Source organism: Octopus sinensis, linkage group LG13, assembly GCF_006345805.1.
Source record: "Octopus sinensis linkage group LG13, ASM634580v1, whole genome shotgun sequence".
Lineage (NCBI taxonomy): Eukaryota > Metazoa > Mollusca > Cephalopoda > Octopoda > Octopodidae > Octopus > Octopus sinensis.
The window spans coordinates 27,128,902-27,200,990 of NC_043009.1; the positions used below are offsets into that span (position 1 = coordinate 27,128,902).

Here is a 72,089-nt window from a genome sequence, read left to right on the forward strand (position 1 = left end):
GATCCAGAAGGGATGAAAGGCACAGTTAACCTCAGCGGAATTTGAACTCAGTACGTAAACACGGACAAAATACTCCCTTAACTAGTGTTCATAATATTGTTAAAGCAACATACCTTAGTGATCATAACATTGACAACATGAACCATAATTTCATATAAGCTGTAAACCTACCTGTATTTACGGCAATCTTTTCTCAAACCACAAATTATTTTTTTGTGTGCTTATATACGTGAACGCGTTTGTGTGCGTTTGTATGTGCATGTAAGTGAGAGAAGAAGAAGGAGAAAGAGAGAGGGAAAGGGCGAAAGAGAGAGAGAGAATGTATGAAGAAAGAAATGTATTTGTGAAAATGCGTTTGTAGGGACAGTTCTCAAAGAAAACCGTAAATATTTGTTTTCATATCAAAATAAAACAAAGAAGCACAAGACTATCCAAGACAAAGTAATGATATTTGTTAATCCTGCCCCGCTCGGCTTTGCTCCACTACTTAACAAATTCGCGCATATATTAAAGTTTAGTGGGCCAGTAAATGTTTACCACTCTTCTTTTTACCATTTGACCTCATTGTTTCGTATTAAATGTCAAATTTGACAGTGTAGAAATGTAAAGGAGTAAAGTATTCCATATCTAGTTGTAGCAAGAAAGCGTATAACTTGTCATTTGATATATTCATTTAACAAACTTATCAATGTTATAGTCTTCTTAAGGTTAAATAGAAATTCAGTGAAGCTGAAATTAAGCAAACAGTTATATATATATATATCTGACAGACATATTCTCGACCCAATATTCCTGATTAATTGATTGATCAGGTAACTCCTCCATAGATTCCTCTCAGAATTAAACGTCAATACACTTTCTGGTTGGGTTCCTAAGTTTGATCAAATGTGGATGTGGATATTATGTACAACCTTCTCATTCTTGGTCGACCAATAAGTCTCCTGCTTGTTTTGTCGTCTTGAGGAATCAGTTTCGCAATTCTTTTCTGAGGCGTGCTAATCACATGTCCAGAGTATCGTAGTTCTCAATAAGAGAACATAGCGACTTAAAACGCAGAGAATTCCTGATTTCTGAGTTACATGTCTTGTCAAGTAACGTTACATCAATGATTCTTCGGCGAACCCCCATTTTGATGTGGGTCCCGCATATCTATCTCTTTTGTGCTTCAGGTACTGGGTTGATATTTCCTGTTCCTGTATTGCAAACGCGTACCCTTCAAAGTGGGAGTTAGTAATTTGGCTATTGGTCCATGATAAACTGCTTTGATGATCGATGTTACTATCAGCACGGAGCTTTCAACTAACATATCCATGCATAGTCTTCTGTTCATATAGGCTCATCCTTTCATGGGATGATACGTTGCGGTAGAGTTGTGCAACTTCTTTGGGCATGTGGTCTAGTTTATCAGATAAAGAATGTTGCTGAAGGGGCTGCCTTTTAAGTCTTATGATGTTATCAGCCTCATGTATGCAAACTTGGTCAAGAGATGCACTTGGTGGTTAAAATATGTTGCCGGAGGGATATGATGCGACATTCAAAGGCATTTTGGATCGATGTTAAGCCTCTGCCGCCTTGTTTACGTTTTTGGTAAACGCGGTCTACATCACTGTTTATGTAGAAATTATGTGTGCTTGTTAGTATTTTTCAGGTTTTCACATCAATGGCTCGTATCTCATCAAGCGTCCAATCAAGCAGCCCAAATGTTGGTATGAGTACGAGCACTACATTGTGGGTCACTGTTTTATTGAATCCTGAGAGCTTTGAGGTCCAAAGTTTCTTTATTCGGTTGTAATATTCTTTAGAGACACGTGCTTTGCTACAGGTGTCATTGTATGATATATTTTCATCCACCCCTAGATAGCTGTAACATTCCTCGTCAGATACAGAGGAAACAGTCAAATCATTGATGGAGATGTTACTTGTCTGGTTTATAATCTTCCCCCTTTCAACAACCACATAACAACATTTATCCTGACCAAACTCCAACATCATTTAAGATTGTTGTAACTAGGTCAAGGCTCTTTTTAATCTCCTGCATATTCTTTGCATAAAGTTTTACGTCATCCACAAAAAATAGTGTGTAATTTGGTATCCAAGTGAACCAGTGAGATATCCTTCAAGTTCCTTAATATGAATGACAAGGGGTTTACAGAAAGTATAAACAACATCACAAAGAGGCTGTCCCCTTGGACTATGCCTTTGTGATATTGTATCCTGTTGGTGATAACACAATCGTTACTCTTTGTGTTTAATTTCAAGATGATGGCCCACGATGAAGTCAGGTCAGCTATGGCTTTGACTATTCTCACTGGAACTTTAGTAAGTTGAAGGGCTTCTAGCACCCATGAGTGGGGAACATAGCCAAAGGCTTTCTTGTAATCTAACCACATTGAAACTTGGTTCTTCTTATGCTCCCGCACCTCTAACATCACAGTTTTGTTGATTAGCAATTGCTCGGCACATCCCCAGACTCCCTTTTCTCCAGCTGCATGTTCTGCTGTGATAATATTATTGGTTTCACAATGGTCTTGGAGGAAGGGGTTTAAACATGATATGTATATCTTATACATTAAGTTCTGGTATGCAATTGTCTAGTAGTTTGTTTGTCATGTGCGTGATTCTGTATTTGAGGATCAATTTTGTCTCTACCAGAGCTAACCAGTGTGGTATGCTACGGTTCCCAATGAAAGCTTAGTGATACAGATTGATAAGATATGATCGGTAGAATGTTAGCTTCTTGTACCAATATCCAACAATCAAGTCTCTCCAGGTGCTTTTCCATCCTGGAGTTTCTGGATCACAGTTGCAAGAGCTTCACCATCAATGTTGTATGTCTTGGATGTAACGCACAGCAATAACTCTTCCGAATTCTTTGAAGTCACAGAGCATCTTGGTTAAATTCCTTCACTTCCCTCTAGATTTTCCCCAGAAGGAGTCTATGTCTTCTCGTGAAGGAGCTTCCATGATATTTATTGCTCCTCCTCTCATGTCTCTGTATACTTATGCCTGGTTGCGGTTAATTTTTTTGTTTATTTTTCTTCCCTCGGTTATTCTCTTCAGATATCGGAGTTTTTCACTGACAGCTTTTAGCTCCTGCTTTAGGGTAATCAGTTTGCAAGTGAGTGTCCCCTTTTTGCTGTCACCAAACATCATTTCTATCTCCTTCTTTACTTTCTGTTGGTGGGACGTATAATAATAATGATAATAATAATAATAATAATAATAATAATAATAATGATAATGATGATGATGATGATGATGATGATGATGATGATGATGATGATGATAATAATCATAATAATAATAATAATAATAATAATAATAATAATAATAATAATAACAATAATATTCCTTTCTTTATTAGCCACACAAGCCGTCAAAAATCAGATTGGACGCTACAAAGCATGACGGACAAAATAGGGTTACATAAAGTGTCATGTAAAATGTGAAGAACAATAAAAAGTATAACAAAGAAATGGCTAAAAGCGGCAAGCAACGTTCACCACATTCTCTCACCTTTTAACAAAATTGCTGGAAGTCAGCACTTCTCTCTCAACCCCCACTTTCCTAAAAGTTGATGAGGGATAGGCCAAAGAGAAAAAGTATTTCTCTTCAGTTCTTTCAGTCTAGACCACCACACAACCTCTTTCGCTACAGCCACGAGACAGATGGAAACTGTTTTCCCTTTCTGGCTTAAGGAAGGCGGAGGAGAAATCTACATAATAGAATCAGCCGACAGGCGGCCATGTTTTACACCTGACAGCAGGTATTGTATGTTTTACTGGTTGATTAAATAGCAAAAGATTCATCCTTACACGGAAAAAAGAATATAAAGAATATAAAGAATATAAAAATAAAGAATAAAAATATTATATATATATATGTTAAGAATGCAAAACCACGTGTGAAGAAGAAGAAGAAGAAGAAGAAGAAGAAGAAGAAGAAGAGCAGAAAAAGAAGAAGAAAAGAAGAAGTAGAAGAAGGAGGAGGAGGAGAACAAGAAGAAGAAGAAAAAGAAGTAGAAGAAGAAGAAGAAGAAGAAGAAGAAGAAGAAGAAGAAAGAAGAAGAAGAAGAAGAAGCAGCAGCAGCAGCAGCAACAACAACAGCAAAACAAGAAAGAGGGCGAAGAAATGGAAGGAGTAGAACAGAAAAAAGAAAAAGTAAATGAAATCAAGAGAAAATATAAATATCTGAAATGTAAAATAAAAAAAGTAAAAAATAAGATTAATAGTAATTGGGAACAGTGGGGAGAAGATTTGAGTTTATCAAAAATACCCAAATGGAAGATTCAGGAATGGTCACTATTCTTGTGTTCTTCTCAAAAGTTGACCTGGGTTACGAGGTCACCTCTTCAGTTCTCATAGGTAGGATGGTATATATACACATACGCACACACACACACACACACACACACACACACACGCACACACACACACATATATATATATATATACATATGCACATATACAAATACACATATACATATATCACTATGCATATATAGTGATATATAAAAAAATATAGCGGCGTACGTACACTTTGGTCTCTTATATGTAAATATATATATATATATATATATATATATATATATATATGTAATAAATGGTAAAATTAATTAATTAATTAGTAATTAATAATTCCACCAAGTAGTGTTCAGCATGTTAAAAGGACCATTTTCCGTAAACTTAAACATTACTTTTTATAATTATGAGTATAATTATAATTAGGGTTCAGCAAAAAGAATTTGCTTTGCCACATACCGAACTTTTAGAAATAGCAGCCAAAGAACTTAGCTGAACCCTAATTGTAATTATAATTATACTCATAATTATAAAAATTAATGTTTATATATATATATATATATATATATGCATGTATTTGTGTATGTATGTGTATATATGGATATGTATCTGTGTATGTGCATATATGCATATTTGTATATATGTATGTATGAGAGTGTGTATATGTATGTATATGTGTGTGTGAATACGTGTATGTATGCATATGTGTGTGTATATGCACATATAGGTATATATATATATATGTGTGTATGTGTATATGCGTATGTATATATACACCATCCTACCTGTGAGAACTGAAGAGGTGACCTCGTAACCCAGGTCAACTTTTGACAAGAACACAAGAATAGTGACCATTCCTGAATTTTCCATTTGGTTATTCTTGATAAACTCAAATCTTCTCCCCACTGTTCCCAATTACTATTAATCTTATTTTTTATTTTTATTTCTTATTTAATATATTTATATTTTCGCTTGATTTAATTACTTTCTTCATTACTTTTTTTCTTTTTTCTCTTCTTCTCCTTCCCCTTCTTCGCCTTCTTTCTTCCTTCATTTTGCTGCTGCTGTTGTTGTTGTTGTTGTTGTTGTTCTTCTTCTTCTTCTTCTTCTTCTTCGTCTTCTTCTTCTTCTTCTTCTTCTTCTTCTTCTTCTTCTTTTTCTTCTTCTTCACACATGCTACTTCTGCACATGGCTGGGTTACGCTACATCAAGTCTTCAATTTGTTCAAATCTTCAAAGGTTTGAGGTAAGCCTTTATCTTTTGTTTCAGGCAGTAAGAGCAAAGACATGCCGGATATAACAGAAAGGGCGCCATAGATACTTAGAGGAAGCCATTTGACATAGGATGAGAGCAGAAGTATAAAGGGTGCGCATATTCCACCGATCCGGGCACACACTGACGCCACACCTAAACCGTTTGTTCTGAAAGCAAAAATAATGTAGGTTAGTATGTACATATTTCCAGTGGGTTTCAATAATCTTTTATTTGCTTTAATAATTAGATTATACAAATAGAAATGCAGTTAAACATGAAGTTTTGATGAGTTTAAGCCTGTAGCATTGAGATATTATTGAAAATATATATTGTCTATCGTCTCTTTTGCAAAGAATTAAAGTTTTATTATTCAGTCACACTTAAGTACATAGGTATATACGTGATATAGTGAAATTAGGAATAATGGTGAGAAGAGCAAATCATAGTCATATAGTTTGTGTAACAAAACAAACAGCGACATGATATGTTGTCCAAATTACGCGATGATATGATTTAGTCTATTAATTTAATTCAAAATGTCGTGAAGTGATGTGTTTTGGTAAATTCATGGTGAGATAAGCAAAAAATATAAAGTAACTTTTTAAAATGGCGAATTCATGGTGAGAGAAGCAAAAAATATAAAGTAACTTTTTAAAATGGCGAATTCATGGTGAGAGGATGAACCAATAACAGTTAATGCATCTGGTAGAGACACTGAACACAGTTGGATCATATGTAGCTAAGAGATCGCTATGAAACTTACCTAACAATTGTTGGAAATATTTCTGCCGATAAAAGATAAATTGCGGCAAACGCTGCAGAGATGCACAACTTTCCCAGAACAACCAGAATCAGAGGAAACCAGAATGAACCTATAATACAATAACAAACCTTAGATAATACAACATATCCCTCATAACATTAAATTCCATTCAACACCTATCATTCCTTTTTTGATACAGAGTCCCACTGTTTAGTTATATTTATTATTATAAATATACATCTTAAGGCACATAATTATAGTGTGTAAGGCAAATATGATTTTCTTTATAAACAAAAAATTTAAAAACATTGATGTCTTACGTATCATGAACTGCAATATTAACTTTTGGATTCTCTCTATTAAATCTAGAATTCTCTAGATTAAACGAAGTGCTGGATCATAAGTTATTAAAGTGAAAGTTATTTTGAGCCATTCATTATCCAGGATTTAACGCACAAATTATACAGAACTCAAAGTTTGGATAGTTTCAATAAATATTTACTAAATATTTCATGTCAATAAATATTTACTAAAAGTAGTTTATTAAAACTAACAGAGATATAATTGTTGAGCAAATGAATTCACCAAAGATAAAACAGACAAAATGTCGAATCTAAATAATGTAACGTGAGAAAGTAATTCTATCATGGATTTATTGATTGTACAATAAACTGAGCGTACAATCTCATGGTATATTAAAATCCAGAAAGAATATGGTGAGTACGTTCTGTTATTGGGTACGCAACGTTCGTATCTGTGATATACTTTACCTTCGGTTACAAAATTTGATACAATGTAATTTAATCCACTTAATATCATAAGGAGACAAATAGGCTTGCGATGATAAAAACGTTTAAACAAATAATAAGAAAGTAAGAAGCTGGGGAATTCCACAATTTGCATCAAAAGGACATTTATGTAGCGGTTTCCAGCCATATCAACGGAATTAAGGAGTACACCGTAGTATAACATACTGCAGACCATCCTGTGAATGAATAAGTTAACATCATATGACTAAATGTGTTGTTTTTATTAGTATTACAAATGAAAGGTTTATATTAAAAATATGATATAATGTATCAAACATTTCTGTCAAACACAAATATGTCATACAATACGCGTACTCTCTCTCTTTCTCTCTCCACACACACACACACACACACACACACACACACACATACACACATACAGAGACACACACACACACACACACAGTAAATTATAACTTTAACAGATGTTCACCGAATCTTAATCTCAACAAAATACTACAATGGTTTATCGATATCAAAATGAAAACCGAATAATAAGAATGATTTGTAGGGAACATGTTTGTACATTACTTAAATACATTACGCTCCTGTCGATAATCCACGAACCGTCAATTATTGCTGATTGTATGTCTTACAGGATTTTTAACACGTCAAATGTAGGTTGCATCTACCCGACTGGTGGTGAGGTGAGTAAGTATTCCTTCATTCATATTGCATTATGCCCGTCTAAATAACACTTATCCCTTAGTGATAGATCCCGTTTACCAGTACATAATTACTTTGAAACGCCTTAATCACTGAATGTCCAATACCTTTAATATCTGCATTCTTAGAATAAGGTACAGTGTATATAATAACATTTATTTCTACAATGCTATTCTTCTAACAAAAGACTTTCGATCCGAGATAATCCTCAGTTCATCAATTATATTTATTGAAAAGAAGAAAGTGATAAAAAAGATTTTTAAAGAAATATTTACCAGCAGAAGCAAATATCAAGTGTGATTAATGCAATCCGCCATGTTTTAAATAGATCAATAAAAGTATAATTCTTTACTTCGGGTAAATCTTTTCCCTCGGATATAATTTCTTGGAAACTATTCTTGAATAAAGTCTCCTCTTCGTTATTTGTAAAAATATCTAACATCTCCAGGTGTTCTTTTTTATTTTTCTTCATTATTTTTCGAAAAAGTGCTTTTACTTCTGTAAACCTTTTTCTGCCAATCAGCCATCGTGGAGATTCATGGAGAAACCTGAAGGTGTTCGATAAAAAGAGGCATGAAAAATAATATTGGCAGTCAGGTATCGATGTAGGTGATTTTGTAAACAGGAATAATTTGAACACACACACGTACACACACACACACACACACACACACACACACACATATATATATATATATATATATAGGTACGTGCAGGAAAAACATGATCTCATGGTTTTATTAACTGAGACTATGTGAATTACACACTGAGGGCGATAATTCACAACGAAACATATTTTTCCTTAAAAGAAGAAACCTATTAAATTTGCTTGCAAATGTCACGCTTATTAATAAAAACTAGTTCAGTTTTCTATGTCATGTTTGTCTTTTACGAGCTTCTTTGTAAGGACAGGACATCAATTCGGGTGTGTACTATGACCAACGGGACAAATTTAACGCAGCGATCGATCAGAAATGCCCAGCATCTGCTAATAATCTTTCTTTACGATAATGCCAGATCGTCGATTTCTCTGCAAATGCGGCAGAAGTTACTGTGACTTAACTGGATAGTTTCACCGCACCCCTGTATCTACCCGACCTTGCACTTTCAGATTTCTACCTTTTTTTGATCTCTTCAAAATTCATTGAATGAACAGAACTATTGTTGATAAAATAGCATCCACTATCCATTGATAAAATACATTTATTGTAAACATAGACATGCATATCGAACAAATGAAAGGAGGAACATGAAATAAGAAAATATATTAAAATATAGGAAATAGTTTATGTAGAAATGAAACGAAAACGGATCCCAGTTTTATTCTTAATATTTGGTTTTTATTCTAGCAGGCAGATGTGAGTTGATGGAAAATAACGAAAACATCTTTGCATAAAATTAGAACTATGGACAATAAAAATTTTCTAAACAAAAATATACTTTACTCACATCCAAATGAAAAAATTGGTTATAGGCAGGAGGCAAATTATCAATTCTAAATAATGCCAGTCGGATATAACATAGGCAAACACTGTTACAAATATTATTCCTGACGAATATAGAGACGCGTACCAAAAACTAATAAGGGTACGTAGTTTTGAAGGCGCAGATTCCACAGCTGAAAAGTTAAGGAAATACATAAATATAGTTTGAATAATGTTTTAACAGTAAATTTAAAATATGTATTAATATATATGATAAAACAATAACTGCATGGAGACGTTCAAATGTTCACGTACTGTAACAGTACATTAACATGAAAACTGAATGTAGTGTAATGAGAGTAAGTTATTCTGATAAAACCTGTAGCTTTCTAAATGAGCAAATATGGGAATAAGGCAAGTCAGTTCAGTACTATATTAATTAAACTGTGGTTTCCTTTAGGACAAAATATAGCTGGGGATTTCCAGAATACCGACGTCCTGAAGAGGGAGGATTAGGTATGTGCACAATACGGCAGTGAAAGAAGAAAAATTGGTGAGTTGGTACTGTTTGACTGTAAGGGGTACGACACAGACCATTTGTGATAAGAAGAATCCATTGAAGGGGCAGTAAATAATGCAGGAAATGAAAACAGTTATCTTTGTCTAGAGTTATTGACATAGACTTCAGGTCAGACATTTGGATGGCCGTTTTTGGATGCAGTTTAGGATGTTTGTATGTCTTGTAGTAGCATCATCCCAGACATACACCATTATGAGTTCGTGGAAGGATCGTTGTTGTTGGAACTTAAAATATTCCAAGCGCTGAAGAGTAAGGTCAGTCTTTGGGCTGCTTCTCAGTTGAGAGTGTTCGTTCTTCCACAGTAATCCTCAGTGATGTGTAATACATATAGAATTCTACGTGTGCCTATATGTGTGATACATATAGAATTTAAGGAGATTCAGAAATATTATTTTAAGTGGATGAATTGACTGATGCAAACAGATGGAGCTTACTGCACCATTGGACTGCGATATCCACTGTATTACAGAAGACTATAGGATTTGTAAAGTGTGCGCAATATGGGTACCTTGGCAGCTGAAACTCAATTTGGAAGTAAAGAAAGGTGGAAGTCAGCTCTGGTCTGCTTTAAGCGCTTGAAACCAACGAAGACAATTCGTATGTGGGGACAAGGGAAGAATCGTGAGCGTATCTTTATAATCTGGAAACGAATGTGCTATAACGTAAGGCGAACAATGATATTGTGCTCAGCTAATAACTTTATAAACGAACGAAGAAAACATTCTAAAGTGAATTGCAAAATGGCAAACTGTAATTTGGGTTTTCCACGATGCAAAATGAACCGTGTGTACCATAGTAAGCGTGCAAAGGTGAAAAAGAATAAATCCACAACAATGAGTTGATGTATATCTAATGCCACTTGATAAAGTCCTTAAAGTGTCCCCTCAGACGAATTGACGTAAGCTTAAATAATAAACGATGTGGGAGTGAAAAACATCACATGAGAGAATCGTGTGCGCTGATTGGATGATATTTGATAAACAATGTTATGTGTCGAGACAACTGGAGTTGCTCAGAAAGCTCAGTCCACGAAATGGTGTCACATCTGTTCTCCAAGCCACAAGAGGTTTAAGAGCCAACAGCCTGCACAGAAGGTTAAAGTGTCTATATTTTAGGATGATATTGACGTGGTTGAACCCAATTTTCGAATCCCACTTAAAAAGATGCAGATGTATACAACTGTAGTCACTTCTTCACAGCCACTTTCACCAAGTCTTTGTCATTGTAAGAACTCAGTCCGCTCCACCTTTAGTTTTCGCCAAGATTGACAATAAATAGGGATATACTTGTACATGCATAGTCATATACATACATACATACATACATACATACATACATACATACATACATACATACACACACACACACACACACATGTATATATATATGTATGTATGTATGTATGTATGTATGTATGTATGTATGTATGTATGTTTGTATGTATGTATGTATGTATGTATCTATCTATCTATCAATCAATCAATCTATCTATCTATCTATCTATCTATCTATCTATCTATCTATCTATCTATCTATCTATCTATCTATCTATCTATCTATCTATCTATCTATCTAAATAAATAAACACGCTCTCAACTTGGATGGTACTGCTTCTTTTAGCAGAAACAGTTGTAAGCAAAAGAAGTTGATTACATTATTCCTGTCTCATTAATATATTAATACATGGATATACAGATACAAACACATGCGCACACACACACACACACACACACACACACACACACCCACATACGCAAACACACATGTGTAGATATAAAGTTCAAACTATACAAGTTGTAAAAAAAAAACTAATACAATTTGAGGATTAGTACTCTATCTGGATTTTCAATATTTTAGGTTTAGGACCACTTCTTCAGGAAATTTTCGGTGTAAAGTTATTGATAGCTGATATCTACTATATGGTTTGTGTGTATAATACTAACCATTGACCCATTTTGTTAATATTTTATAACTTGTATTGTTTGGTTACATAAAAATTACTTAGCTCACACATATCAGACAATGCTTCATGTAAAGTATAGAACTCATATATATATATAAACCTTACTCAATGCAAAAGCGACAAGTATAAAGGCGACGTGTCCAGCAGCTTGAATCCAAAGGAGAATGAGAAAAATAATCAAAGATGGTACGAAGATTTTGATAACTCCACTGACGACTAGGCATATGTTTGCCAATATTAAAATGGATCTCCGACCAAATCTGTATATATAAAAATCCAGAAATATAATAATTGTTATTTGTTTAGGAAATTCGTGTCACATTCCATTTAGCGAGACAATAGTCATATTACATGAAAGAGGAAGCAGAAAGTTTCATTAAACATTAAAATTTCGTTGCCTGAAATGTTAAAAACAGAAAAATTCAACTACATATGTCATGTACAAAAATGGTAAAATCTCTTCCTCCGATGATGAATTTTACTATAATGTGGAAATTATTGAAACCTGCAAAAGGTAAGGATTCTGGTGGAAAGTACAAAACTTTAAACACAACGCGCTGGATTTATGTTAAGATAAAGAAAAGGTAAATTTCTCACCTGTCTGATAAGGCCCCAAATACAATTGAACCAACAAGATAACCAGCAAAATAAACTGACTGCAAAGTGGATTTTAACCATTTTCTCTCACATACCAAATCAAACTGTAAGTAGATTAGTAAAAATAGAACCGATTAAAAACTCCAGAATTTTACGTATCTTTAAAAGAATATTGAAGCGTACAGTTTTAGCTTTCTCTTCTTAATTAAAAACTGAGAACGGAAATTACTCTTTATTTTGATGTGTATTTCCAGTTCTTTCAAGGATCCTGCTCCAGAAACCAATTTGTCATTCTAAATGGCAATATCATTTGTCATATCAATTAACCATAATGAATCTTTAAAACTTAATTGGAAAGAATTTCATGATGTTTTATAGATATTAAAATTTATTAAATTTTTCATAGAACACACGTCGAAGAATATAAAGGTATATGTGTGGAATACAGATATACACGATTAAAACTGTTGACATCCTCTCGTAACGAAACAGATTTTAAGCAGTTGTCCCTCTCAAAAAGTCAACGCTTAGAAAATCATCTGGCGAGTTCTTGATACAGAAAACATTCCAGAAAAATTCTTCCATGTCATCATACTACAAAAACCATTTCTAAATTCTCTCGTACTTCAAAACAGATAATTATTCACACTTACATCAAATCTATGCTTGCTATCATTATCGCATGAATATTTCAAAATTCCCTCTATCCATCTTTATCTGTGTTTCTGCCGCTCTGTCTATCTCTCTGTCTGTTTCTGTCTGTCTGTCTCTGTCTGTCTGTCTGTCTGTCTGTCTGTCTGTCTGTCTGTCTCTGTCTGTCTCTCTCTCTCTCTCTCACTCAGTCTTTTTCTTTTTCTGCAGATACGTACGCTCACATGTACTCTATTTGACAGTAATTAGTTGACTTGTTCACTAACCTCGCTTACAACCGAAGAAAACTTTTCCGTCAGAAATTTCCGTCCATAAGAACACTCTAGTTTTGATGAATTACTTGGTGGTGTTGTATATGTCTCAATAAAACTATTGTTATATACAGAGCAATGATCGTCGCCGTTTGGTTGAAGCATTTGTAAATATTCATTCTCTGTAAGGTTTACGGGAATTAACGAAGCATTAAAGTTCGGAGGGTAACATAAAAAAGGAACGTTTGTGCTGAGAAATGTCAAGTTCAGGCTCTGCATTGCTGCCAACATACATATTATAAAAATGTTGGCGTAGAACCAGCGCTGATAAGGTCCAAAAGAACCACATTTTTCTAAGATTTCTGAAACATTTTCATCTGATATATCTGAAATGAGGAAATAAATTGTATTAGGCATGAATTTGAATAATGTAATAGTAAATATGTTTTAAACTGAATACTAATAATAAAGATGAAAATGGAAATGATCCATATTAGATATTTCTTGATCAATAAAATTACGTTATTGATAAAAATATTGGAATAAACCCGGTTATTTTGGGAGAAAGGAGTAAGTCGATTACATCGACCCCGAAAAGGATAGAGGTTAAAGTCGGCCTCGGCGGAATTTGAACTCAGGACATAAAGACGGGCGAAATGTCGCTAAGCACCTTGCCAAGTGCGGTAACGATTCTGCCACTTCGCTGCATTTTGCCGCCTTTTTATTTGTTAAGTTAGATGAGACTTACGAAGAAGGGAGCTGAAAAACTACTCTATCAACTTTAGTCCATTATTCTAATTATGGTATTACACCGTGTATGTGGAACATTCCTTGCAAACAATGTTGTACTATATTCTCCAAACCTATATAAATCTCATGTAGGAATACAATTTACGATGGGAAGTAGCAAGAGATAATATATATTTAAATCCCAACTAGAGGAATTGTTATATTATGAAGAAAATTCTACATAGTAAGTCTGTGCTCCAGCATGGCCGCAGTCAAATGACTGAAACAAATAAAAGGGTAAAAGAATAAAAGGAAATTTCTCTAACTTGGTAATTCATTACAACGTATCTATGTTACCATTGATTTATTCATAGAATGAATAACCATTTTGACACATGGATCTTTGCTGATTGGTTTTGTACTAAGAATGAAGATTCAGTGAATAAAATCTACACGTTCAATCATCTGTTTGCAGATTATCTTTATTTCTATAGCCGTAATTGTTGGCGTTATCTTTATTGCCAAATGTGCAAGCATCAGGTATAACACACCATGGTAAATATAGCAAAGATTTACTGATTGATTGCGTTCAACTCCAGCCTGGTATTTCTTATTTATCAATATCAATGTAGAGAAGGATGTTAAGAATTATACGTAATAATTATTGCGTATATCTAGAAAGAGATAAAACCCATACTTGTCTTTTGAAATTTAATTTTTGAATAAGGTGTCAACATATGATAGGATATTAAATTTTTATTATAATTTATTCTCTCTCTAAATAAGGGAAACAATCCTAAAAATTGCACATATAGATTGATGAGAACTAAACAAATAAAACGTGCTTCAGATAAATATCAAGAATTTCCGAAGAAATAAATAAATCATGGAAATAATTTATAGGTAAAAATATTTTATGAAGTCCACGTTTGAATAATTACTAACCGGTAGTCATTTGTTTTTCTGATTTCAGTTGAAATTCTTCATTTTCAGCCATGGTAAAAACACAATTGTTTTAGAAATTCTCTTTAAATTTGCAATGTTTTATCTAGAACAAAATTTGAACAAGCAAAACATCAATTAAATGAGTAAAATTACTTACATTTCCTCAGTCTATAAATGTTAGTGTAGAAATGCTATACTTATCGAATTACCAACAATCATTTTTCGTCAAATCTTCTATTCTTCTAACAAGAATTGTTTTCCAAAGGGAATTTCTTTCCGTAATCTTTTAGGAATCGATATTGATTTATAGATTCTCAATTCAGTGAAATGTTCATCTAACGAGAAACAAATTATTGTTCTGTAAAAGTATATCACTGCTTTTGTTGATTATGAATATTTCTCTTTATTTGTGGACACGGAATTAATATGCCGAAAAGAAACAGCCCCAAGACTTCTATGATGACGAAGAAGCATACCTGTAAGCAAGAGGTTTGCACAGTTAGCTAGCGATTGAGTTCATGTTAACCAGTATGGTGGCAGTTTTGGATGTGGTCCCAAATGTCCGTTAATGTAACAACAGCATCGAACTTATGTGGGAGAAGTAATCCATCGTGGACCTCCCTTGTGGGTTGTGAATAGATAACAAGTGAGATTTAGCATGTCATAGTGATACAGTCCTTGTAATATTTTGTTAAGTAAGTCGAATATGTATGATAGCCATAAACGATTCTCAAGAATGGGGAATTTTAATAGCTGTGCAAACACTGTCCATTGAGTTTGCACGCTGCTTACGTTTGATAAGTGTTGGTACAGAAATATATTCTTGTTATGTATAATTATTTTATCAACGTGCTGTTGATACAGCCAAAATTAACATGTGTTCCCCATTACTTGGGAATTTTTGAAAGTTATTTTTCATAAATATCTTTGCAGCTTCGAGTGATTTGAACAGGTCTCACGTGGATGACGCTCAAGTATGAATGTTCAGATAGAAGTGAAGTTTGGAATTATCTACGAAAAAGTCGATACTATTTGAGCTGATGGCAACGAGTGTAGACTACGTAAGGAGTGCGATGAAATAGATGATCTCAACACTCTGGTTGTTGAGTCCTTGTAGAGTTTGATTATATTTATGGTACTGATGGAGTTAGTAGCCATGTTAAGGGAGCAATGTGCCCTAATGTGAAGGCAAAAAACGGCCAAGTTGTAGTAATAATGCGTGTGAAAGTGTGACACGTTCTAGTATGGCCATTTTGGAGTCGCTACATTTTCTACCACTCCTCCTGTTCCTCTCTTTCTCTCATCCTCTGTGTTTATGTGTGTGAGCATATTTACCTTTATGCTTATAAGGAGTGAGAAAGACTTTATATCAATAATTTTCAGTTATTAAATTGAAAATATCTTTCCCCCACCTGCACACTTTCTGTCTGAATGTGTATATTTCTGCAGCACCATGTTATTTAGTGCAGATCTAACATCAAACAATAGCTTTTTTACTTGTGTCAGTCATTGGATTGCAGCCATGCGGGGGCACCACCTTGAAAGACTCAGTTGAAGAACAAATCCGCTCCAGTACATATTTTTTTAAACTCTGGTATTTATTCTATCCGCCACTTTTGCCAAGACAAGGTTAACGATACGTAAACAAACCAATATCGGATGTCAAGCGGTGGTTGGGGACAAACACAAACGCAAGAACACACATACACACACGCACACACACACACATACACACACACACGCACACACGCACACACGCACACACACACACACACACATACACACACACACACACACACACAAATATGCGACCGGCTACCACACAGTTTCCGTCAACCAAATTCGCTCACAAGACACTGGTTAGATCGGGGCTACAGTAAAAACGAAAACACTAACGCAAGATGCCACACTGCGTGATTCAATCCCATTTGCGTGCATAGCGAGCGTCTTGGCAACACACCCATGTCGACAAAAATTTCCCACATTTAGTAAATCAGTAGAGTTTCAATAAATTACTGATGTGCTTAATATTCGTTTTAAAATTTGGCACTAGGCTAGTAATTTTAGGGGAGGGTTAAGTCGATTGCATCGACCCCAGTGTTCAACTGGTACTTATTTTATCGACCTCTAAGGCAAAGTTAACTCTAGCGGAATTTGAACAGAGAACCTAAAGATGTTCGAAATGCCGCTAAGTATTTCGCCCCAGGTGCTAACCATTCAGCCAACTCATCGTCTTAACTAGTGTTCATAGTATTCTTTTCTATTCTTGGCACAATTCTTGGGTAGGAGGTGCCCGTCGATTAGATCTACCCCCATACGCAACTAGTACTTTATCGATCGCGAAGGGATGAAAGGCACAGTTAACCTCAGCGGAATTTGAACTAAGAACGTAAATACGAACGAAAAGCTCCCTTAACTAGTGTTCATAATATTGTTAAAGCAACATACCTTAGTGACCTTAGTGACCTTAACATTGACAACATGAATAATAATTTCATATAAGCTGTAAACTTACCTGTACTTACGGCAATCCTTTCTAAATCCACAAATTATTTTTTTGTGTGCTCATATAAGTGAACGCGTTTGTGTGCGTTTGCATGTGCATGTGAGAGAAGAAGGAGAGAGAGAGAGAGGGAGAGGGAGAAAGGGAGAGAATGTATGTGTATATGTATGAAGAAAGAAATGTATTTGTGAAAATGCGTTTGTAGGGACAGTTCTCAAAGAAAACCGTAAATATTTGTTCTCATATCAAAAAACAAAGAAGCGCAAGACAATCCAAGACAAAGTAATCCTGCTTCGCTCTGCTTTGCTCCACTACTTAACAAATCGCGCATATATTAAAGTATAGTGGGCCAGTAAATGTTTACCTCTCTTCTTTTTACCATTTGACCTCATTGTTTTGTAATAAATGTCATAATTTGAAGTTATTTGTATAAATTATATTTATTACATTTGACAGTGTAGACATGTAAAGGAGTAAAGTATTCCATATCTAGTTGTAGCAAGAAAGCGTATAACTTGTCATTTCATATATTCATTTAAGAAACTTATGAATGTTAACAGTTTTCTAAAGGTGAAAGTGAAATTAAGCAAACAACTACACACACACACACACACACACACACACACACACACACACACACACACATATATATAGGTGAGCACCTATATTGATATTTCCTGTTCCTGGATTGCAAACGCATATGTTTCATAGTGGGAGGTAGTAATCGCCATTGGTCCATGATAAACTGCGTTGATGATCGATGTTAATATCATCACGGGACTTTCAACTAACATATCCATGCATAGTCTTCTGTTCATATAGGCTCATCCTTTCATCTGATGATACATTGCGGTAGAGTTGTGCAACTTCTTTGGGCATGTGGTCTAGTTTATCAGATAAAGAATGTTGCTCAAGGGGCTGCCTTTCAAGTCTTATGATGTTATCAGTCTCATGTATGCAAACTTGGTCAAGGGATGCACTTCGACGCTTGGTAGTTAAAATATGTTGCCGAAAGGATATGATGCGATATTCAAAGGCATTTTGGATTGATGTTCAGCCTCTTCTGCCTTGTTTTCATTTTAAGTAGAGGCAGTCTACATCACTGTTTATGTAGAAATTATGTGTGCTTGTTAGTATTTTTCAGGTTTTCACATCAATGTCTCGTATCTCATCAAGCGTCCAATCAAGCAGCCCAAATATTGGTATGAGTACTAGCACTACATTGTAGGTCACTGTTTTATTGAATGCAGAGAGTTCTGAGACCCAAAGTTTTTTTATTCGGCTGTAATATTTTTTAGGGATACGGTTTTTGTTACAGGCCTCATTGTAAGATATATTTTCATCCACCCCTAGATAGCTGTAACATTCCTCGTCAGATACAGAGGAAACAGTCAAATCATTGATGGGGATGTTACTTGTCTGGTTTATAGTCTTACCCCTTTTTATAACCACATAACAACATTTATCTTGACCAAACTCCAACCCTACACCCTTTGAGAATGTAACTTGATGAAGATTCTTTTTCATCTTCTGTATATTCTTTGCATAAAGTTTTACGTCACCCACAAAGAAACAGTGAGTAATTTTGGTTTCCATGTAAACCAGTGAGATATCCTTCAGAGTTCCTAAATATGAATGACAAGGAGTTTACAGAAAGTATAAACAACATCACAAAAAGGCTGTCCCCTTGGACTATGCCTTTGCGATATTGTATCCTGTCGGTGATAACACGGTCGTCACACTTTGTGTTTAATTTCAAGATGGTGGCCCATCTCACTGGAACTTTAGTAAGTTGAAGGGCTTCTAGCACCCATGAGAGAGGAACAGAGTCTAGTCACATGGAAACTAGGTTCTTCTTATGCTTCCGCACCTCTAACATCACAGTTTTGTTGATTAGCAATTGCTCAGCACATCCCCAGACTCCCTTTTCTCCAGCTGCTTGTTCTGCTGTGATAATGTTGTTGGTTTCACAATAGTCTTGGAGGAAAAGGTTTAAACATGATATATATATATATATATATCTTATACATTAAGTTCTGATATGCAATTGGCTATCTTCTGATATCGGAGTTTTTCACTGACAGCTTTTTGCTCCTGCTTTAAAGTAATCAGTTTGCAAGTGAGTGTCCCCTTTTTACTGTCTCCAAACATCATTTCTATCTCCTTCTTTACTTTCTGTTGGTGGGACGTATAATGATTTGCTTGTTTGCATGCAATAAACATCATCACATGACTGATGGTCAACCGCAAACCAGATATCTTTTTCTCTTTCTTCAAAAGCCTTGATGCTTCTTTCTTTGCTATTTCAGTTTTGTTTACTTTATCATTCATGTACTGTTTTACAGTCGTAGCCATCGCATATAGACAGGCGTTAATCTGCCAGTATGTATGTGGGTTCATCACACTGTTGTAAATAATCCTCGAGAGAGTACCCCAAAAGCCAAAGTTATTATTTCACGGAAAATTTGAGTAAGGGTATATTTCACCGGCATATAATCCTGACTGCTGGTACTACTACTACTACTACTACTACTACTACTACTACTACTACTACTACTGTTGCGGTTGTGCCTTCAATTTTCGATGGTCGTAGTAGGAGTATAGTGGTCTGTTTCTTTAGCCAATAATGTAGTTTGGCTGGCAGGCTCTACGAAATCTGTTGGAATATCGCTAGCTGCGACACCAAGTTGCGGTCTTATATCATTGACGATTTCGTTTTTCTTTATAGAGTTGGGAAAAATATTAATTTTCGATTTTTTAATAAAGTTACAGTTACTAACTTTCTTTTTATGTTCTACAAATGTTGCCTATTGGTGGTAGTTGCTTCACAGTAAAATGATTTAATTCTGAATGCAGATCGCTCCAATAGAATTTCACTCGATTCATATAGCCAACAGCGAGGTTTTGTTTCATTTTTTCGTAGCATTTGAATAGATCATTATTCAATTGATAACTCCAAGAGAAATGAGTTTTGTAGTTATGGTTTCTTCTATAACTACAGCTAGAAAGAACTTCTTTACCTATTGAACTGTTGTTTTCGTTCTGTTCTTCGATTGTGTTGTTGAAGTTGTGTCCAGCCATGTTGTTTGTAGTAACTCTCTGCCTGATGAATTCAAGTCGAAAATCACTACGATCATGAATAAAAGGCTCCTTCAGTTAAAATCCTCTGAAGATTAACCAGTTATTTAACAAGGCTGATAGTTGTGGTACCAAAGTTGGAGTTAGTATTCATCGTCTTTTCGGTAAATAGTCTCCCACGCCAAATACGTGACTTGTTGAATCGAATGAATAAATATGTATGTATGTATGTATGTATGTATGTATGTATGTATGTATGTATGTATGTACCTACTGTCACTGTCTATCTATCTATCTATCTATCTATTTATATAATAATAACAACAGCAACAACAACAACAACAACAACAACAATAATAATAATAATAATAATAATAATAATAATAATAATAATAATAATAATAATAATAATAATAATAATATCCCCATTAGAAGAGGAATATTCCAGGGAGACACGCTCTCTCCATTCCTTTTCTGCTTGGCACTGTCACCTCTATCTGATATGCTAAATAGAACTGGATGCGATATAAATGTTACGGCAAAACAATCAGCTACCTTTTATATATGGATGACCTAAAACTATACGCTGCAAATGACAAACAGCTGGAAACACTATTAAAGACAGTTCATGGATTTACCAAAGAAATAGATATGAAATTTGGATTAGAAAAATGCGCCAAAGTAACCCTGAAAAGAGGAAAACTAGTTAAGAGTAGCAACATAACACTAGATAAAACCAATGAAATAAAAGAATTAGACCAAAGCCAAACTTACAAATACTTAGGAATCCATGAACTAGATACGACACAACACACACAAATGAAAGAGAAAATAAAAAAAGAATATTATAGACGAGTTAGATCAATACTAAAAATAGAGCTCAATGCTAAAAACAAGATAATAGGTATTAACACTTTAGCCGTCCCAGTTATAAGTTACAGCTACAATATCCTTAACTGGACACTAAATGAACTGACCAAAATAGATAGGAAAACAAGAAAAATAATGACAGGATCTAGGATGCATCACCAAAAATCTGACATAGAAAGACTATATATACAACGTATAGAAGGTGGTAGAGGCCTTATACAGCTGGAAAACTACTATAAAATAACCACCATAGAACTGCAAAAATATCTAATTCCGAAGGAAGGAAAATTGATACAAATAGCGGCAAAACACGAGCAAAACAAAAAACTGTTCTCAGTATTTAAGGAAGCTGACAAATACAAACAAGAAGTCATGCCACCTAACAAATATGAAGAAGAAGAAGAAGAAGAAGAAGAAGAAGAAGAAGAAGAAGAAGAAGAAGAAGCAACAAAAGCTATAAAACAAATGAAATCCAAACTAAAACTAGAACAGCAAAGAACCATGATAAAACGATGGCAAGAAAAGCCCCTTCATAGTAAATACTGGACTAAACTAAATGCAAAAGAAATAGACAAAGAAAAATCCCAGCAATTGTTGAGAAGCTCAGGACTCAAAGCAGAGACAGAGGGATTTTTAATTGCAGCACAAGACCAAAGCCTCCCCACCAGAAATTACCAAAAACATGTAATGAAAAGAAATTTAACAAGTAACTGCAGAATATGTGGAGATGGACAAGAAACAATAAATCATATTATCTCTGGCTGCCCAGTCCTGGCTGAGAAGAAATATATTCACAGACACGACAGAGTTGGGACCTACATACACTGGAAGCTATGCCAACATTATGGAATAACAACAGAAAAAAGATGGTATAGGCACACACCAGAAAAGGTCACAGAAAACGAGAAAGCAACCATACTGTGGGATATGCCGATGCACACAGATAGAGAAATTAAGGCCAACAGACCAGATATAGTTGTCAGAGATCATGAAGGAAAAAAATGCTTTCTAATTGATGTATCAATACCGGCTGATGACAACGTTTCTCTAAAAGAAATGGAGAAACTCTCAAAATACAAAGACCTGGAAATAGAGGTAACTAGAATGTGGAATCTGAAAACAGAAACAATTCCTATCATAGTAGGTGCATTAGGCATGATAAAAACATATTCAGACAAATACGTAACAAAAACACCAGGACTTACAAACACATATAACATACAGAAAATTGCACTACTAGGCACTGAACACATCCTACGCAGGACACTTTCCATACAATAACCATCAGAGCATCACAACAAATCACAGCACATACCCAAGGCACACAGAGCTGCGCTCGGTAGTGTAGTGAGAGCACGCTATAAAAATAAAACTACTGAATAATAATAATAATAATAATAATAATGATAATAATAATAATAATAATAATAATAATAAAAATAATAATAATAATAATAATATCAATAACAATAACAATAATAATAATAATAACAATAATAATAATAATGATGATGATAATAATAATAATAATAATAATAATAATAATAATAATAATAATAATAATAATAATAATATAAATAATATATAAATATATATGCATACATACACATATATATGTACATACATATATTTGTTTATATATGCATATATGGGCAGAGGACACCACGGAGCATAAACAACATGAAATAAGAAAACAACATGAAATATGAAAACATGGAATACGAACTTTTTGTCGAACAACGAAAAAAACAAATGGAAAACATGACAAGTAACATGAAAAAAACGACCGTGCATCACTTGTTGGCTGTTTTTCTACTTCGTATTTCGAGACTCTAACTCTCAGTCTGTCTGTCTGCCTCTCTGTCTGTCTATTTATCTGTCTGTCTGTCTTTCTGTCTGTCTGTCCGTCTATCTATCTATCTATCTATCTATCTATCTATCTATCTATCTATCATCTATCTATTTTTCTATCTATCTATCTATCTATCTATCTATCTATCTATCTATCTATCTATCTATCTATCTGCATGTATGTCAGTCTGTCTCTCAGTCTGTCTATCTGCCCCTCCTCTCTCTCCCTCTCTCTCTTTATCTATCTGTATATCTGACTGTCTGTCTGCCTCTCTCTCACAACCTCTCCAGGGTTGGTTTCAGCTTCTCATTTAAGCTAATTACTTTTTTCTTCGTTCAACTTCATCTGTGTCACAAATCATAAAAACGAGAAATATGACATTTCTATGAGTATTTTATCCGTTAGCATTCAGATTGCTCTGTCAAATGTAATGATTGTCTATTCACATTGCTTTGAATTAATCACGCATTATCTTGTAGCTCCGTAAAATGACATTGTAAGGTAGGTGTGAGAGCCTAGAAATGGTGGGTTTGAACGTAAAACTGGTAGAACATTTGGAATGGATATGGCCATTTATAATACGGAACGATTAAACGATTTGTTTTACTGGAAAATTCGGACTATCGTTGATGATGTAAAAACTAGGGAAGAACGACTCGCAGAACACTTACTTCCACAAAACGGTATAATTACATATATATAGATCAACTTGGAGTAATCGAACAAATAGAAAACAAGATCTAGATATAGCGCCGTCAGAGTTGATTCCCATCTTACGATTGCAATGAACTCGAATTAATTTCCAAGTATTTGAATGGAACAAACTAGTGAAGGCATGTAATTTTGTGGTTAGGGTGTTGCTTTCACGATTCCCTTACCGGGTGTTTGGTTGTGCTCTCGGGCAAACCACTTCATTTCACGTCGCTCCAGTTCATTCAGCATTCTATGTCACGCTGAATCTCCCTGAGAACTACGCTAAGAGTACATGTGTCTGTGGAGTGCTCAGCCGCTTGCGCGAGCAAGCTGTTCCGTTGATCAAATGAACTGGAATCCTCGTAGTCGTAACTGACGGAGTGAAGTATCATAGACAATATACTGTTTTCAATTTCTTTCTGATGTATATTATGTTTTTGACACAGAACTTCTAGAAGAGATTTGATCTCCGGCTAAAACCGCAGTATCTTTCCTTTTAACGGTGTATATACGTCAAATATGAAACAGCGATCCACTCAAAGGTTCAGTTCTTGTTGTGGTGTGCTGGGTTGTGTAAAGTTTTCCATGGTGGACAGGTCAAAGGATAAGGGCCAAACTAATATGGACCACCTCTTCCTAGACGTAAAAATAAGAGTTAATACATCTTCCTGGAAAAGAAAAAATGTTATAGAAGCATTGATGACAATTCAGAAACCCAAGAAGGAAGAGTAAATACATTTCAGGGAGATATTTGACGCGGTGCAGCAAAATCAAATTGTAGGGATCCAGCTGAAGAGAAACGGAAAAGCCAAACCAGAGTAGAAAACGATGAAGAAAAGTTGTCGATAGCCTATACAGGAAGCAAATGGCTTAAATAAGTATGGCACATAGATGACTTTTGTACGTAGATTTGTAGCCTGTATTAGCAACTTCTCAAAATTGTAGGCCCCATTATCGTTGGCATTAACTTGTATGTGCGTAGTTAGTCTGTAGCGAGTAATTGAGCCTTTTCATCCTGATGCATGTAAAGAGCGCTGGTGTCTGAGGTGGCTGTTCAGGTCAAGGGCGGTGTAGAAAAACCGGAGGCATTTATTGTGGGTGATGGTTGGCTCTAATCTGTGCTGCCCAAGAGCAAGCACTAAGAACAAACTGCATAAAATACTGAATAGATCACACAGCAGAAAGTGATAAGCGCAGAATCTGTGGCATATTACCAGCCAATGTACGCTACTAGACCAGAAGGAATATAAGCAACGCCACGACAATATAGCCAAGCTTGTCCATGGGACATTCTGCAACAGGTATGGACTTGACAGAGCAAAAAATTGGTACGACCACAAACCTGAAGGCATCGACGAAAATAGAAATGCAACGATCTTATGTGATTTTAGGATTCAGTGCGACCATGAGATAGAGAATAGGAAGCTGGACATAGTCTTAATTGAGAAAGAAAACAAACTGTGCGGATCATAGATATAGCATGCCCACAAGGTATGCGATAAGGAAGAAAGAAAAGTTGAGAAATATGACAGGTTATTTTGGGAAGTTAAGCAGTTGTGGTCGATGGAAACGGTAGCAGTAGTACCAGTAATTGTCGGAGCCCTGGGAACAGTGAACCGAAATCTCGACAAGTATGTGGAACAAATAGGGGCTGCAATAAGGGTTGAGTACTTGCAGAAAACAGCACTGCTTGGAACCGCTTGAATACTCCGGAAGGTGCTCGAAAAATAACAGGTGTTACCTTAGTTCACTGGTGGTGGACAGCTGAGACTGTAAGACATTTCCAGCGTTAGAAGATGTGCAAAGGCAATAATAATAATAATAATAATAATAATAATAATAGGCAGTACCAGGCAGTGGCTCTCATGGCTTCTGATCTTAACTGACTGGAAGTGTTATCATGTACATTGTTTTGTCTTGGTATAAAAGATGGGCTACAGCAAATATTCTGCTCAATACCACAGGTTTGCTTGTCAGTTGTTTGACCTTAACCAGTTGAGCATGTCCCTTAGTGGCTGACGATATGTGCATCTCTGATCACGAGCAGAAGTAGTGGGGGAGCATCATGGCCATGTGTTGAGAGGGATTCTTTGGAGTTTGAATGGTTCACCTCTGGAAACATAGGTGTTTCGTTCAACATCCTAAAGCAACCCTTATTCAGGGACCGTTTGAGCAGGATGGGTTACTCAACCTGAAGAAAATTCTAACTGGGCCCCACCTGCAAGGTCATGTGTTGTTTATCTTGATATGAGATCACCATGTCGCGCACATATGGTTGTGATGCATGTGCCTGGTGTACCTTTATCAGACGGGTAGTCATGATGGGTATATTGGGCTTCGTATATTTTACCCCAGTGTCACTTTGATGGCATGAACTGCTCTCTCACTCAATAATAATAATAATAATAATAATAATAATAATAATAATAATAAATGCCCTGATGCAGTACCAGGCAGTGACTCTCATGGCTTCTGATCTTAACTGATTGGAAGTGTTATCATGTACATTGTTTTGTCTTGGTATAAAAGATGGGCTACAGCAAATATTCTGCTTAATACCACAGATTTGCTTGTCAGTTGTTTGACCTTAACCAGTTGAGCATGTCCCTTAGTGGCTGACGATATGTGCATCTCTGATCATGAGCAGAAGTAGCGGGGGAGCATCATAGCCATGTGCTGAGAGGGATTCTTTGGGGTTTGAATAATTCCCCTCTGGAAACATGGGTGGTTCTTTCAACATCCTTAAACAACCCTTATTCAGGGACCTTTTGAGCGGGATGGGCTACTTAACCTGAAGAAAATTCATTCTAACTGGGCCCCACCTGCAAGGTCATGTGCTGTTTAACTTGATATGAGATCACCATGTCGCGCACATATGGTTGTGATGCATGTGCCTGGTGTACCCTTATCAGACGGGTAGTCATGATGGGTATACTGGGCTTCGTATATTTTACCCCAGTGTCACTTTGATGGCATGCACTGCTCTCTCACTCAATAATAATAATAAAAATGATAATAATTTCTAAATGCAGTAGCGAATGACTGTTTATTGATTCAATACTACAGTACTTCAGTTTATTACTTCCTTGTCGTCCCGAAGTCAAAATTTTTCTCTTGTCAAATTTCCGGTGTTACTGAGGTGTATGTTTAGTTTTTAGCTTGACCATCATTTTTCTTTTTATTAACAAAAAAAGAGAGAAGGAAAGAAAATAGTGACGGTACGATTGATTGAGCCAACGTTTCCTTCATTTTAATGGTGGTGGTGCCGTTTTGAAAATAATTTCAGGACAATTATTTTCAGATATTTGTGGTTCACTTAAGGGATGTCATTTTGTCTAATTATGTCGTTTTGATACTTTAATTACTGATTCATATTATCACAAGAAGAAAAACACAGAGCTGATAATTAAAATCATCGGGTGAAAAGTAAAGCGAGCGAGAGTAGTTATTTCCTCTGCATTCCTTTAATATATAGGTGGTAAGACATATACTATAAAGTAGAGAAGTACGAAGACCGCGATATCTTATCACCGGTATACTTCACTTATGGGACACCGTAGGGAAGTGTGAAGGCCGCTACATCTCATCACCGGTATTGTGCGGTCCAAGGTGAAAGAGAGTTTATACTTCAATTATGGGACGCCGTAGAACAAAATGTAAGAAACAGGATTAAGAGTGGCTGTGTGGTAAGAAGCTTGCTTCCTAACCACGTGGTTCCAGGTTCATCCCCACGGCGTGGCCCCTTGAGCAAGTGTCTTCTACTATAGGTTCGGGTCGACCAAAGCCTTGTGAGTGGATTTGGTAGACAGGAACTGAAAGAAGCCCGTTGTATACACACACATACACGCACGCACAGGCTCGCACACACACACACACACACACACACACATTTATGTATGTGTGTTTGTGTTTGTCCCCCTGCCATCGTTTAATAACCGATGCTAGTGTGTTTATGATAACTCCGCCCCCGCCGTAACTTAGTGGTTCGGTAAAAGACATTGATAAAATAAGGACTAAGCTTACAAAGAATAGCTGGGTCTGACACACGGTTTCGTTTCTTTTACGAATCCGGCCTGCTGCTTTTGTAATGTTAATAGTAAATAATTAATTAAGTTTGCATATTATAATTCTGATCTATCAAAGGTTGTGAGTTTTTGACTAACTTTGTCGTGCATCACTGAATACTGATTTCACCTGAGCTGTCTGATGCATTCACAGTTACAGCTGTTAACACTAACCTACATAACATGCATAACCTGTTATATACAAGGCCATGCAGCTATTCAATTGATTTCACCTTCAACAAACTTATCGACGGACTGAATAAATCCTCAGCCAGCAGTTTGCACTTTTATTTCAGTTGAATGATTACGATAAACAAAACATTTTGTGCGATGCTGATAGAGGTTGTTGCGAGTAGGCAAGTGGGAGAAACAGCAGGGAAAAAAGAAAAGAAAAGAAAAATACCCTATAAATATCATTATTCTGTGACCCGGATGAAAACATTCATATGGTTTATTACAAAGTAGAATAGAACAAATCGGTAAATATAATGACTTTGTTTCTGTAGAAATTCCTTTTTAAAAAACAAATATTAATGGCTTTAATGACAACGTGTCTTTGTAAACACGTTAACGTCTAACGTTACGTTTGTCTTTTCACATATATTTGCATACACACCTATACATGAGCGTACACTAACACGAACATACAGTTACTTAAAAGTGTGAGTGGAAGCGTGTACAGGAGAAGAAATACTCAACAACGAAATTTAGGTGTTTGGAATAATTATCTTAAATGAAAGCAAGTGTAAACAAAAATGTTTACAGTTTACATATATGAAATTATTGTTCGTATTGTCAATGCCACGATCACTATACTGTATTCATTTGACGGTGTTATGTACACTAGTTATTTATTTATACTTTGCTGGTTTACAAAACGTGGAAATTATTTAATATCGTTTGATGTTATGGGATCATTAACAGTGTATTGTTATTATTTATGTTTTCAGTAATATTCTGCGAGCTGGCAGAAACGTTAGCACGCCGGGCGAAATGCTTAGCGATATTCCGTCTGTCTTTTCGTTCGGAGTTCAACTTCCGCCAAGGTCGACTTTGCCTTTCATCCTTTCAAGGTCGATAAATTAAGTACCAGTTGCATACTGAGGTCCATGTAATTGTAATCTCCTGGGCTCCTCCCTCAAAAATTTCGGACCTTGTGCCTAAAGTAGAAAAAAATATTCTGCTAGCTACTACTACACCGCAAGCTGAGCTGTATCTCCGTGAAGGTGAGATGTGTTCGCATATATATATATATATATATATATATATAAAGATATATATATATATATATATATATATATATATATATATATATATATATATATGTATATATAAAGATATATATATATATATATATATATATATATATATAAAGATATATAAAGATATATATATATATATATATATATATATAAAGATATATACATTTATATAAATTTGTTCTAGTGTCTGTTTAGTATTTCTTATGTGCTGAAAAGTATGTGTAATGTGAGTTAGTAATTCCTTTGTTGGGTGTGTCTGTGTGTTTTGTTTTCGCTGTGTGTTTTATATTTGCTACGTAGATTGTGCTGTGTGGAGCGACAACTGTTTAACATGTAATCTGATTTGCTGCTACTAGATCGCCGAATATTGATTTTGTAAGAGAGCGGACTGGTTGAGTTGCACTATAATAAATAGCGCGTGTGAGATTTCTCTCGTTCTAAATAGAGCTGTGTGTAACAGAGCAGGATATGTTATTGCTCAATAGATATTTTTTTATTATAGTGAATCTACTATTAATTATTAGGACTAATTAATAATAGCATTAATATCAATTTCAGTTTTATGTCGCACATCTTGCTAGCTTCAATTTCACTATACTTTGACAACGGCTTCATTCATGGTTATGTTTTCGTTAGGTGTCATCATCCTCCATGTAACATTCCCATTCACCACGGTTCGATGGTTGTTATGTATGATACTTGTTATACGTTTACGTGTAACAAATGTGATGCAGGCTTGTCGCTTCTTATCCGTTTCCGCGTAGAAATATCGACATTTTACTCAACTAACACAGCAACAGGCTCGACCGCAGCATACGCTGACGTGGTAAGGCTGGACGTCCGGAAATCATGTGACCAATTGATTACATTTCACTGGTTGCACGGTCCGCAGTTGATGTTTCCCAGTATTCCATTCTTAATATTATTGGTCGCTACACATTGTCCTTTTGCATCCCAAGTCAAACCTATTTCTACTTTACAGCTCAGCACATACCGGCTACTGGTGAATTTATCTCTTACTTTCTTTCCCGCCTCTTTCCAAATATCAGTCTTGGAGAAGATTTTACTCTATTTTAAAAAATTATTTCTGATTCCTTATCATTTTCTTTTTGTTGGGGCACCGTTTTGAAAGGGTTAGTCGAACAAATGGACCCCAGTACTTATTTTTATACCTGGTTTATATTTAATCAGGTATTTTGACAATCCCCTCAGTTACGAAGAAGTAAACAGACCAATACCAGTATTTGAGATGGCAAACACAAATTCATACACTCGAATATATACAAATAGATATGAGTGTGTATGTGTGTATGTTTGTATATATACATACAAACATACATACATACATACATACATACATACATACATACATACATACATACATACATAAATACATACATATATATATATTTATATATATATATATATATATATATATATATATATATATATATATATATATATATATATATGTATGTGTGTGTGTGTGTGTGTTTTGGAATTTTTGGCGAACCAGCGTTTCTGATTAAGAGAAAGTCTTCTTTGTCCCCATTCATGTTGCAGACCACTATCAAGGTCACACGGTCCTTTGCCGTCTTAAAGCCCCTCACAGTTTTCTTGCAACTCTCGTTGAATGTATTCCCTAGTAATGCACGAAAGTAGATCCCAGTTTCATCGGTGTTGTAGATGTCATGTGTCTGATAAGATTTCTACAGAAGCTGCATGGTTATCTCACGCAACTGATGGGCTCCATCGATGTCAATTTCAGCTGCATTACCTGCAAAATATGAAATGTTTAGTTTGTGTTCTCTGCAGAGAAACATGTGAACTAGTGAACTACAAAACTTACAGAGAAAAATGTGAACTAGGGAACTACAAAACTTGCCTATTAGAACCGTACAAGAGGTTTCATGTCTTTTATGTCAATAGTAAAACCAACCTTCGGATGCTTAAAAATCATGTCCAGCAGCTTGAGCAATGGTGTTGGCTTTGTGCATTAGGATTTCACCGTTGACGGGGATGTTTCTCGAGCGAAGAAATTGAAACCAATCGTAGAGAACACGGTCTGTCTGTTGGTCCTTTTTCCTCTCGTTAGCGCTTTCTCTTTGATGAACAGCCATCGTGTTCTTTGGCACGAAGATCATCCTCATTCATTAGCAAAATCTGGAGCAGACTTCTTGAAATTCCCAAACTCTGTGCTGCTTCACGCTGAATTATTTTCCCTAGAGCTTTGTAACATTATAACAATTGAATCTTTTCTGCCATAAATTTGTCCTGGCTCTCTCTTTTCATTTTGAACATTTTGAAGAACTTGTGTGCGTGTGTGACCGCCTCTCTGCACGAATAACGAATGACGTGGTTTTTCGCCAGCAGTCAGGTGGTACATATAATGAATGAGAAGGGTGTGTAATTTTGACAAGAGGTGTCCCAGAGCCTACTTTTTTTGCATGAATAACAGCTGCTACATATTTATTTCTATATTTTTGGATGATGGAGTGTACCACGTGATAGCTGGTTGACTGTGGCTGCTGGAGTCTACCAGTCATTATTTAATAGCGAAAAAAACCCAAAAAACAATTCATTCGTTCGCTGCCACTTGTTGGCAGTTTAGGAAGAAGCACTGACAATTAGTTTTATTAAGCGATGGTTTGGATTTATTAGATATATATATTTATATATGTATATATACGACGGGATTCTACACAGTTTCCGTTTACCAAGTTTATTCGTATTGCCTTGCTTTGAATTAAACACTGTAAATTTGATTGAATGTGACGAATGAAATACCAGTATCAAATTTGGGTTCATGACCAGCAATTGTATCGACATATATATATATATATATATATATATATATATATATATATATATATATATATATATATATATATATATACATCGTCTCAGCTCTGATTCCTGCAACGTTGTGTGTTGCAGGAGTGGCTGTGTGGTAAGTAGCTTGTTTACCAGCCACATAGTTTCGGGTTCAGTCCCACTGCGTGGCACCTTGGGCAATTGTCTTCTACTATAGCCTCGGGCCGACCAAAGCCTTGTGAGTGGATTTGGTAGACGGAAACTGAAAGAAGCCCGTCGTATATATGTATATATATATATATATATATATATATATATATATATATATGCATGTGTGTATTTGTGTGTCTGTGTTTGTCCCCCTAACATTGCTTGACAACCGATGCTGGTGTGTTTATGTCCCCGTTACCTAGCGGTTCGGCAAAAGAGACCGATAGAATAAGTACTGGGCTTAAAATAAGTCCTGGGGTCGAGTTGCTCGATTAAAGGCGGTGCTCCAGCATGGTCGCAGTCAAATGACTGAAACAAGTAAAAGAGTAAGAGTAAAGAGTATATATATATATATATGTTTTCTGATATACATACATAATAACAGTTCTCTTATATACAAAGTCACTTCAAGGTCATGGATTAGAGATAGACGAAATTTCGTGGAAAGGACAGCTGGATTGTATATATATATATATATATATATATGCCGAAATAATTTGTTGGCCTTTTATATTCATTGTTTGTTATATAATATTATGTTATGCTATATTATATTCATCATATATCATGTAATATTATAATATAAATAAATTTTTGGATTATCAATAGTATCACTCTATTTAATCTATTTCTTTGTCTGTTTGTCTATCTATCTATCTATCTATCTATCTATCTATCTATCTATCTATCTATCTATCTATCTATCTATCTATCTATCAATCTTTCCATCTATCTTTCTAGCTCTCTATCTATCTATCTATCTATCTATCTATCTATCTATCTATCTATCTATCTATCTATCTATCTATCTATATATATATATATATATATATATATATATATATATATATATATATATATATATATATATATATATATATATATATATATATATATATACACACATGTATAGAACATATTTAAATTCTTTCAGTAAGCTAAAATACAAAAATTCAGCGACACTAGCTAGGTCTCTATATATGATCTAAAATTAGAAAATATTAATTACACACTATCTTAGTCTATTATAAATGAGGTCCCTCGTTACAATACGATTATGGGTAAATGTAGAATGTACATATAAAAATCCTACACTATCCTTCGCCCATATAATTGTAGTGTATTAAATAAGTTTTCGTCTAATTATAGATATTACTCTGCTTTCATGAAATTCTATAATACAGGATGTACTCAATAATTAGCCTCAGTAATTTCTACTTAATATCTTATTATCTGTAAAATATAAATTTCAATAAGTTTTTAATAACATCAGCCCTCATAAAGACCTCCATTATTTGCATATATATATGAGTGTGTGTGTGTGTGTGTGTGTGTGTGAGTGTATATGTATGTATATACCTATTCTTCAATATAATTTTGCGATTGCCTCCCACCTGGGCAATGCTCTGAATGCATATCTTCCGTGGATATCACTTTTTCTACCCTGACGAAGGATACATTCTCCGAATATGGATTTCAAGATTCATTAATTACCCGGAAGAATGAACCCCAGAAAAGGCCGCCGGAATATCATAATCTAAAATTGTAACATGAAACCTTATTAGAAACCTGTTATTAACTTTTCCCTATCTTTTCAAATCTTTAAAAAAAACGTTCTTATCTGTATTCGATCGGAGGCAGCCGTATATCGCACTCATTGCGACGCGACGAATGCACGGTGCCAAATGGGTCACTTTTGCTATTATCACTGTCTTTCTACACTCATATTCATATACTTATATATCTATATACATTTTTGATATTCCTATATTTTTCTATGTTCGATATATGAATATATGTCTTAATTTTGGACGAATTTTATCTTGATCAAATCTGCACACATATGTGTTGATAGTGGTTTGCCTAATCTTAATTTTTACCTTTTATGTTTTATACATAACGCTATATTAGAAGAAACTCGCGTAAGGTGCAGTGCAATGAGGCTAAACCTGGAACTGTGTGGTTGAGAAGCAGATTTTCTTTTTACCGTACCGCCCACGTCTGCGTCAAAAATTGGTGAACGTCCTAACAACAAAGGAACGTAAATTTTGACAACATAGTTTTATAATTTTGTTTTCACATTTGCTCTTTATCCAATTATTTATTTTATATGATGCAGCAGATAATAGGTACTGGGATGGTTTAATTACGTTATCTGGCGATTGGTGTTTCAGTGTTTCGACTACAAATGATGACGATATTTTATTATGGTTGAATATTTTATGTTCTACTTTCAGAACGTGCTGGAATTGTGTCGATTAGTCAAACTAACTCCGTCTCATTGGATATTGGAAAATGTTGGCTTAAAATTTTGGCACGAGGCCAGTAAGTTCAGGGGAAGGGATAATTCGATTACATTGATTCCAGTGTTCAACTGGTACTTATTTAATCAACCCCGAAAGTATGAGAGTCATAGTCAACCTCGATGGCATTTGAACTCAACGTAAAAACCGATGAAATGGCACTAAGCATTTTTGCCGGCTGAGCTAAAGATCTGCCAACTCGCCGCCTTCCTTAAATAAATAAATATTAATTTGATAAAAAACCCCATAATGTATAAACTATTACTGCATACTGTGAGTAGACTTTGATATATTTTTCTGATTTATCTGATGCTTTTCTGTTGTTTTTTTCTGCCTGAAGTATTCCAGGTAAAAAGAATTGCAATTTCTACAGAGACTTTATTTTAAAATGGCTGAAGAAGAAGAAAATCAACTGAAATTAGAAAACCAAATGGCTACACGTAAATAAATATTTATTCAAATTGGTATTTGATAAAACGTTTCTATGAACTAATTACTGTAATACTCATCCGTGAAATAATGTAATAATTCTTTAAATGTCTTTATCTTTAATTTACTTGCTTCAAGGCGTCGAGCTGGCAGAACCGTTAGCACGCCGGGCAAAATGCTTAGCGGTATTTTGTCTGCCGCCACGTTCTGGTCCACCGAGGTCGACTTTGCCTTTCATCCTTACGGGGACGATTAAATAAGTACCAGTTATGCGTTTGGGTCGATTATATCGACTTAATACGTTCCTCAAAATTTGAGGCCTTATGCTTCCAGTGGAAAGGATTATTTCCTTGCTTCAGTCATTAGGCTGCGGTCATACTGGAACAACTCTTTGATGAATTCCAGTCAGACGAACCGACCTCAGTACTTACTTTTTAAAGCTTGGTGCTTATTCTATCGTTCAATTTTACCGAACTGCTAAATTATATTGACCAGCATAGTTTTCAAGCATTGCTAAAGACAAACACAGACAAAACCCTCTAATATACATTCCGCACTCCCCACAACTTCTCACAAATATATAAAGTGTTCGTGCTAAATTTGACCCTTTTCATAATAGCAAAAGAAAAGAATATCCCATACAAAAATAAAAGTATTTTTAAAATTCAAAGAACTATTGACAAAATCATGATTGGGAGACAAGTTAACTCAAATTACCCGCCGTCGGCTATCACAACTGGTTCAAAACGGCTCCAGAACCTGGCGCATGCGTTCCTCGCTGGTTAGATTTGCGAACATCTCTTTGATCTTGACCATTAGCTCGGCCTTGGTGTTGCAGGCAGAACGGTTGGTCCCTTTTTTTATATTGACCCATACATAGTAAATTATGGAATTATAATCGGGAGCGTTAGGAGGCCAGAAACTGGGGTTTGTGAAGTCCTTTCTCCGACAACAACTTCTGAAGCTTTTCAAGGGTATGACAAGGTGCTGAATTTTTCGAACTGAAACGTGGTCTTCCATCAGCAACCCTCTCCGGCCAGAGTTTGAGCACGGTCTCCACCAGTTCCACATATCGGTCTGAATTGAGCCTAAAACCTTACTCAAAGATGTGGGTCGGTATGACGTTACCTTCACTGGAGACACAATATATCAATATATCAAATTGTTATATCAAACTGTTTCTGAAAAAACAGTGAACATGAATAATCGCCGTATTTAGCCCGAACACCTTGTATACATATACACATGCATACATACGTATGTACATACATATATACATACATACATACATACAATATATGTATACGACGGTCTTATCGACTACCAAATCCACTCACAATGCTTTGGTCGGTCCGAGGCTATAGTAGACACGCAGTGGCACTGAATCTAGAACCATACTGTTGGGAAACAAACTTCTTATCCCATGCCTGTCCCTCAGTATATTAAGCTACGAAATGTAGTGTCTAGCTTTGTTCTGGTGGATTTATACGTTTATTCTTTGTGATTTTCTTCATTTAGTAACAAAATAAAAATGAATTTAAAATTCAATAGCTGGATGATATTTTGATTCCCAATTTGAATGTTATATCTTAACATTATCTTTTGCGAGGAATTCACAAGATTTATTACGTATAATTATTAATATTCTCCTCTGCATTGATATTGGTAAATAAGAAGCCACAAACTGGAGTAAAACACATATATGACTTCAGTAAATCTCTTCTACATTTACCATGGTGTGTCGTACCCTGTGCTCACACATTTAATTATAAAAGTGACACTAGTGATTAAGGCTGTAGAACTAAATATAATATCCAAGCATTGTTTGGTCCCTTATTTACTCCCGGGCAATGATTTTCAATCGCGATTCATATGACCATTGCGGGCCCCATATAAAATTTTATTGTTAAAAGTTATGTACAATAAAATCGGTTATACTCGTGCAATACGCAAAATATTTCAACAATTGATTTTTATACAGTTCCTAATAACATTCAGTTATAAAAATATACAATTTTTTAAACATCAAAATAGCTATGGGGATCCACTGAAGTAAAACAGGAATCAAAAGAGGTCCTTAGGTATAAAATGGTTGAGAACAACTGCTCTCCACAGAGAGGAACTACACACCTACTTATGAAGTCCTGATGCTCACGATCGACTATACATAACCAACTATTTCTTTGTATTGGATATTGAAAATAATGTTATAGATTTTTCTTTCTTTGAACTTTCATTGTTAGTAAAATACCAGTCAGCAGTGTTGATTTACTTCTGTAACTAACTAGATTTATAGTTACGCTTAGTATATTAAGAAACCTTTTACACATTTCCACTTAATATAAGTTGTATATAATAAATCATCCATGTAATAACTAAGTATATGTATTAATTAGACTACCCGTGACCCGTTAGCTCACTGGGTAAGTCTGAGTTTCCCAGCAACGGTGTTTTGTTTCGTGTTTTTTATCCCTTTTCCACGTTATTTCGCATGCTTTCAACGAATCTGACATAGAATTCACGCATAAATGGCTCCTTTCATCAGAAAACGAAACATTTGGCTGCTACTTTTTGCACGCCCTGCAACAACGTAACAGGTGTTTTGGGTCCTTTATTGGAAATAACTGTTACGTGGTAGCAAACATGCTAGAAATAGCAGCCAAATTTTGGGAGGTGAGATACTTTGAATGCCCTCGAAAGAAACCTATGGAAAAAATATTTCACACAGAGATTACATTTTCACTTTAAGATATTTTGTCCACCATAATGTGTCTAATGGAAAGGTTAGAATATCTGCCCTATCAGGGTTAATTTATTTTCGGAGTATTTTCCCATTATGCACGCACCGTTTTGGGTATTTATACCACTAAACCACGAATATTTCAAAAACCACTGGTCCGATTTACGCGAGACTTGCTTTATACTGTTTGTATTCACACTTCAGCGGCCCTATACTTTGAATGTATTTTCCTATTATGTGCCAGTTTGGCTGTGAAACATTGCAAGCAAGCAAGCAAGCTAGCAAGCCAGATTGAAGTTCATTTTTAATATATTACAGATTACTTTTGTAAATTACCGTGGTTACTAAGACATTTACTTGACACATTTACATTCTACCTGACACAAGGTAGTTCCATAAATAGCATACAGAATGAGAGCTAATCACCTGAAGAGTTTTACATATCAGACCAGTCTTTCAACTGAACATTTTCATTTTGATATTTGAAATAGTTATTAATCCGAAACATACCATTTACTTTTGTAGAGATTACAACACATATTGTATAATTTTTATCATACAAATTGTTTTCCAATTTCAGCTTTATCTGATAACGATATTACAAAGCTTATCGAACAATGTGGCACATTTGGACCCTACCAGCGCTGGTTGTACACTTATATTATTATTGTGGGAACTTTGACAATAATGCCAGCAATGAATTTAGCTTTTATCAGTGCAAATGTTCCCTTCTTATGCTACCCACCAAACTTTAATGCTTCGTTAATTCCTGCAAATCTTACAGAGAATGAATATTTACAAATGCTTCAACCAGACGGCGACAGTCAATGTTCTGTATATAACAATAGTTTCACTGGGACATATTATACAACACCATCAAGTAATTCATCTAAACTACAGTGTTCTTATGGACGGAAATTCCTGACAGAAGATTTTTCTACAATTGTAAGTGAGGTGAGTAACCCAATCAACTAATTGCTGTAAATCAATTAATTACTGTAAAACACTTGAGGTTTAATTTCAGTATCTTATATTTTAACATAAACCATTTAATTGCATCTATTTTAATTTGTTTCTTCTCACAGTTTGATTTGGTGTGTGAAAGAAAATGGTTAAGATCCACCTTGCAGTCCGTTTATTTCGCTGGTAGTCTTCTAGGAGCAATTATATTTGGTGTTTTATCTGACAGGTAACGTGTCTTTCATCATCTTATTATCATATACTTTTTTTTATGGTTTATTTTAATTAAAAAATTTCTTCTTCCTTGTTTCATTCATTTGATTGCGGCCATGCTGGGGCAATGCCTTGAAGAATTTTAGTCAAATGAATCAACTTCAGCACTTTCTAATTATTTTAAAGCCTAATGCTTATAATATCGGTCTCTTTTACCGAACCGCCAAGTTACGGGGACGTAAACGCACCAAATCCGGTTGTCAAACGGTGGTGGTTGACACACACACACACACACACTTGCACACACTTACACACACAGGCACACACTTACACACACATGCACACACTTACACACACATGCACACACTTACACACACATGCACACACTTACACACACATGCACACACCTACAATAACACACTTAAACACACACACACTTACACACACAATCTTACACACACACTTACGCATACACACTTACACACACACACACACACACACACACACACACACACATCACTGATCTGTTCATATAATCTTTTTCCTTTATGGTTTTATTTTACCAATTTCTACTTATTATTTCTATTATTTGCACTATTTCTTGTTTGTATTAATTTTTGTATCACATATTCCTATACGAAGCACCACATACCACCACCCATCTTCCTCTCACGCACGCACACACACATACGCACACACGCACACACACATAGCACACACGCACATACACATACACACGAACGCACACATACCTCCACACAAACTGTTCAAACACACAGACCTCCACACACAAAACACACACAAACGCACACACATACACAGATATACAGACATATACACGCACCTACATACACTTCCACACACACACGCGCAACAGAGTAACATAGAGATAAATACACACACACACACATTTATTGAGAGAGAGCGCGACAGAGTGACACGCAAAGATAGATACACACACATCCATACATGTGCACACACATGCACACTTTCTCACTCCGTCCATGCACACAGGCACACACACACGCACACACCCATACACGTGCACGTACACACATACATGGGTACACACACACACATACACACATTACCACCCGTCCACGCAGACATGCCAACACACACACACAAGCACCCTCACCCATTCACACACCCTTCAGACAACGCACCAACACGCCACCTCACCCCTCTCTCCCTCTCACACACGTACATACGCGCAGCCACTCTCACCCATTTACACAGCCACGCCCACCCATTCACATACTCGTCAGACAACGTACCCACAGCCCACCTCACCCCTCTCTCCCTCACACGCACGCACATACACACACCCACGCCGGCACACACATGAACGTACATATACCTCTACACACACATAGTTACATACACGCACACATATACATACATACATGAACGCACACACACAGGAACGCACATATACACCCACACATACATACACTTGCACACTCACTCACTCGCACGTACGCACACATCCCAACAGGCACACAGGAACATACATACATATACAGTGAGAGATATAGACAAAGTGATACCGAGTGCGAGACACACATACGCACCCATGCATATTTTCACACATACGCACATTCCCATTCCATCTACGTACACGTGTCCATGCCCACCCATTCACACACCCTTCAGATTCTTCTAACTGCCTCTCAGATACCCTTCAAACTGTCCCTGATTCGCTACTGACAATTCCATCTACGCACACGGGCAAAAGCACACATACACACACTGCCACAACCACTCAAACACACACCTGTCACTATAGCTGCTGATCTCTCACTATTACATTAACACACACACACACTGATCACTCACACACCACAAACATATGTAAACAATTAATACCGCACACCGCACAATTACAGACACACACACACATTTACCACCACACTCACACACGCTACCACGCACACACACATATTCAGTTACTGCCATACTCACACAAACACACTACCATACACAAATACATTATCACATACACACACAAACATGCAACCCCCACACACGCGCGCGTGTATACACAGATACCAACCATTCTTCACACTCTCGTGTCTCAGAAAGCACATACTTCCGGTCATTTCAAAAATGTAACTACACGTGGACTGGTGGCGATATTTTCTCCTTCTTCCTTTTCTTTTGTTCTTTCCTACGTCACCTGTAAAACAACCACTCTTTCCATCTCTGAGCGTCTTATTAACACTTTGCATGTGCTACGCCCTTGTATTTCCTTGTATTTTTCCCGTTCTTCTTTTTAATCAGCTGTGTGGTAAGAAGATTGCTTCCAAACCACATGATTCCAGGTTCCGTTTCACTGCGTGGTACCTTATATATAATCTTATTTGAAGAAATAGATGCACGATTGCTACCGTGATGTTTAGAGATTCGCGTATTCTATTAGCATTCAGTCTGCTTCCAGTACAATTATTAAGTAACTTCTATACTAAGTAGTACAACTAGTTGTGAAAGCAGAGCAAAAGTAATATAGAAACATATTTATATCATTAGTTCCTACGTACGTTTCTGCGTTATGGTTGCTCGGAATGGTTGTTATGGAATGTTTCAAGAGCATCAAGAGCATCAGGGGGCTTAAGCAGTACGGGCCATCAGAGAACACTTTATTGCATTAAGTTACAGTGAACCGGGGTCAACAATTGGTTTGATGGAGAGGCATTTTATGTCGTATGAAAGGGAAATAGAACTAGTGCAGCTAGTTGGGAAAGAAACAAAGGATTTGGAAAGAAGAGGGGGGAAAGAGTGAAAGACAGACAGAGAAGAGAAAATAAAGAAGAGAAGGAGAGGTCAAGAAGAAAGAGAGGGGAAAGGAGAGAGAGAGAGAAAGAAGAGAGGGGAAACAGTAAGAATCAACTGTTATAGTTGTCAAAATTACTTCTCTCTTTCTTTTTTTGAAGAGAGGAAGAAAGAAGGAAAATACGAAAGACAGCTGTTTCTAAAAATCGGTAAAACCGACCAGCTATGTCCACTCAACCAGAACGATAGCCCTATCCAAACAGAAGCAAGAAAAATATTCCGAGCAATATATATTGCGGTATTTACAAGAATTTTGAGTTGCTGCAAACATTTTAGTCATTGAAAAGGACACGGTTTCGAGCGACGGAAACTTTGACACCACATTAAAAATAAATGATCAAGCGAGGTTGAATGTCTTCGAGTCATTCTGAATGCCAATTTATGTCTTCCACGCGGCAATCGCTGTATGCATTGCATAAAATAAGTAAATAAATGAATAAATGCGTATGTGTGTGTGTGTGTGAGAGAGCGAGAGACAGAGAGAGAGAGAAAGAGAAAGAGAGAGAGAAAGAGAGAGAGAAAGAGAGAGAGAAAGAGAGAGAGAAAGAGAGAGAGAGAGCGAGAAATGTATTCCGTGTTCATATAAATAGTTGAAGATTTAAAATTTTATTTCTGTCTTTCACAGATTTGGCCGAATACGCGTATTTTTATTGGCAAACACCTGTATAGTCATCTGTGGAACTGGAAAAATCTTCATACCATCATTGATAATTCTTATGATGCTGCACTGTATTCAAGCCAGTGGTTACACGGGAAATACAATTGCTTTATATTCACTGAGTAAGTTATTCTCATAACACAAATGTGTGTGTGTGTGTGTGTGTGTGTAATCATTAATTTAATCAAGATATCCTGAAAAGTAGCCGGCAGTATAAACCTCGCTTGGAGTTTTACCACTTCTGAGGTTCCGCCAGCTAAGAAACATGTAGCCCGGATCTTACCTACTCCATTTCGTAACTCTCTCTGTCTACATATGTATACATACCTACGTACATATATATATACATACATACAAACATAAATAAATACATACGTACAAATATATATATATATATATATATATATATATATATGTACATATCTTTTTATCTTTTACTTGTTTCAGTCCTTAGACCGTGGGCCATGCTGTGATAAGATATGAAAATTACACTTCAGTATAAAAGCTTAGTGTGTATTCTTTTTGTTTAAGACTAAATGAATTCAAATTTATAAATTAGATAATGGCTATAGACCAAAATACAATCACAACCCTCCACAAAAAGGCGAAAGTAATTCTGCTATAACAAAAATGCTTAAAATTAACGGAACAACCGTCTGGAAAATTTTGAGGAAATTTCAAGAGACTTGTTTCACCGCTGATCGACCTGGACGTGGCCGAAAAGAAATTCGCGGATCCCTCCGCTCATCAAAAGTACCAGAGAAAAGATACGGCGAAATCCTCGTCAGAAAACTGACTGCTATAGCAAAAATAAGGCGAACATCGATGTATCGAGAACTGAAGAAGGATCTCAATGCCTCTCCCCACCCTATCTTCATGAAGATCCACCACCATGAGCTCCCGAAAGTTTATAACTCCATGAGACTGGAGAGAATTCGTCTTATCATGCGTCAGGTTACTAAAAGCACGCTGTCCAAACTTGGTATTCACCAATGAAAAAGAAATTTGACATCGAACAGACAGTAAACCACCAGAACATTCCGACTTTGGAATGTCTCCAGTCCCTTCGAGGGTAGACACATGAATCGACGTCAAAGTCCACTGTCAGTTATAGTTTGGTCAGCTGTGACAGCTACTGGATGGTATCCTCTTGTTTTTGTGCCCTCGGGTGTTCAAATTAACACCCAGTGATACATTAGCGACATTCTCGAAGCCGAACTGCTCCATGAGCACTTTCAAGGCGCACCTTGGAGCCTCCACACGACTCGGTACCATTACACCGCTTCAAACAGACACAACACTGAATTCAGAAAAAACATTCCCTCGCTCATATGCAAGGATGTATGGGTTACAAGAAACCCCGATCTTAACTCGCTGGATTTTTCTGTTTGGTCCATTTTGAAGACGAGGGTCTTGAGCAGTCCTCATACTTCACTTGACGCTCTGAAGGCAAAACTGCGCCAGGAATGGGTTTCGATTCCGCAAAAACAGCTGCCTTCCGCGTGTGAAGCATTCACACCTAGAGTTAAGGCTGTGATTACAGGCAGAGGTGGATATACCGAGTAAATATGGTAGTGTCACAATTGTGCTTCCTTCACCATTGCATTGCAATTCCCGGACCCGAAATGTAACAATATTTTACTTTGGTAAAATTGAAAAGAATCGATTGCCTTAATTTTGGGACATTCTGTATATATATATATATATATATATATATATATATATATATATATATATATATATAATATATGTACATATATATATATATATATATATATATACATATATATATTATATATATATATATATATATATATATATATATATATATATATATATATATATAGTGTGTGTGTGTGTGTGTTGATGTGTGTGTAGATGTATGTATATATATATATATATATATATATATATATATATATATATACACCACACATACATATATGTGGGGTGGGGGTAAAATGTGTAAATAGGAGATATGGAATTGCGCAGACACGGTTTATTGCATAATGATACAATTGTTTTATTTGTAATTTACCAGCAGATAATTGCTGAACTATTCTTATATAACATGTTAAGCACATTCCTCTGCAACAGCATTATTTTAGCAACGTTGTCAAATGAAGACTTCTCAGATATGAAAGCAAGATGTTTGCTAGATTAAGCCATATTCCACAGAATATATACCCAAGCTCAATGAAAATACATAAACAAACACCACTATATCGTTAGTCACAAGTGCAATTTAGCCAGTCAATAAAATGAGTAAATGAAGAAAACAAATATTATATACAAATAACAAAAAATATAGATATAAATAACTAAACAGGGAAAGCATTTCATTCTTTGTACTTAACAATAATAGCCAGTCATCGCCAGGAGTCTGCAGGCCATCTAAACAGATCGGTCTGCTTTTTTTCTTAATTGATAGTAAAAAATAGATGTAAAGCTCACCTACAGTTTTCGTACACGACATTCATTAGAAAAGCGAAGTGTTATGCATTGCAGAAAGAAGTATATTCTCGCACACACCGACATATACATGCAACAAATAGAGGGACAGGAACTATAAAAAGGACGTGTCATTTGTGGCCTTCTTTTATCTGTCAAGTTTCCAGATTGTCCTTACAGTTTCGGGCAGTTACACTTAAGACTGTTCAAATCTGGTTGCCCCCTCCCCACCAAAGTCTAAGCCAAGAGCATTAGACTTTTTTGTAAGAAAGCAAGAGAATGCGTACGATAACAAAGATAAAAAACAGAGGACATGTTGCACAATTACAAATAGAAGCAACAAGAATATAACAACAGGTGTCTTTCGACTAATGAGGACGAATGAAATTGAGCAGGCGTGTATAGAGTGAAAGCCTTGAGGCAGATGGAGTAGAGAGATATTGGCGGTCGGCAATCAAGCTAAGAAAGATCATGATTGGCCGAACACCAGTCACGTGGAAGGAGCAGAGAGATTGAAGGAATAGGTAAAGAACGGGAAAAAGAGGGGAAAACCAAAGGGACAAAGAGAAAGGTACAAGGGAGATAAAAGAGGAGGAAAAGTAGGGATTGAAGAGAGAGCCAAGAAATGTGCGAGAGGGGGAGCGAGAAAAAGAAAAGAGGAAGAAAGTATGAGGGGGCTAAAAGACAGAGTAAAAGAATCGCACAAAACTTAGATAATACATATTTCCACGTATACATATATCTATGCCACATTCGCACAAACACGCCTATATATGCTCTCATCCTAAAAACAAAAAACATACGTGCTGGTGTCTATTCTTTAACGGATTGCCCCAGCATGGAGGTAGTGTAATGACTGAAACTAGTATAAGATACAAGATTAATTATTTAAACATACTAATTATATTCAATTTGTGATCCTTTTTCAGCTTTGGAATTTACTTCCTCAAAACTACGTACCCGTATTAGTTTTGGGTATATGTGTCTCTATCCAGTGGCAGCAATATTTGTAACAGTGCTGGTGTATTGTATCCCTGACTGGCATTTCTTAGAATTGACGGTGTGTCTACTGCCTGCAATCAGTTTTTTCATTTGGATGTAAGTATATTTTAGTTCAGCCATTTTATTGTTCGTTCTTTGATTCTAATCAAGAATATTTTCAGTAATTTTCTGGTAAGAAATTCAGAAGAATAAAATAGAAAAGAAAAGCTCTGAAATTTATCTTCATTTTTGTTTTTAAAGAAAGCAACATTTATATTTTACCTTCAATCTTTTACTTGTTTCAGTCATTGGACTGCAGCCTTGCTAGGGTACAGTCCTGAGTGAGGTTTAATAAAGGCAACGTAAACGAATCAACACGGATTGTCAAGTGGTGCAGGGACAGAGATATAAAGACACACGAAAACACACACACACACACACACACAAACACGCACGCACACACACACACACACACACACACACACACACACACACACACGCACACACACACAACAAACAAACAACGGGTTCTCATATAGTTTCGATCTACCAAATTTACTCATCTGGCCCTAATCGACCCGAACAAGTGCCGCACATTGAGATTGAACTCGAAGCCACGTGGCTGCAATGCGAATTCTTTAACTACGCCCGTATTGCCTATACACTTCTCCACAAAATGTTTTAAAATTCGACAATTTCCTTTTATTAATTTTTTGTTCATCTTCCTTTTTGATTACATTTGAAAGATGTATTTCTGCTGGTTTGACTTAGCTTTTATTATCTTGTCTTATATATACGACAAGCTTCTTTCAGTTTCCGTCTACCAAATCCACTCACAAGGCTTTGGTCAGCCCGAGGCTATAAAGTAGAAGACACTTGCCACGCATTGGGACTGAACCTGGAACCATGTGGTTGGTAAGCAAGCTATTTACCACACAGCCACTCCTGCGCCTCTTATCATTTTCATAATTTGCATTTATTTATTTTATTATAAAAGCAAAAAATCACCAATCACTCGCCTTCCGAGTTTCGTTTTCCGTACAGTATGTGGGATTCTTTGTTTACTCATCTGCGGTACCCTGCGTATTTTCTTTTCATATATTTTAATTAATGTGTTATGCAGTACATTACTGTACTCTATTTTTATTTATTAATATATTGATTTATTAATTTTTAGGCGTGAAAATGTTTATTTTATCACAGAAATAATTAAAATCTAAAAAAAATATATATAATAACCTACCGGCCGCAAAACCCACAATATACCGAGGAGTCCGCGATATAAATTTACATATATTAGCCAGACAAATCCGCGATGTACTGAGTGCGCGATAACTGAACCGCGATATGGCGAGGGATTTATTATATTCGTTAAATTTATTCTCCTGTATTTTCCATTCTACGGCTCATACTATATATATTACATATACTAGTGTACAAAAGCTTATAATTTCAATTATTAGAGTAAATTTCTAACATTGCAATATTTTTCATCAACATTGGCCGATAACAAATGCATCACTCTTTTCTTGTTTAGTTCGGCCGTTGTATGTATTGACATTTGCGACAATATTTTAATCGTGGAATTGTTTGTTCCTCCTCTTTCTGTTTCTAACTAAATGTATTTCGAAATAGACCTGAAATAACACTAATTAACATATCTAAACGAATGAGTGTGTTGTTTTAATATAATTTTAAATATATTCCCGTTAACTCGATGCACGTCTTTATTATTCGCGCTACCGATTGTACATTGCTCTGTAACTATTTCTTTTGGCAGTTTCTTTTTTTATTTAAAGGATACATAGTGATGTACTTCATATGTATCTAGACAATTCTTATTCAAAACGACCCAATCTTGAATAGGAGAGGAGAAAGTGTTTCATTGTAGCTCCAGAAAAAAGAAATAAAAATTCATACCTTAAAACGTATTCCTGTCTTAGTAAAATTTGAATTGAAGAATATGTAAACATAGAGTTTATAGCCGGACGAAGAAGAAATTTGACACGTGAAAGAAATCAGAAGTTTAAAATAGATTTTGACTCCTGCTGACAGAGTCAAGTATGGTAGTCACTTTTTTCAGAAAAAATATGTCATGTGTACTGTGTGAAGCAGAGTGTGTCAAGAAACCTGACACAGAAAACCAAATACAATGTTAAGCTAAATATTGGTTTTTACCTTTAAGTGAAAAAGTGATCTTCTTGTAAAGGACATATACTCTTTTCAGCTGTAGATTACATGCTACTAAGTGTGAGTCACACAGTTTCTATTAACCAATAAAATAGCTGTCTTGGTACCATCTTGAATTAATGCATGATTTTCATCATAGTCAAGAATACTTCTTTAATATGTTGACCATTCGTCGAATCTGAATCTGCAGTTGAAGGAATCAGTCGAATAAATATGACAATATATTCTACATAATGCTTTGAGTACTTTTTGTCCAGATCGCAAGCATAAGGGCCAATGTTTAATCCCACTGTATGATATCTTCCGGTGATTTTACCAGAACTTCGCTTTTACCAAAGATTTGTGATTGCAGTGTGATACATGAAGACTGTGTGGAAGTCCACCCAACAGATTGTCTCTAAAATTCTAAACATTAGCTTTGTTCCTCATCTTATGCTAATTCTATCTTTCATTTAGATTACACCTGACTTTTGCAAGAGAGTAGATATTTCTGTTGACCTAACAACTGTATACTCATCGTCGAAACGGACACGGAAATTACATACATACATACATACATACATACATACATACATACATACATACATACATACATACATACATACATACATACATACATGCATGCATACATTCATACATGCACACATACATACATTCATACAACACGAATCCTTAATTCATACGCTACAAATGATCATGGTATCTATAAGAACTTAAAATTTAAAGGGGGATAAACAAAATAAGATGCTTCCCTTTACAAACTTGCTGTGAAGTAGGTGGCCAGTTAAAATTAACTCTAAACTAGAAAGAGAACATACATACATAAATATGTATAATGTGTGAGTGTGTGTGAGTATGTGTGTGTGTGGTGTGTGTGTGTGTGTGTGTGTGTGTGTGTGTGGTGCATGTGTATGGTTACTATGTCCAAAGCTATGATCTTCATGCCTAATATCTTACAAGCAAATTATTTTTCGAGCTCGTCTTTTTTATCGATCATTTTCAGATTTCTCCCCGAATCTCCAAGATGGCTTATTGGAAGAAAACGTTTTACTGAAGCAAAAGCACTTTTTCAAAAAATAATGAAGAAAAATAAAAAACAATGTCAGGATTTATTAAAAGGTTTTCCAAATAACGAGGAAGAATTGTCATTAAAGAACAGTTTTCATGAAAATATACCCGAGAAGAAAGTCTTATCTCAAAAGAATTATACTTTTATTGATCTATTTAGAACACCGCGGCTTGCAATTACCACTGTGAATGTTTGTTTTAGCTGGTAAGATCTCTTAATATTTTACATGTCTCTTTGAATGCTTTTTGTAATAATATTACTATAAATGTTTGAGGGGATCTAGAATTTATTTTAGAATAAACAGTGTTAGGGAGCGGGAGGTTATAAATGATTTGAAAGACAATAACAGGATAAGAGAGGCGTTGGCCATTGTAATTGTATTGTTAACTGTACATTCTGATGAATCCATGGGTTGTTCGATGCTTATTGCAATCCGGAATCATTATGTGCAAGAAAAGAGCGTCTTGCACTGGGGGAATAGCTGTTATTACCACTGATTTTCTACAGAGTATGGATAACGACAAGCAACACGATGAGGGGAATAGCTGCGAATCTCATTAACGGTGTCAAAGATTTTATAAATACACCTGCGGATTATCAGGTAGATGGAGGTATAAAAGTTTGTACTATTGTTTAGTGAAGACTATGATAAGGTGGACATCTCTGATATAGTCTTCGTTTACAGTATGTCGAATCGTTATAGATACATAGTGTAGGTATATAAATATACCTACCTACCTACCTACATACATACATACATACATACATACATACATACCAGCGTTTCACTTAGAGATATGTTTGAAATATTTTCTGATATTTTAATGCTAATGCAAAAGTTGCAATACAGGTGTAAATAACATAAATTTGGTCACATGATTTGTAAGATATTCTTTTACAGGTTGGTCGCCAGTATGTTATATTATGGAGTGACTCTTCATTCCGTGGACATGGCTGGAAACCGCTATGTAAACTTCCTGTTGTTGGCATTCGTGGAATTTCCTTCTCATTTAACTTCTTTCTGCTTGTTTAAACGTTTTGATCACCGGAGGCCCATTTGTTTCTTTCTGATGTTCAGTGGATTAAATTGCATCGTGTCAAATTTTGTAACCAAAGGTAATGTACATCGCATATTTTATATTTTATATACATTTGAAACCAGTATCATATCTTATCAAAATAAGCTTAAAATGCAAGTATATTAAATCGTAAAGACTATTGCAGAGAAAGTTTCGTATCGAATCACAGAATGTATTCACCATAATGTTACTAGATTAAAATATACCACGTGATTGCATACATTTCCTGCGCAATCACCAACATACAATCAGTAACGCAGTGATGTTTTATCTTCTGTCAGTTCATTGGTCAACTGTTGTATCTTTATTATTTTTATTAAGCAATAATTATTCATTTGATTTAATAACATTATTCATATGCTGAATGATTTAAACGTTAAATTTTGGACAATGGGACGAACAAAATGATAACTTTGTAAAATCATGATCCATCATTTTTTTTCGTCCTAAAAATCTTGAACTGAATATTTCTTTCCGGTAATGCTGCAAAAGATCCTCAAAATATTCGTCTTTAATTAAACTAATATTTAATTGATTTGTATTATATAAGGTATGAACATTTGAAACCCTTCGATCTTTATAGCCAACAATTATATTTGTTTTACAAATTTTGGTTAGGTGCCAAAAGACACATTATAATATTAGATAATGCGACTCAAATGTGGAACTACGGATTCCAGAATGAGTAGTAAACGGTGTATGTTATAAATGATAGAGATACGATGTGCATCCAGAAGGTCCGAGACATTTTCAGGAGAGGAAGTTATAACTGTCCAAATTTACTGTACTTTTAGTAATCATTATTATTATACACCTAATAAGCTAACTTGCCGAATTTTATTCGAAATTAAAGGGGACGGCCATAACAGTAGTTTGAAAAGCCCCTGCTAAAAACTGCTAGTCACAATTTCAGTCTGTTAATGAACTAATTGACAAAGATGGGCATCAGAATCGTCCCTCACGCAGTCTACAGCCAAGATATTTCTTCCTGTGACTTTTGGTAGTTGCTCAAACTGAGGAAGAACCTCAGGAACAGCCGTTTTGAAGACATTGAATGGAAGGTTGTTGCAAGGGTCCTGGACACCTTCCATTTGGATGTCTCCCATTGGGTCTTCAGAAAGTGGCAGAAGCAATACAAGAGATACATCGAAGTCAGAGGATGTTACTTTGATGGAGATTAGCGGTTTGTACTTTGAGATTAATAAATGTCTCACCTAAAAAGTCTCAAAACCTCTGGAATGCACCTTGTATATTGCATTATCTAAGCTTCTATTTTATTGTATTTAAGGTTCATTCTGGTTTCCTCTGATCCTGGTCGTTCTCGGAAAGTTTGGAATCGCCTCGGCATATGGTTCAATTTATCTCTTATCAGCAGAATTATTTCCAACAGTTGTGAGGTAAATGTTGTTGAAATTTTTTTGTGGAAAAATGAGAAAAGATAATGTTTCAGAATTGTTGTGTGTCTTTGCAAACCCACTGTATCTCTTAACCTCTCACGACACTGAAATGTAACGGCGTGTTTTGTCATCTCACTCTTTTTAGAAACTCAATATGGTGCCGTGTTTTACCTGTTTTACCAGGAATTTAACTTTTCACCATCTCTCTCCTCTTTGTTTCTCTCTCTCTCCTCTTTGTTTCTCTCTCTCTCCCTTTCTCTCTCTCTCTATCTATCTCTCTATCTATCTATCTATCTATCTATCTATCTATCTATACATACATACATACATACATACATACATACATACATACATACATACACATATATATATATATATATATATATATATATATATATATATATATAAATATATATATATATATATATATACTACATGTGTGGAAAATTCTGTCTTCGGGTGGGTTTGTTTGTGGGTTTGTTAGTTAAATCCTAGTACTTCATTTTAGCGACTTTTATGAAACTTGACACTTGAGTGGAACTCACGTCTGGAAACCTAGTGACAAACGCCCCTGGAAGTGGTCCTTATATCTATTACTTATAAGTGATATATTTTATTTTAAAGATTTTAAATAATCCATTCGGGATCCCAAATATAGCCAAGGGAAATGACCCATACATCTTCCTAAATTATTTGGTATAAATCAAATTGAGTATGCTTATTTCTTAGTACTTGAACTGTGATTTTCGTAATTTATCCACTAAATCGCTTAAACAAGTAAATAGTATTTTCCTAAACAATAGCTCCACTTATTAGTTAGTGACTTATTCACGAATATACCAACATTAGCGCCTCTGAGGCTACTATTCTCTGAGAATGCACAAAAGCCCTTTTCAGAGTTATTTACTTTGAATTATTATTGTCTCATATCTCATTAGCCTGTTATTACGTAACATGCTTCACGAATTTAGTATACATACCTTATTAACATTTCATCCTAAGTTCTATATACTCTGCGAATGTATTAAGTCCCTTTTCGGGGCTACTTTATTTGAATTCTTACTATCGGGTAACTAATTTCATGTTATTACATAACTGACTTCACAACTTGGGTATTCATAACTTATTGGGAATTCCTAGGAACAAGATCCTGTGTAAGACAGTTAGATATTCTCCGTAAATGCACAATAACCGTTTTAAGGGCTACATACTTGTATTGTTATTATTGGATTAGCGAAATAAGTATGAGAACGGAACCAAGAGATAAACCCCGCTTTCGCAGGGATTACCGGGTACATCAATTAGTATATATATAAAAGAAAAAATTATATCCTATCAGCATATTCAATCTTTTTTGTTACTTTAAGCCATTATGCATATGCATGTATGTGTATGCAGATGTTTATGTGTGTTTATATGAGTTTGTATGGATGTGTATGAATCTAATAAACGCATATATAAGTTTGTTAATCTTGTGTGTATATGTGAGAATGGATAAGTATACCTGTTAATCTAAATGTATTTATATATGTCTGTATATGTATGTATGGGTGCGTATGCTACTTTACTGGTCATTCTAATGGCTTAAAACAACAATAAAGATACTAAGTACAAATAGGATATATGTGTGAATAATTAACGTTTAATAATATTCCAGTGTCAAGCTATTTGTATTGATGGATTTCTCAGCAACGTTGTCGCACATTATTATGTCCAACAGCCTTAGCATTATTCCTTGTATTTATCTTCATTTCTCTTTATGTGACTGAATTATTAAAATATATGAAAGATAATCGAATCCTACTAAAAATATCTCTATAATAATGTTAATTATTCTGTGTTTTTTTTCAGAGCCAACGGATTAGGTTTAGCTTCGTTTTTTGCCCGTATCGGTAGCATAAGCGGACCTTTCATACTTCAACTATCATCCTATGTCAAATGGCTTCCTCTAAGTATCTTCGGCCTTTTGGCAGTGATAGCGGGATTACTGTTGCTGTTATTACCAGAAACAAAAAATAGAGATTTACCGCAAACATTTGAAGATTTGGACAACTGGAAGAGCTGATATTGTGGTAAAACAAGAAACTTTCACGATGGAAATAAACGTAGAATGCATCCGACGACAAAATGTATCGGAGAATTTCAGTTTCAAAATTCGTCCGCCCTTGATATTTTACTTTTAAAAATATTGAAGACAAAATCGATTGATTCATTGTTAATTTGTAACTCGTGTTCGAACGTTCCACATACTGACTTTTACTTACATGATACAATGCAACGCAGTAAGGGAAACAACTACATTTTACTTTCATTGTTCTGAAAAATGGTTTGATGGAACCTTGATGGCAATATATCTGAAAAGTGGGCTTCGAAACTATATATTATAATGGTATTCGCCAATCATTTATCGTATCTTGCATTTGAACATTAATGTTTTATATAATTCATACAACGATGGTGCCATATATAAAAAAACAAAAGGAATATATTTTCTTTTAGTTCAACTTTGAATTCATTTTGCATTTTCTCTCATATTATCACATCGACACACCATGGAATCTGTCTGCTGTACATTTATAAAATATTTTCTTTTGTGGGAGTTTAAGAAAACATGCTGAAATTCTAGAATGTGAAGTGCTAAATATACCGTACTATATTATGTAACTCCTGTTTTGTCTCCTTTTTTGTCGTTCATTTATTCATTGGTATTATATTCTGTACTGACTGACCAAATGGATTACTATAAAGCATATAGTATATTGAATGCTAACACGATGGTTGTTACTATCACTATAGCTAAACGGGATCATAATATATATATATATATATATGTATGTATGTATGTATGTATGTATAGGAGAATTTGTTATGGGGTTTGAAAATGCTTCTGGATCTGTTCTTAAGTAGATTTATTCACAGACAAAACTAGTTCCAACAATTTTTTGATTATCAATGGTTAAAATATATATATATATATATATATATATATATATATATAACGAGCGGGGTTTTAGAAGAGTTTAAAATTACAAGGTAAAAATTGGAAAAACTTTTTTAAACCATCAGGTTTTCAAATGTTCACAGAAATTTCAGTGGGTTTCACAGGGATAGCAATATCAAAGTAAATGTTCGGCGAAAACCATAACAAATGTACATTAATGAAAGTTCAGTCATACTGAGTTTCTATAGAATAAATGAAGAGAGAGAATAAAGAAAAGAAAAAGAAAAGAGTTCTTTTAAAAAATTTCTGCCGTGGTGCGTGTAGTTCTGTTTTTTTCAACTCTAGTCTCAGTGTATTGATCTCTTCCCCTTTCACGGCATTTTGGAATCGAAAGATACCTTGTGCATGTATATGTTTTCTCGGAAAAGGAGACAATTTTTGATTGTTTATAATTTTGATGACGTCTTATTTTTTCTCGGGGATGTGTTTGACCAAAGAATATATCTTTTGTTTTGTCAAAGTTTAACGTTTTGGTTGATTGGCTTCCTAGTTTCAAGGACAAGTTCTGATTGGTTGCATGTTTCTTTACGTCACTATTTTGACAAAGAATATTTTCCGTTTGGAACAACTTGTTTTTTGTTTTGGTCAAGTTCAGCTTCCTTGTATGGACTGGCTAATTAGTTTTTTTCCTGATGGTCATTTACCGTTCTGGTTGGTTCGATTAAGAAAGCACTGCTTGTTTCTCAATGAGCGTCCAGTTCTCTCTCTCTCTCTGTATATATATATATACTACGCTGCATTGATAAAGAGCAACAACCCTGAAACATGTCTGCAGATGTCTGACTAGCAAGGTGAAGCGGCTGACCTCCCCTGTTCGAAGGTTGTAATGGACGCAGGTTCGTGTGTCATATAGCTAGCTAGAGGCGGTGGCCTCTTGGAGCTAATCAGCGACAGCTTTTAGTCTTATATTTATAGACTGCCATATTAGTATGGCGATAACTAATATATATATATATATATATATATATATATATATATATATATATATATATATATCAAATAAAATTAAAATCAGAACACAAAAGATATCGCGGTACACGTGTTTCAAGCTTTATAAACGACCTCTTCATTACATCATTGTATAATAGATATAAAAGATGGCTTAAAGCTCTCTTCAGCCGCATACATTGTTATTCCAAAGAGTTACATCACAGTGTAAAAAATATGAAAAGTATATGTAGTATTACCCATTATAATAGGTATATCATATCTCCCTGAGAAAGTGTATTTGTAAATTTTGTGACTGTATAACTGTATAAAGATTCATTGGATTTCGAAAATCTGCCCACTCTGTATCACCAGTCAACATAAATTTTTTAAAAGAACTCTTTTCTTTTTCTTTTCTTTATTCTCTCTCTTCACTTATTCTATAGAAACTCAGTATGACTGAACTTTCATTAATGTACATTTGTTATGGTTTTCGCCGAACATTTACTTTGATATTGCTATCCCTGTGAAACCCACTGAAATTTCTGTGAACATTTGAAAACCTGATGGTTTAAAAAAGTTTTTCCAATTTTTACCTTGTAATTTTAAACTCTTCTAAAACCCCGCTCGTTATATATATATATATATATATATATATATAGGAAGGAAAATATAGGAAGGAAAATAGAAAGAAAGAAAGAAAAGGAAAAAAGGAAGAAAAGAAAATAGAGAGAGAAAAAAGAGAGAAGAGAAATTAGAGAGAAAAATAAATGTTAAAATATGAAATAAGGGATAATGGCCAAGGGTACTGGATGTAAAGGACAATGGAAGCAAAAGATAAGGATAATAAAGTAGTAAAAGAATAGTAAAGAATTTTAAAGAATTAAAAAAATTAAAATAAGGATAATAGTGTTAGAACTACATATAAATATAAAAAAAGTTGGTCAAATAAGGGTAACAAAAAATATAAAAATATAAAGAAATCTAAAAAATATAAAATAATAATAAAATAAAAGAATTGAGATAAAGAGATAAGATGCTAAAAGAGTTGAGAATAAGATTTTGGTTTTGATGGGGTGGTAATGGTCATAAATCACTTCTTAATAGATATCTTAATTTGATATCTTTGTTATTAGTGGTCAGTTTATACCCATCCGCCACTACAAGTTACTAGCTTTATAAGTATATAATATATGTGTGTATGTATTTACACTTACTTGTGCACATATATATAAGTATGTCTCATACAGTACAGCATGAGATACACAACCTTAAACATATGGAAATACACACATATCTCTACACATATCTACAGTTAAATATATACATATCTACAGTTAAATATATACATACACTACTAAGCATATGTACAGATATAGATATCTATACACACACATATATGCATATACATACATATATCCTCATATATATATATATACACCCCACACACATGCATACATATAAATCTCCCCATGTATAATATCTGCATACGTTTACGTCCATAGATTCATGTATACACACACACACATTACATCTTATAAGTGTCTATCTTGTTTTGGGGTACATAACAGTTTTAATTTAATAATATAATACTTTAATATAATTTAATGTTCTACCTCCAAAGATTGAGTTCCATATATTAATTAATTAATTTTTTAATTAATTAATTTATTTAAAAGTTTAAAAAAGTGGGTTTAAACAATAATAAATCTCTGAACGAGATATAAACAGTAACTGCACGACAATGTGAGGTATACTTGCCATCTCAATATGGCTAACCACTAAGGGTGGGTGTTACTGTACTTTCTGTGCCCTTATGGTATTTAAATACCATAAGGGCACAGAAAGTGTGCCTAAAGCCAGCTGGAGACAAGCTACAGTAACACCCACCCTTAGTGGTTAGCCATATTGAGATGGCAAGTATACCTCTAAAAAGTGGGTTTATTTTCTATCTATGACAAATCCCGTAGGTCTGTTACTAAGTAACTACAAGTCGGAGTGATGGATTATCAGTCAATGGAATGCATTAAAGGAAAGAAATAAAATGATGAAAGGATTTTTACAAGGATCGTTTTTAAAAATAAAACGTGATAGTAAAATGGTATTAGAATTAGTAAGATACTGATAGCTTAAACTGATAATATACCAATAATATATCAATTGTATATCTATAATATATCAAAAACTATCAAGTATATTTCGAAATGCTCAAAAGGTATCTGACATAACACATTAAAAGATAAATAATAATAAATATTAATTATTAATAGGTTACAGAGAGGTAAAGATCAAAGTGGTAAAGATCAAAATGGAAATGCTAAGATAAAAAATATAAAGAATAAAAGTAAAAGATCAAAGATAAAAATAAAAGTAAAAATAAAAAAATTGAATAAGAAATAAGAAATAAGATAAGCTGAGATGAATATTAAGATGGAAGTTAAAGATAAACTACAAAGAAAAAATACAAAGAAAAAGATTATAATAATAATGATCATGATAATCCTATAATATTACAATATAATATAATATAGTGACTGGAAAAATATATGTTGCTTGGAGGGATTTCAAGATTATCCACTTATGTAAATTATACTCTTATAAACAATAATGAAGTTATTGGTGTTGGCTGGTAGTGATATTCTAAATTATAGAGTCAATGACTAGATTATTTAATCTATGTTCTGTATAAATAAGTATAAGTAAATATAAAGGTTCTCAGATTGAATGATATGTGCATACTATCTGGGGATCGAATTTATTAAGGTGAAGGTAAACTTAGTAAGTAAGTAGTTGGGGATAAAACTATGAGTTGTTAATCCAATGCCTGAGTAGTGGCATGATGGAGTAGATGATGGAAATTCCAATGTGAGACGATCATGAAGGGATTAAAATAGGTAATGGAGATTTAAGGATTATAGTATTAAAGTACACACACACACACATATATATATATATGTATGTATGTATGTATGTATGTATGTATGTATGTATGTATGTATGTATGTATGTATGTATGTATGTATGTATGCATGTATGTATGTATATATATATATTATTGGCCCTTTTCGTCTATGCAGACGGTCAATTTAGCTTAGAGGTCACTTAATCGAACATATTAGGGGCTCCCCTTCTTGCAGCTTCTTCATAGCTGATTCTTCCTATGATTGAAGCGCAGAATGTCACAGTACTTACATACCAAGAGGTTGGCTCGGCGCTCTGCATTTCTGTTGTTTTCCTTTCGTCAACTTGTTTTTTTTCTGTAGCTGCTCTCTAGCGAAGCAGTTCCTTCCTTCACCACAGTTCTCCATGTTGTTCTGTCTTCCCAGGAGCTGACATCCACCTCACACTTGGACAAACTAGTTTTACAAGTGTCCTTATACCTCAGTTTCGGTCTTCCTCTTGGTCTCTTGCCCTGGGCCAGTTCTCCATAGAGCAGGTGCTTCGGGATTCAATGGTCATCCATTCTCCTGACATGCCCCAGCCACCTCAGTCTTCTCATACACAAGACGGCTGTCATGCTTTGAAGACTCGCCTGCGCCGGCACTTCAATATTGGTGACCTTGTCGCGCCATGTTAGGCCTAAGATCTTGCAAAGGTATCTGAGATGGAAAATGCCGAGGCACCTTTCCTATCAGCTGTACAAGATCCATGTTTCAGATCCATAGAGGAGTGTGCTGAGAACACATACTTCATAAATCATGATCTTTGTCTTGATGTCTAATCTCTTGTTGTTTCATACTCGTTTTGTCAGCCTTCCAAAAGTTGTTGCTGCCTTCTCTGTCCTGACATTAATCTCATTATCAAGTGAAGTAGTAGGGGAAATGGTAGACCCTAGATAACAGAACCTATCCACTGTCTCAAGCTCTTTGTCATCGAGCTTGATATGGCCCTTCACTGCATCCTCCTGAGTGAGGATGACTGTCTTCTTTACACTGATGACAAAGCTGAAGGCCTTGCATGCTGATGATAAGTGGTCCATCATTATTTGTAGATTTTATTCACTGTGAGCAACAAGTACCGCATCGTCGGCGAAGAGAAAGTCTCTTATTGTTGCTCTATTGATCTTAAACTTGGCCCGAAGTCTAGAAAGATCAAAGAGTGACCCATCAGTTCTCCAACAAAGGCAGACATCTCCCGGTAACTCTTGAAATGTATACTGCAGCAATACAGCAAAGTAAATGCTGAAAAGAATTGGTGCTAAGACACAACCTTGATGTTGAAGCTATCTGATATTAAACTGTCAAACGGAATGGTAGCCTTCATGTCATCATGGACCGAAACAATGAGTTGCAGTTGTATTGGGGGATAGCCACATTTTCAAAGCACCACGTACAGTCTTAATCCGCCGACTGTAACAAATGCCTTTGTCAGATCGACAAATTCTATATAGAGTGGTAATTGCTGCTCCCGGCATTTTTCTTGTAGTTGACGAATGGAGAAGATGATATTCATTGTTGAGCGGTTAGCTCTAAAACCGCACTGGCTCTCTGGTAGTACACTTTCTGCTAGCTTCTGAAGTCGTTTCATAATGATACTCGCAAAAGCTTTTCCAGTGACGCTCAGAAGTGAGATGCCTCTGTAGTTATTGCAATCTCCTTTCTCCCCTTAATTTTTATAGAGAGTGATGATCTTGGGATCTCTCATATCCTGTGGAATTTTTACTTCCAGCCAAACACGTCTTTAGTAACTTGTATAAATGTGGAAGGAGGGCATCTTTGTTCTCTTTCAACACTTCAGCAGGTATATTGTCATTTCCGGGTGCTTTTCCTCTGGCAAGTTCATCGATTGCAGTGGAGAATTCTTCTTCCGTTGGTGGTATGTCAAGGAATGGCCTCATCAAGCTGTCTATCAACATTTCGCTCCTTTGTGTACAATTGAGAGTAATGTTCCACCCATCTTTCCATTTGTTTCTTCTTGTCCGTCAGATGGTCACCTGTTGCAGACTTGAGAGTTGCCACTTTACTCACTGTTGGTCCGATAGCAACTCTAAGCTTCTCATACATTTTCCTGGTGTTACTCATGTCACCCGCCTGTTGAATTTCTAAGCATAATTTATCCCAGTACTGGTTGGCATATTTTCTAGTTTCGTTTTGAAGGTTGGATTTTGCGGTACGTAACTGTTGCTTTGTACTTTCTGTTGGCTTTCTATTGTGCTTTATGAAGATCTTGTGCTTTTTCTCAAGTAATGGCATTAGTATTGATGCATTGGCTTCGATCCAGTCCTCTTTGGAAATTCGATCCGTTCCAAAGGCCCTCGACGCAGAATCATATATTGCTGATTTCATGTTGTTCCACATGTCGTCAGGAAATGAGCTATCTAGGTTTTGGAGCTGTTCTTCAACATATTCTTGAAATTTGGTTCTCATCGCTGGATCTTGGGTGTTTTTTGTATTGATCTTAGGTTTCTTTGGTATTTTGGCTCTTGGTGTTTTCTTTGTGACCATCTTTACCTCATGTTTCGTCTAAATGGGTGTATAAGAATTTGGTAATTAGTTGAAGATGAATGCTCGTAAGCTCTTGATGTACAGGAAATATTGCAAGGGTGAAAATACTGAACATTGAGGCACTCCAGCTGTGGAAGGATCTTGGTTTCTTCACAGTGTTGACATCAATCTTTCTGACGATGACGAAGTCAATCTGGTGCCAATGACCTGATCTTGGATGGCACCATGAAACTTTATACCGGTCTTTGCCATTGTAGAAGGTGTCTGCAATGCACAGGTTGTTATTTGTGCAGAATTCTAAGAGTCTCTGGCCATTCTCATTGATTTTCCCCAGTGCAAACTGTCCAAGGCAGTTGGGCCACGCTTGGTGATCAGCGCCTACACTTGCATTGAAATCGCCCATGAGAAAGAGTTGGCCTGCCTTTGGGACACTCTTTATCACATCCTGAAGTTCCTCGTAAAACTGATCTTTCTTCTCATTTTCTGCTGTTAGAATCGGAACACAGGCATTAATGAGATGGACGTTTCCAGTTTTAGTCCCCACTTCCATGATAGTGATGCGCTCAGAAATGCCTCGAGGAGCATTGATCTTGTTCAGCAATCTGTTGTGTACTGCGAATCCCACACCATGGATTCTCCCCTCATCTTCCCCAAGGCTCTTCCAGAAGAGTCATCTAGTCTTGTCTCTTGCAGAGCAGTGATGTCTACATTCAGACGTGTGAGCTCCCTGCCAATGATTGCCGTTTTCCTGATGCCCTCTGTTTTATCCAGGTCGGTAATGTCCATTCCAGTTGCCATTTGTTCTGACATTCCAGGTCCCAGTTTCAATAGGGTCAATTTCAGTTTTCTTCGTCTTTTGCCAGGTGCTGGGCTTTACGTCTGCTTTTCAGTTTTTGTCCAAGCTCCATAGACGTGGTGGATCATCACCCTACGGACTGGGGACTGCCCAGTTTAAGACGGGCGGCAGCTGATCAGAGCGATTGAAAAAGCACTCCCATCTCGAAGACGTGGCGACATCTCGCTTCACCAAATAAGAATGCCTTATAAGCCGTAAACTTCCACTTCCGTATATTTTAATGAAACAGACACTTCCCTGATGATGGGAGTGTCTGTTTCATTAAAATATGAAATTTATGTCATATTATCTGACATATCTCCGAAACGGCCCGTCGATGGAACATTATCTTCGTATATTAGTATGTCCTTTTAATGTTTTATAATTTCAAACTTTCCACTGGACTCTGTATTGTAACTTGTGAATTTTTAATCCCTTGAATCTTATCGTGTGAATAATTCACACGATAATTCAAGATGTCTTATATTATATTGAAGTTTTCTATTTTGCCTGAGTATTATATATATTTATGAGTATTTTTAAATATTTTTAAATACCTACGAGTTTTTATCTTATAATCATATCGACGTTTTTTTATATCTATTTATGTATCTTTTTATGTGTTTATATATTTTAAAAATATTTTTAAATATTTGCGCGTTTTTAAATATTAAATATTTATATGTTTATATACATGTATGTTTTTAATACTATATTATCTCGAACTTTATATTGATTTATTAATGTCGAAGAAAGTACATATATATATTGAATATTCTATGGGATAATAGGTCATGTTCCTCTAATTTTCCATTGTATTGCTTCCATTCAAATTATATATAAGAAGTTTGCTTCTGAAGCAAATGATTCTGGGTTCGGTCTCACTGCACAGCACCTTGGGCACGTGTCTTGTGCCATAGCCTCAAGCCGACCAAATCTTGTGATTGAATTTGGTGGACAGAAAATGAAAGAACTTTTCCTGTGTGTGTGTGTGTGTGTGTGTGTGTGTGTGTGTGTGTGTGTGTGTGTGTGTGTAGGTGTGTATGTGTGTGTGTGTTTGTTTGCGCACCTTTATGCCTGTGTTTGTCCCACCATACCGCTTGTCCCATCACACCGCTTGTTTGTTTGTTTAGGCTCCTACCTAACTTAGCGATTCGGCAAAAGCCTTGCTAATGGTGTGGAACACCAGCGTCGAGTTATGAACTATAATCTATAATCTATAATGTTAATCTTAGGTTAACACTATAGATTTATAAACCGTGAGCCATCAGCTTGCAGAGGTTAATTCTCCTGAGAATTTTTCGATAGAACTTAGGTAGATTACAGAAACCTTCAAATTTTCTTTAAAGTTAGTCTAGAAGATCGTTACTTAGTTCCAAAGAAATATGGCTTTCAAAACTGATTTTAGTTTTTATTGTTATCGCAAAATCATAAATGCATTTATTTATATCATCCTAATAAACATTAATGCTATACATTCTTATGATTTCCCTGCAGAAGTTATTAAACGACTCAGAGATTTCAATTTGGAATAAACTCAGATTTGAATTAAAAATCCGGGGCTACGTTAGTCAATATCCCGTTCATTTATAAGACATCTGAGTGTGATAGTGAAAGAATGTGACTACTATTTCTAGCACTTTGAACGTTCGCATGGCATCAGTCATTGCAATACTACGGTGAATATTAAACTCAGTTCCATATTGTCTTGAAGGAACGCTACATCGCCAATTTCTTATTTGTCCTGAAGTCAATAGGACAAACATCGATTGACGGGTGCACTGAAGGATTTCATTTACCATATTAGATCTTTAAAAGGTGCATTGAATATAGGAGAACACTATCATTATCTCTATGCGACAGGCCATGTTCCATGTGCGGCAACATAAGTCAAGTCAATTCCGTCAGGTAACATAGCAGAAATGTTATGATTTATACGGATGGTGGGACGTGTAGATATTCCGGTTTAGTGTACGCAAACATATATTTATATGTATATGTGTCTGTATATCAGGATTATAAACACTCATAACTTTTCATCGTGAGGACATTTATATTACAATCTTTCTCTGTATTACGGTTTAAGCAAACCTCCTCAATGCTTCATATATTTATCTCTATTTGTTATGCATATGTCTCAATTATGAACACAAACGAAAGAAACCATACGAATAGAACAGAGTGGTGATATTCTGAAGATATGACCGGAAGTTATCCCTCTTCGATTACTATCGCAACAACAGTAGCTTTCTTCAACCGAACACACATCGTTGATTTGTTGAAATTACCCAAATATGACAACTTTAACACGAAATAACTTCTAAAATACGAAATTTTGTCAAAAGCGTTCAGAGTAAACTGTTTTCTACGTGAGAAATTCTACTAGTATTCGAAGTTTCAAACTGTTTAGTTAGAAGAAAATTAATTAAAAATCTGTGATTGAGATGGAATAGATCCACAGTAACATCTTACTTCGTGTGTATATATTCGAATGTTTTTGCTCACATATATATTTTGTACAATGTGGACCGGCTTGGCGGAAAACAAGCCATAACACTGGCAGATTTGTAACGTGAGAGACTCATTGTGAAAAAGGTTGAGGTCCTGGGCCAGAATCCGAAACCATCGTATATGAGTATCTGAATGATATATTCTTTAAAGGTATGCTTTTTAATGTCTTAATTCTTTATCCGTTTCCTCGCCTACTTTTTTTTGGCATTTGGTACCTTATTAGAAGAAATAAGGTACTCAGAAATCTGGATGGTTTTACATTTACAGATTTTTATTAATATGTCACATGTTTTTATAAATCATATATTAGCGCTTGCGTCCACACTAGTAGAATCTCACATGCATGCAAACATACATACATGCATACATACACACACATACATACATACATAATACATACATACATACATACATACATACATACATACATACATACATACATACATACATACACACATACATGCATACATACAAACAAAAATTCCTTGTTACTGATGTTGAAATTCCAATGAAGGAATCTTGGATCTTAGAAACCGTTTATTTCTCTATTGGCAAGAAATCTTGAAATAAACTGAATAATGACATACATACACCCACATATATATACAGAGAGAGAGAGAGAGAGAGAGAGAGAGAGAGAGAGAGAGAGAGAGAGAGAGAGAGAGAGAGAGAGAGGAGGGAGAGAAAACAAATTGCGTGTTGCAAAATCTATGTGATTACAAATTCCATCGCAACCGAATTTTAAACATTTATTCACAATTAACTTGTACGTTTTTACTCTTTTACTCGAGAACTGCGGTCATGTTTTGGATTAATAATCGCCAGCTAAATAGCCTCGTCATAGTATCAATAAAAAGAAATTACTGATGCAACCGGTGAGTTTATGTAGAGTCCAGCTTTAAATTTTCAGCGACAGAACTATGTAATATCTTGGATTTGATAAAATACTAATAGTAAGGGGAATTACTCTCTTAGCTTTCCTAAAACTGAGAAATTGAAAAACATTGACACGAAGTCAAATATTTTTAATAATTATGTTTGAAAAAAAAAGACACTCAGACGTTCGTTGGAATTTTTCAATGAAATATTCCTCTTTAAGGGACATTCTGACACTTTCTCCGCTTCTGATCTTTGTGCATGAATCGGCAGATTTACTCTTGCTTCAATAAAAGTATATTTCTTACGCGATTATGACAAAGAGTTATTCCCCTTTGCATTATTCTTTCCCTCGTGTTTGTACGGAGCTGTTTTACTGTTATTTGATAGGCATTTTCGATTTCATGATTTATTAGTGATAGCAGATATTTCTGGGCGCTTAATATCTAGTTTCTTCATCTTCGACTATCCTACCCATTTCTTAAGCTAAACAGTACGAGACATTTCTGTAAAGGGTTGTGTGACATATTTTGAATTTTAAATATTGATTTGCATCAGTTATGTCGGCTTTTCAAAAACTATAAGTTTAAATTATTAGAATATACAGAAATGCTAATTCCAACATACATGTCTCTATTGTGAACATAATAGCCGTGGGCAGATCATTTGAAATATCAGAAAATTCTCGTACAGATTCCATCAGATTGTGTCTAAATAAAAATCTGTCACTTCGGTACAATGTGCAGATGGCAAGTCCGTTTACATCTTGCTTTAGCTGTGTTTTCCATTCCATCCTCTTCCTCAGACAATTGTGAGGGTGTAATGACTAAAGAAGAAAAAGATGAGCTGAAGAATAAAAGAAGTTACCAACGGATGGAGCATACTGAGAATATAGAATAAGGATATTGGTCAAGTATATCTTCAGAGAAGCTGGCGATTTATTGGTTAAGATAAACAAGATACATTTCAGATGTATGGAAAGACGAAGCTGACAGAAATGCTTCTTAAAACTTGAGCGGGAAGAAGGAAAGACTTAAAACACAGGAAATTGTCGAGAAGTGAAGGTTTCTGGTGGAATAAACCTGAATTTTGATTGCTTGTTTCCATTTCTTTTGTTCGTTTAAGGATTTTGGTGGGAAAATTCGTTTCCCATCGACATAAGCAAATGTACGGGAGTAACGAGTTGATGAAAATTTTCGGGTTTAAAATCAGATTTATAGACAATGAAATAATGTCAAGCCAAAATTTATTTAATTCACATCCAAATGAAAGAAAACTGATTATATGTAGAAGGCACAAAGCCAGTTCTAAATAATGCCGTCGGGGATGCCACAGACGAACCCTAGTAAAAATAGCACTCCTAAATTTGACGCCGCTATAAAACTAACAATTAACTACTGTACGTAGTTTTAAAGATGTAAATTTCAGAGCTGCAACAATTTGTAGCGGCACAAGGAGTCAGCGCCATATTGGATGAGATCTTGCAGCAGCCTTTGCCATCTCCGAGACTGGAGCAAGACCTCACCTGCATCCATTTGCCAAGCGCAAGATTACAACGAGGCTCGCGAAAGAAAACTATATAAAGAGAAAACCCTCTTCAAATCTCTCTTCTTTGGCGTCACCTCACGGCAGCGCTTGCTGAACACACCACTGGCTGGAGGCAATTTGCACCCGCATCTCTTCGCCTGCCGGAAGCCTGAACTACATAAAGAACAAAAAGATGATGGAAGGGGACGATATTCCTCCGATATCGTAAACCTTGCTTTTCATTATTAAAAATTAACAAAACATAAATATAATTAGCTTGTTTCAGTAATTAGGATATATTTAATAATTTAATATAAATATGAATACATTGAGTGGCTTAAATAGTTCAAGTTTACTAGGACACCAACAATTCATATTAGTGTACAAAGAGAAGGTCAATCTGGAAAATTCTGTAGCTTCCTAAGTGTTCAAACGTTGGTGATATTTGAGGTCAGTTCAGTAATATACTATGTTAATTATTCTGTGGTTATCATTAATTGAAAAAAGAGGGCCGTATTTATGCTTTCAAGGTTCATCGAGTTAAGTAAGATATATTCTGTTAATGAACCTCTGGAATAATTACAAAATTAAGACTATAAGTAAAATGTGGATAATGAGGGAATTCCAGAGATGGAAGGAATTAGTTTAATGGTGCAGCGTCTAGAGATATGCATAATATATGAACAAGAGAAGGGGAAAAGATTCTAGTTTGAATTGCCTACGTACGAAATAATATTGCTTCGAGGATGAGAGACCTCTGAGAAGTAGCCGAAAGTAGAACCAGCAAATTTGTGAGCATTCAGGTGATCTTATTTGTGGTGAAGTCCACGATGTATTGTAGCAGCACTGCCCTGAATGTACCCCATTGTGGGTCTCATCTGAGATTTTTAGCGGAAGAATTGTAGCAAGGCAGCTATGAAGTGCAATGATACCTGCAGATTAAGGACACTTTCCTATGTTGTGTATAAGAGGGATCGTCAAATCTAGCCCCTGTGTGGTTTTTGTAAATTATGTTTACACCTTAGAAAGGATGGTGTTTCGACGCATAATTTCATGCCAAGTTGTGGAGTGACATCTATTTCGGATGTCTGTATCTGTGTTAGCAACGATTTCTTAGATATTCGCCCTTGCAAGTCTCAGCTGAGATGTTTTGAGGGAGCATTATGTGGGTTTTGAAGTATTTTCCTGCTCTGAAGATTAAGGACAGCCTATCTGATGTATTCTCCGCTATGTTGAATATATTCAGCCGCCAGTAGAGTTCGTGAGGTCTAGACTTTGTAGCAATCCATTAACGTGATGGTGTTAGTCAGTGTGTAGTGTAGGACATTGCTAGGGATTGCATGTTTAGCCAGAAACGTTTCGTCTAAATGTTGATAAAACTTGGGTGTATAAGAGTAAACCCCAACAAAAGAAAATATTTTATAAATGTACAGCAGACAGATTTCATGATGTGTCGATGTAATAATACGAGAGAAAATGAAAAATGAATTAAAAGTTGAACTAAAAGAAAATATATTGCTTTTGTTTTTTTTATATATGGCATCATCGTGTTATGAATTATATAAAACATTAATGTTCAGATGCAAGATACGATAAATGACGAATACCGTTATAATATATAGTTTCGAAGCCCACTTTTCAGATATATTGCCATCAAGGTTCCATCAAACCATTTTTCAGAACAATGAAAGTAAAATGTAGTTGATTCCCTTACCGCGTTGCATTGTATCACGTGAGCAAAGTCAGTATGTGGAACGTTCGAACACGAGTTACAAATTAACAATGAATCAATCGATTTTGTCTTCAATATTTTCAATCGTAAAATATGAAGGGCGGACAAATTTTGAAACTGAAATTCTCCGATACATTTTGTTGTCGGATGCATTCTACGTTTATTTCCATAGTGAAAGTTTCTTGTTTTACCACAATATCAGCTCTTCCAGTTGTCCAAATCTTCAAATGTTTGCGGTAAATCTCTATTTTTTGTTTCTGGTAATAACAGCAACAGTAATCCCGCTATCACTGCCAAAAGGCCGAAGATACTTAGAGGAAGCCATTTGACATAGGATGATAGTTGAAGTATGAAAGGTCCGCTTATGCTACCGATACGGGCAAAAAACGAAGCAAAACCTAATCCGTTGGCTCTGAAAAAAAAAACATAAAACAGAATAATTAACATTATTATAGAGGTATTTTTAGTAGGACTCGATTATCTTTCATATATTTTAATAATTCAGTCATACACAGAGATATAAAATAGATACAAGGAATAATGCTAAGGCTGTTGGACATAATTATGTGCGACAACGTTGATGAGAAATCCATCAATGCAAATAGCTTGACACTGGAAAATTATTAAACGTTAATTATTCACACATGTATTCTATTCGTACTTGGTACCTTTCTTGTTGTTTTAAGCCATTAGAATGACCAATAAAGAAGCATACGCACCCATACACACATATAGACATATATAAATACATATACATTAACAGGTATACTTATCCATTCTCACGTATACACACAATATTAACAAACTAATATATGCGTTTATTAGATATATATACATAAGTACGTATACAAATAAATAAACATACACAAACATCTTCATACACACATACATATGTATAATGGCTTAAAATAACAAAAAGGTAGAAAATGCTGGTAAAACATGTGAGTCATGAATTCAGTTATGACAATAAACAGTAAATCTGCTTACATCAAAGAATTAAAGGATTAAGCTTTGTTATATTTGAGAAGGGTCATTTTGCCAATAAAAACACGCACAATTTTATTTGATCTTCTCTTTAGCTTTATTCTGGTATAATAGTTAGCACAACGAGCAAAAAACCTATCGGCCTTTCCTCCGTCGCCATGTCCTGAGTTCAAATTACGCATTGTGTCTATAGTAGAAAGGATTATTATTATTGTTATTATTATTATTATTATTATTATTATTATTATTATTATTATTATTATTATTATTATTATTATTATTATTATTATTCAGAAGGCTTATTTTTATCACGTGCTTTCACTGCACGGCTAATCGCGGCTCTGTGTGCATTGAGTATGAACTGTGATTTGTTGTGGTGCTTTCATTTTCATTGTATTGAAAGTGTTTTACGTGTGCAGTGCTTAGAGCTATTTTCTATATGTTATATATACTTGTAAGTCCTGGTGTTTTTATTATGTATTTGTCTGAATGTTTTTTTCTATCATGCCTAATGCATCTACTATGACTGGAATTGTTTCTGTTTTTAGGCTCCACATTCGAGTTACAACTATTTCCAGATCTTTGTAGTTTGAAAGTTTCTCTGTTTCTTTTAGAAAAACATTGTCATCGGTTGGTATTGATAAATCGATTAGAAGCATTTTTCTCTTGGTGATCTCTGATAACTATATCCTGCCTATTGGCCTTAATTTCTTTATCTGTGTGTATTATCATATGCCAATTATTATTAATTCATTTATCAGAGTTCTTTCGTCACACATTCTGTGACCTCTTCAGTTACTGTCTGCTCCTCGTTTCTTCTTTCCTCTCTGGCCTTGTCTCCCCTATTTCATCTTGCCTTTCTGTCGGCCTTTATCTCTTTATTTTTTTCTTATATACTGTCCTAAATAGTCGCGAATTATTTGCTCATGTTTTTATTCTCTCCCTACAAATTCCTTCTTGGAGACATTAGATTTATCGTTTAAATTGAAATGGTCCTGGTATTTTTTCTACTCTTTGTTTGACTGAAAATTACTAACAATAATATAATTCAAAGGTATATATTATGCGATATGTTAGTATAATTCAGCAATCTCTATTTGTATGCGCCCATCCGAAAAAACGCAACTCGCAGTTGTTGTTAGAACAGCAATAATATCAATGACAGGATGCGGTATTTTATATGCTGCTCCAATAATATTTCTATTGGTGAAACTACGGTGAAACAGCTGTAGTGTTATGCAACGAAGTGTGTTGCTCAATCCACTTTCTGTTTCCCATATTTTTGAATAAACTCTATGGATATCAAAGAATTGTCGATGTATATCAAGTGATATAGCAATCGAATTGAGTAACAGCGTTTGTTAACTGACACCTGACAGAAACTGAAAGAAACCCGTCGTATATATATATATATATATATATATATATATATATATATTTACACATGCGGTCATGTGTGTGTCTTCGCGTATGTGTTTGAACCTCCAACACCCCAACACCGCTTCACTACCGGTGTTGGTATATTTTTATGCCTGTCCCCATAACTTACCAGCAAAAGAGACCGATATATTAAGTACCAGGCTTTAAAAAACGTAAGCCCTGGAGTCGATTTGTTTGACTAAAATCCTTCCAGGCGATACTCTGGCTTGGTTGCAGTCAAATAACTGAAAGAGTAAAGGAGTATATATATATATATATATATATATATATATATATATATATATATATATATATATATATTATATATATATATATATGTATTTGTATACCATTTCTCCGTTTATTTTTCGTCCTTGTTCTCGTATACATTCGCTGCTTTCTTCCAAGGGATCTAGTGCTCTTAGCTAAGGTTTTTCCTTGGGGCTGGCCAGATTGGAGCAATCTCGAGTATAATCAGCCGAAATTGCAAAGATAATCTGGAAATCGACTGACGAAAAAACTCCAGATGACCCGTCCTTGTTTTTTTCTTATTCCTTTGTTGTATTATCTGTCTGGATGTTTTGCGTTCTTGTCCCATTTTTGTATTCTTTCTCATATAGATATAGTGGCGTACGTACATTTTGGTCTCATATGAAACGGATATAATGCACTGATACATGGACATCTTTGTTACTTATTTGCATTATGTACGTCTAACTTCGAGCTGTGCAGACAATACTGGACTGATTGGTGCCTTAATTTAAGTTCCTACTTCAACTGAATCTCAATTATTTATTTTACATATATGTATATATATATATATATATATATATATATATATATATATATATATATATGTATATATATGTATGTATGTATGTATGTATGTATGTATGTATGTATGTATGTATGTATGTATGTATATATGTGTGTGTGTAGAGAGAGAGAGGGAGAGAGAGAGTGAGAGAGAGAGGACAGAGTAGAGAGATGGTGAAAAGTTAAATTCCTGGTAAAACAGGTAAAACACGGCACCATATTGAGTTTCTAAAAAGAGTGAGATGACAAAACACGCCGTTACATTTCAGTGTCGTGAGAGGTTAAGAGATACAAGTGGGTTTGCAAAGACACACAACAATTCTGAAACATTATCTTTTCTCATTTTTCCACAAAAAAATTTCAACAACATTTACCTCACAACTGTTGGAAATAATTCTGCTGATAACAGATAAATTGAACCATATGCCGAGGTGA

General features: G+C 35.2%; 3 protein-coding genes across 8 annotated transcripts in view; 1 reads left to right on the plus strand and 2 right to left on the minus strand.

Annotated features, from left to right (window-relative positions):
• Nucleotides 1-8,206: 8,206 nt before the first annotated feature.
• On the minus strand, nucleotides 8,207-17,491 carry LOC115218550 (organic cation transporter protein-like). The gene is made up of 6 exons (XM_029788430.2): nucleotides 17,450-17,491; nucleotides 14,935-15,037; nucleotides 13,276-13,646; nucleotides 12,359-12,462; nucleotides 9,244-9,412; nucleotides 8,207-8,342 (listed from the first exon to the last, which is right to left on the minus strand). Exons 2-5 carry the CDS (start codon nucleotides 14,984-14,986, stop codon nucleotides 9,373-9,375), a joined length of 567 nt encoding a protein of 188 aa, XP_029644290.1. The 5' UTR covers nucleotides 14,987-15,037; nucleotides 17,450-17,491; the 3' UTR covers nucleotides 8,207-8,342; nucleotides 9,244-9,372.
• A 10,577-nt stretch (nucleotides 17,492-28,068) lies between these two features.
• LOC115218539 (organic cation transporter protein) lies at nucleotides 28,069-54,093 on the plus strand. Of its 6 annotated transcripts, none has more exons than XM_036508284.1 (11): nucleotides 28,069-28,473; nucleotides 34,924-35,028; nucleotides 37,962-38,037; nucleotides 38,333-38,706; nucleotides 38,838-38,941; nucleotides 42,383-42,537; nucleotides 45,796-45,964; nucleotides 49,041-49,310; nucleotides 50,008-50,222; nucleotides 51,474-51,589; nucleotides 51,638-51,791. In XM_036508284.1, exons 2-10 carry the CDS (start codon nucleotides 34,972-34,974, stop codon nucleotides 51,584-51,586), a joined length of 1,533 nt encoding a protein of 510 aa, XP_036364177.1. In that variant the 5' UTR covers nucleotides 28,069-28,473; nucleotides 34,924-34,971; the 3' UTR covers nucleotides 51,587-51,589; nucleotides 51,638-51,791. The 6 variants fall into 6 exon arrangements, with proteins under 6 accessions (XP_036364177.1, XP_036364176.1, XP_036364175.1 ...); XM_036508283.1 differs by lacking the exon at nucleotides 51,638-51,791 and adding an exon at nucleotides 53,434-54,093 and having other exon boundaries at nucleotides 28,078-28,473; nucleotides 38,838-38,937; nucleotides 42,379-42,537; nucleotides 51,474-51,582; XM_036508282.1 differs by lacking the exon at nucleotides 51,638-51,791 and adding an exon at nucleotides 53,434-54,093 and having other exon boundaries at nucleotides 28,081-28,473; nucleotides 51,474-51,582.
• A 14,304-nt stretch (nucleotides 54,094-68,397) lies between these two features.
• LOC118765781 (organic cation transporter protein-like) overlaps nucleotides 68,398-72,089 on the minus strand; it is a 5,209-nt gene continuing 1,517 nt past the window's right edge. The window contains exons 2-3 of the mRNA XM_036508289.1: nucleotides 72,029-72,089; nucleotides 68,398-68,847 (exon numbers count right to left, since the gene is read on the minus strand). The exon at nucleotides 72,029-72,089 is cut by the window's right edge and continues 48 nt beyond it. Coding sequence (XP_036364182.1) covers nucleotides 68,634-68,847; nucleotides 72,029-72,089 — 275 coding nt within the window. The 3' untranslated portion in view covers nucleotides 68,398-68,633. The remainder of the gene's footprint in view (nucleotides 68,848-72,028) is intronic.

What these genes read in the sequence shown, in the direction of transcription:
- LOC115218550 (XM_029788430.2), bottom strand. Translation starts at nt 14,986, where the DNA reads ATGGCTGAAAATGAAGAATTTCAACTGAAATCAGAAAAACAAATGACT. An exon ending in TTTCTTCGGTTGTAAGCGAG is followed by an intron (nt 12,463 to 13,275) that starts GTTAGTGAACAA and finishes ATCTACTTACAG; the next exon opens with TTTGATTTGGTATGTGAGAG. An exon ending in TTTGGGGCCTTATCAGACAG is followed by an intron (nt 9,413 to 12,358) that starts GTGAGAAATTTA and finishes TTAACTTTTCAG; the next exon opens with CTGTGGAATCTGCGCCTTCA.
- LOC115218539 (XM_036508283.1), top strand. Translation starts at nt 34,972, where the DNA reads ATGGCTGAAGAAGAAGAAAATCAACTGAAATTAGAAAACCAAATGGCT. An exon ending in ACCAAATGGCTACACGTAAA is followed by an intron (nt 35,029 to 37,961) that starts TAAATATTTATT and finishes ACTTCAGCGGCC; the next exon opens with CTATACTTTGAATGTATTTT. An exon ending in ATCAGTTTTTTCATTTGGAT is followed by an intron (nt 45,965 to 49,040) that starts GTAAGTATATTT and finishes GATCATTTTCAG; the next exon opens with ATTTCTCCCCGAATCTCCAA.